This window comes from Hibiscus syriacus, unplaced genomic scaffold, assembly GCF_006381635.1.
Source record: "Hibiscus syriacus cultivar Baekdansim isolate YM2019G1 unplaced genomic scaffold, ASM638163v2 tig00110377_pilon, whole genome shotgun sequence".
In the NCBI taxonomy this organism is placed as follows: domain Eukaryota; kingdom Viridiplantae; phylum Streptophyta; class Magnoliopsida; order Malvales; family Malvaceae; genus Hibiscus; species Hibiscus syriacus.
The window spans coordinates 237,817-309,905 of record NW_024062711.1 but is presented as its reverse complement, the minus strand read 5'-3'; the positions used below and the strand labels follow the sequence as shown (position 1 = coordinate 309,905).

The window sequence follows — 72,089 nt, the reverse complement described above, 5'->3', positions numbered from 1 at the left end:
TTGAGTCAAAGGTAGGTACGTTCCTCCTCACACACATCACGTGCATTTGCATGGTATAAGCTCTAGACCCGGGTTTCAATCCAAATAAGTCGGGGTAAATACTTTACTCTCGTAAGAATTTATTCTTCGTATAAGTTTTAGCAAATGACCCATGGGATACATACCTTATACCTTTGTAGGGATTTATTCATCTTATGTGTATAAGGTAGTGAATCCCTTCGAATTGAACTCGTTCCCTTTGAAACCTGTAATGGGTGAGGCTCAAGGGTTTGGCAGCCCAAGGGGGCACCGACATCAAAGACAATTCGAGTACCCTTTTCCTGTTAAAGCCGAAACCATGTATATAGTGAACCGTAGAACGGTCACCCTAGGTATAGTCATACTGAACCTCTGTCCGTCAGTAGGTACCAAAAATAGGTGTACACAAAGGAGGAGTGTTTCTAAACCCTTACCTTTTGCTTTAAGTTCGTAGAATATATTTCTTTTCGAATAAAAGTATGGGAACTAGATACCATGCGGTTAGGATTATTTTCTTGAAATTAATCGTTTTGGGTAGAAAGCATGTCCGAGTAGGAATGCTATTTAATAAAAGCATGTTCGGGTAGATATCATGACAGGGTAGGTGTTATATTCATCTCTGAATAACATTTTTATCCGTATCAATTATCTTACGTGTACTAACTTATTTCTTTTCTTTTGTTCATATCTCTTTTCATCATTCTTTGCATTACATTGCATCGTCATGACATAATGCAAGAGTGTTGATCCGCAAGGGGATATTCGCGAGAAAATTTTCACAAGAAAAGATAAAAAATTTCAATCAAGCAATCGTATACACAGACATACACCGAGGGCTAAAAGGAGTTCAGAGTACAAAAATGAGACTTGCTCGAAGATTTTGCAGCATTCGAGACTGAAATAATGATTCATTGATCCGAGGAGTAATCCAACAGTAGATTCCTATCTACAATCATTTCATTGCTAGTCATTAAAGAGTGACGCACTGACTTCAGCACCGTCGGGGCATTAACGAAGTTAAGCTATAAAACGCTTAAGAGGCATCATTTTCAAGGAAGAAGATCCGATACGAAGTAGTGATCCACTTCAGACTTAACCATTTAAGCGAAGGCATGTCTGTAAAGTGGATTGTCTTGTAATGTGAAAGCTTTTATTTATGGTGAAAATTATTCTAAGATATTCATTGTTAGGATCAACATTTTTGCATCTGCATTTGCACCTTTGCATTTTTCATATTTATTTCATTTTTAAGCATTTTCACATGCATCATTCATAACAACATGGAATTAATTCGCAGAGGATTCGATGAAGTGGTCCTAACCACATTGAGAATAGAAACAAGAAGCTGAAATCAGTACGGTGAGAGCTATTTTGTTGGTTGTAGGATTGATCCTTCCAGGATGATTTGAGAAAAAGAGTCCCCATATCCTAAAGTTTATAATGTTGAAGCCGTGTGCAGTTACCACATAGGAAGCTCCAAACATTCTGCTAAAAACTGTAAGGCACTGAAGCACAAGATTCAGAACCTGATAGATTCAGGGGCATGGACAATCAAAGAATGATGGGGCATTTCATCTACCATTTGTATTGAGAGTATTGTTTTGCTTGAACTCGTTTTTATTCTGTCTTTCATATTTGCTTAATCATTTAATGATCGAACTTATGCTACCATCTAAGGTTGAATAATTGAACGAGTTTTAATCTTTAATTCTTCGAATATCAAATGAATAAATTCTTTTACTTCTTCAAGAATTATGGATTTTTGACATATAGCAAGATTAGACCTTTCTTATCCTGTCTAAAACCCCAAAATAAAATCTTCGATTATTTACCCGAAATAATTCATGGTTACTACCAAAGAACCAAATTTTGACATTCATTCTCTTTGAGACCTATAAACATTGCTTTTATCTTTTTCAAGACACAAAAAATCATACCCTTACCTTTTTTTTGAACCAATAAAGTCACCATCGTATTCTTAGACGAAAAACCGACATTTTTTCTACTAATAAAACCTAAAGGTATTGAGTACAAGATGTTTACTTGAAAATGAACCTCCTACAATAAGATACAACTTGGGGCATCTCGCATCAATCTTCTGAAAGGAAGCCTATACAATTTAGACATGCTAAATGCAAGAATCATATAGAAAGAAAATTAATTCAAAAAATTCTATCATGCATTAATTACATTGTTTTCATGTGAATAAAAATTAATCATGAATATCTATCCCCCTGGGGATACCTCTTCTGCAAGGACTTCTGTGTATGAAATTATGAACGACATTATTTCATTATCTCTTCGCAAAAGGAGAAAATATATCCATTGTGTCCCCATTTGAGCCTAAATTATATTTTCTTCTGATTCAACCCTAACCAAGGATCACCCTCCACACTGGGGGCAAGGTGAAGGAAATTTTCTCGCATGAGTGAAGACCATCAAACCAGATGAGATACCGAAAGGTGAACCAAATGCAGAGCGCAAAGATCAAATCAAAGCAGAGAAAAAAAAGAAAAAACAAAGAGCAAAAATAAAAAAACAAAAGAAAAAACAAAGAAAGAAAAAGACAAGAAGCACATACAAAGATTCCCTCAAGTCAAATGGCGTATCAAGCTTCAAGCCTTAAGATTGATCAAGTATGACCGATTCAAAGATCAGTTCACCAGAAGATCATAAGGGACACATACGAACATATCCAAATCGAGCAAGACAAGATTGAAAGCATCAGAATGAATTGATCTTTGGTTCAATTACCCTTAAACACTTGTTTGAGCCTTTTATCCATTTCTTTCATAATCATGAACCACAACTTACATTACGTACCTTAAAAACTCCCTTTTAATCATACATGGATTTTTATACAGAAAAGACTATCTTCATATTTCATCCCACCCATCAGGATTAATCTTTTATTTACAAAAGGTTTTCTAAAATCTTTAATGCATGGTAGAGAAAAAAAATAACAAAGGGGGGTTCAAGACATAAATTCTTAATAACGACTTGAACCAAATGAGGATTCGAGTTGAAAACTTGAAAAGACGACTCGAATATAAAATCTATGCAGTTGTTGTATAGAAGGCAATATCACAAATCTCTTGATAAGGCATCGCACAACCCGATTGTGATCTTGAGAGCTGAGAACCGAAGAATAATTCCAGATGAGCATAGGAGTTACTTCATCAGATCAGTGAACATCCAAGAAATGAAAAAGTCAAACTTTTGACCAAAGACAATAACTTGAGTCTTTTTTATCCTTTTCTTACTTAACCATACCTCAAAGATATCATTGATTTTGACACTTGTCATATAGCTATAATTTATTGAAGGATTAAAAGTGTAATTAATTCTTTGATATCCAATGAAATCTTGTTTTATGATTTGTGTCAATTGTGAAACCTAGAAAAGAGAAATATTTTATAAAAATCTTTGATTAAACATTTTTTTAAAACTCTTTTAATTGATATTTTCATACTTTTGGAAATAAAAGAAGAAGAAGAACGTTTTTCATACAAGAGAATCTTTTTAGAGTGGATCTTGGTAGTTGACATGTGGTTCCCAGAAAAAAAAGATCAAGCTTAGAATCAGTATTGAAGCAAGAAATGATGAATGATAGGGTATCTTTGGAGATTCAACATCGAATTTTGGGGCATCTTTGGAGATTCAACATCCTGAAGTGAATGATCATATCTTCTGAAGGCTTTTCCTCCACATGCAGGAACAAGAAGATTGTCTGTCGTCTCTGATATTGTTTCTCTCGAAACAAAATGTCATCTCGCTAGAGATAGCTTTTCTTGAAAAACAAAATTTTGTTTCGTTTGAGACAATTTCTATCAAAACAAATTGTGTCTCGCTTGAGACATATTTTCTTTTAAACACAAATTCTGAAGTTGTTTCACTGGAAACAAAATTTATAATCTTTGAGTCTGTTTACTTTGAAACAAATTTTGTCTCCCTTGAGATAGTTTCTCATGAAACACTAATCTTTGAGTCTGTTTCCCTTGGAACAAATTTTGTCTCCCTTGTGACAGTTTCTCATAAAACACCAACCTTTGAGTTTGTTTCCCTTGAAACAAATTTTGTCTCTCTTGAGACAGTTTCTTATAAAACACCAACCTTTGAGTTTGTTTCCCTTGAAACAAATTTTGTCTCCCTTGAGACAGTTTCTCATGAAGCACCAACCTTTGAGATTGTTTCCCTTGAAACAAGTTTTGTCTCCCTTGAGACAATTTTCTTGAAACACCCATTTTTGAGATTGTTTCACTTGAAACGAATTTTGCCTCTCTTGAGACAATTTCTCTTGAAGCATCATCTTTGAGTCTATTTCTCTTTAAATAAATCCCTAAAGATGGCCAACCATCCTCATCGCGTAGAAATTGTGTCATCCCTAGATCAGACCTCCTCATCACGTAGGAGCCATGTCACCCCTAGATAACCAATCGTCCTCATCGCGTAGGAACCGTGTTATCACATTCCTTAGATAATCAGTCGTCCCCATCACATAGGAACTGTGTTATCATCCCTAAAGATGGTTTGTCATCCTCATCGCGTAGGAACCATGTCATCCCCCGACCAGATATCCTCATCACGTAGGAACCGTGTCACCATTAGATGACCAGAACTCTTCATCACGTATGAGCAATGTCGTCCCCCCAAAAAACCTATAAATTCCAAAACCAAAAAAGAAAACCGGATAAAAATTGGTTTTCTTTTTCGTCTTTGCCCTATTATTTTTAACACAAGAATGTGCAAAGAGGGGCAGCTGTAGACACCCGTTTTTATCTGGGTCTCGAAAATTATTTTTATTATTATTGTTGTTGTTGTTGTTGTTGTATTATTATTATTATTATTATTATTTTATTATTAACAAAATTATTTACATTTTGTAGGCTAAATTACAAGGCCAACAGTACAAACCCAAACCGATCCAACAACCCAGTAACCCACCACCTGAAGCCAAGCAGATAATTCGACCCAACCCGTTACAACCATCTCATCAAGAGCCTAACTACAGCAGTACCAGCCATACCCGAAGCCACTCAACAGCCCCAACATCCGACCCAGATTCGATCTGACCCAGCCTAATTAGGGTTTCTGAAACCTTAACCCTAACTTCTACCGCTACATATCATTTCTTCTGTTACCGTCGAACTGTTCCCGCCTGCAGCTTCCATCCTACAATGACTGAGTTAATCAACATTCCATCAATCAAAATAAAAAATAGAAAACAAATTACACCCAAAATCCCGAGGGGATTTATCAGATATCAACATTCATCAATAAAAAGGAACAAAAAGACAGAGAATATATCAAGGGTGATTCGAGGGGTTGAGAGAAAAATATAACAACATTCAGTGTTGAAAGGAAAAAAAGAGACAACACAAGAGAAAAAGGGGAGAACCGAAACAAAAACAGTGACACCGAAAAAAAGAGGAACTGAAATAAAAGGAAAAAAAGGAAACAGAGAATGAGAAAAAACATACCTGGATCCGAAGCAAGTGGGGAGTCCAAAAGGTCGTCGTTCCCTCGTATTCGAAAGGTATATTTTTTTATAGATCTAGGGTTACTGTTTTGGTTTTTGAGGAAGGAAGCTTTAGATCGGGGTTAAGGGCGAGAGGGGAAAGCTTTTGGAGGGTTTGGGTCTCTTCGGCCGCCGCGAGTTGTCGTGGCTGCCTCCAATAAGAGGCAATTCCCTCTCTCCGACAAGGGACGTTGAGAGAGTTTTATAACTCTCTCTCCCTCTCTGTTTTCGGAGAAGTGGAAAAATGAGAGATAAATGAAAAATAAGCTCATTTTGGGGCTTATATGCTTCACACAAAACGGTGTCGTTTTGCCACCTTCCTCTCTCCGTGTCTTCAAACAGTAGGGTAATAACGTGTTTTGTCCCCCCTGTTTTGTAATCTCACCTGTCTGTTTTAATTTATGGGGGGAAATTGCAGTTTAGGTCCACCACGTTTGTAATGTCCTGTTATTAGTCATTTAATGAAGTTATGTTTTATTTTATTTTGAGCACTAATGTTTCATTATCTGTATTTTAGTCATGTTCTTACTTATTCTGTTATTATTGTCAATGTTTTACTTTGGTCATGAGATTTGTAATTATTTCAGTTTAGTCAGTGTGTTGTATACTGTTATATTATGATTTAATTATTATTTGATCCTCTATGTTTCTAGTTTATTTTATTTTACTCCATAAACATTATTTTTGGGGATATTTTCATGTCTGGTACCTATATTATTTATTGTATATTGATTGTGGATCTGGTTTATTTATATTTATGGTTCAACCATTCAAAATTCTGTTCTTTCTATTTTAATCCTTCGAATTTCTATGTTTGCTATTTTAGTCCTTTAAATTTTTGTTTTTGCTATTTTGGTTCTTTAAATCGAATATGATTATTTATTGATTTTATTATTTGTATTTTGACCTGTAATATTTTATTTTATGCTAGTCCTTTATTCATATGTATATCTTGTACATTGTGGATCTATGTATTATTCTAAATAAATGTTATTTGGCTTTATCTATTGTAAATATTTTATTTTACATATTTCCATTCACATTTGTTTTTCATTGCACGCCTTTAATCTAGAAATAATCACTAATGCGTAGAATGAGCGTGGAAAGCATCTCTTGGTTGAAGTGGTGCAATTCGATGTCATTTTAACGACATGGGAACTTTAAATAAAATCAAGTTTATTTTACTAATTAATGTGTTCTTATTCAAATGATGCAATGTAAGTTACTAAACATCAATTTGTTTATTTTATGCAAACGCTGATTCTCAATTTATATTCGATTCACGTTTTCAAAGCAATGAGGGAATATTCTTTTACGAATGAGAAATAGTTGAGATAGTTTTCCCAACGGAGGATTGCAAATTTCAAGATTTCTTATCGAGTAAAAAGATTTTCTTTTAAACAATTAATTCGAAGTAAATTAATTATATTTCAATAAATGGATCATATTTTAATTTTATATTCGATTCCTAATTTCCACCATTACGACAATGTGTAAGCGATTCAGTACCAATTTTTGGGCGTTGTGGGGGTGCTAACCCTTCCTCACGCGTAACTGACTCCCAAATCCAATTAAATAAGTCTTTGGTAGCGCGGATTGAATTTTGTCTAAAAAATGAGTTTTCTTAAAATTATTTTTAAAAGACGTTTTTAGGTATTCTACCTACCTAGCCCAAAGGTCGATGGCGAATCTGATCCAATTTAATCCAAATCAACTCAGAAATCCCCAATTTTCAAAATAAAAGTAATAATCGTTTTTAAAATAATATTTAATTATTTTATAAAAAAATGGTTATGAAAAATTTGATGTAAACTATTAAAACATAAATAGTCTAATTTGATCTAGAATTCTTGGTTTCTCTCCCTTGTACATGAACCATTTGACCAAATAAAAGTCCGGTCATGTGATGGATTTAGTCGAGGCCTGTCTTCTTCTTCCATCAGCCACCGCCATTAAAGACCTTAAAAAACAAATTAATAGTTGCCCTTGAAATCACTTTAAAGCCAACTACTTTAAACTGTTTTCCATATATCTCAATTATATAATGCACTGCGACTCCCATGCCCAATTCAGGAAACACTTGAATCTTGTTGTACCAAACATTTAGGCCTAGGACAGCAGCTGTTGCTAATTTTTTGGAATCTTTACGTCATAAAATGGACAAATTAAATAAATGGATCGTCTTTATTAAGGTATCTTTTTTTACATCACTGCCCAACTCTTTGTGTGCAAACTGTTTTTTCCAACGTCCAATGGAAGTTAACCACTTTGCAGCTTTTCTGTAAGAAAACTAACAACCCAAAGAATATTCTAAACTGGATTTATTGTCGTAATAACGAATTCTAACATGCATGGAGAATATGCGAAATGCTACGTGTTGGCCCTTTAAGCTAATTAATTTCTCAGTCAATTAAAGTAATCATTGAAACAGAAAAAAAAACACAATATCCATGCTCTACTTTCACCCAAACGTCGTGATTAATTGGAGCAAAAGCTTTGTAGGCCTCAAGCTAACCATTTTCAAAGAGTTCCTTTTTTCAATTTTTTAGCTTTCTTTTCTTTTCCAGCTTCACTCGTGATTCTACTAAGCTATGGATTCCCTATAAGTGTTTATGTAAATACTTTAATTCATTTTGTATTATATAATAACCACGGTGATTAATGACGAAAGAAAACTCAGTAACGATTGCTAACTGCACACCAGAATTACTAACTTTTATACTCCTATATTTTTGTCATGCTTAAATAATTTTTTATTTAAAACAAAATCTTATAATCCTTTACTTAAATGTAAAGTAAGAATTATTTGATCCAATTATTATTTTAATGAAATAAATATAATTTTTTTTTTAAATTATAATGTTATGGTCTAGTTTAAATTGTTTACATTTTTATGTGAGAAACTATTTCTTGACTTTAACTTATAATAATGGGATTTCCTTTTTATTGAATGAGAAAAAATTTAGATTATATAAAAAGATTACTTTCCCGTTGAATTGATAATGCTTACGTCGCTTAAAGCTTTGTCGCTAACAAAATTTACCTTTCTTATTTTATTATTTTATATAATAATAATAATTTTAATTTTTATAGAAAAACTAAAGCAAAACGTCATTGATATCCATATTCAATTTTTTTGTTAATCTGATTGATTCTTGTATTAAAGTAATATCGAGATGCGAGGGTGTATTCAAGCTGATTAGCAGACAGGAAAATATATTTACTGATACATTGGCAAAAAAAAAAAAACAGGGGTTAATAGACGTTGCGACCCGTTAGCGTTTTGTCGAGGGTAGATACAGGCGGCCCATTGTGTCCTTGTGGAGAGCCGGAGCTGCTTTCCTTTCCGTTCGTCAATAGAATCTTTGATATGCTCCAGATGTTCTTCGCGAAACAAATGTTGAGATCAGAGAATGCTTCGCCCCCTGTTTTGAGGTGAATTTGTTTTTGTTAATTGGGTAGTGTTGATAGGACAATGTGTTTTGTGGATGATTAGTGTCACGGACTTATCCTTTTTGATTAGGATTTTAGTTCGTGCGGCACTGGAAATGGAACCCTTTTCAATTCAAGTAATCCTTAGTCCACGATAATCTGTCCAACAAGTGTCCACCCGATTGTTTTTTTTTTTTATAAGTAAAAGATTTATTCATCTAAAAAGAGAGCAGCAAGCTGCTACAAAGTACAAGACAAACACTAGATCAAATCCCAATCTAGACACAGCCTCCTATTAACATCATCCATCATGTTCGTGTGACACCTATACAATTTAATTCGTACAGACTCTCTAATTTTATTTACAATTGCAGCAGCTGCAGCAGCTGAACGAATCACACCTCTAAAATGCCTGTGATTACGTTCCTCCCAAAGAAAATAAACATAACAAGTCCAAGCTAGTTTGAGAATACGAACTAGTAGGGATTTACCCTTCAAATTCAAGGTCAACCAGTGCAGGCCATCATCCCAACAGTTCAACACCTCATGTTGAAGACCACAAGCCTGCAAAATAGCACCCCATACCTCCCTTGCAAAGGAACATTCTAGGAAAAGATGATTATGAGATTCCTAACTAGCACCACATATCCACAAACATTATCAGTCTGAATGCCAAATCTGATTAATCTGTCTTTGGTTGGCAACATGTCTAGTATAACCATCCAGACCACTATATAAAATTTAGGGACATGAGCTGGGAACCAAATCAGCCTGTGCCAATCAACCTTGTCCCTCCTATCTCGAATACTATCCCAAATCCAGCAACCATTGATCTGAGACAAGTTAGCAACAGGGCAGAACAGTTTCCTAGCCTCCTCCCTCAACCTAATCAGCTTACTAAGAATCCAGTTGAAATGGGGATTACTGTCAACAGTCCAATAATCCATAGACTTAAAACAATAATCTTTAATCCAAGTAATCCACAAAGAACCATCACCAGCTAAAATGTTTATGACGAGCATAATGCAACAAGCCTTACTCCAATCAGCTAACTTTCTCAGATCTAGACCACCATCTGATTTTAAAGAACAAACCTAACTCCAACTCACTCTAGCCCCCCTTGCAAGAATATCACTTCCCTACCAAAAAATTCTCATGCAAAGTTTTTCAACATCTCTAATGACACCCTTGGGCAAGATAAGTTACCTGCTCCAATAGCCAAAAATGCTAAACAGTACAGACTTCACAAGCTGTAATCTCCCCCCAAAACTTAAATTTCTGCTAGACCATTTATCAATCATGTCCTTAATTTTCACAAGTAAAACTGAGCAGTCCTTACTTGTAAGCTTACTAGTAACCAAAGGCACACCAGGTACCTAACAGGCAGCTGACCAATTTTAAAACCAGTAGCTATATGGATATGATCTAGACTATTCACAAGCACCCCACATGCAAAAACTTTAGACTTCATAGCATTTAGCCTTAAGCCAGATAGCTCATAAAATATGTCTAAAGTGCTAATAACCCCAAAATAGAATCTAATGACCCATGGAAAAATATGAAAAGATCATCAGCAAAACAGAGATGAGTAAGAGAAGTTTTCTTGCATTTTGGATGGAACCTAAAAACACCATTCTTGGCAGCAACATTCAGCAAAGATGAGAGGACATTCATGACAAGAACAAAAAAATAGGGGGGTAATGGGTCCCCTTGCCTTACTCCTCTTGCACCCATAAAGTACCCTACCAAACTACCATTTAAAGAAATAGAGTACCTAGGGGTTGTTACACAAGCTTTAATCCATCCACAAAATATACCAGGCAGACCCAAGGCTTCAAGAACAATCAATAAGAAATCCCAGCAAATATAATCAAAAGCCTTTTGGAGGTATACTTTTAAGGAGCATCTAGGGGAAAGGTTTTTCCTAGAGTAACCCCTAACAATCTCCTGAGCAAGCAAGGTATTTTTCAGAATGTTTCTACCTTTGACAAAAGTAGATTGGTTGTGGGATATCATTTCAGGGAAATAAACTGCTAGCTTAGTAACCAAAATCCTAGTAATTGTTTTGTAAATCATAAGCCTAAAATCCTTTGCCATACAAGCATTCAAAGATTTAGGCACCAATACAATGGTTGTGGCATTGAAAGTAGGAAGAAGGGAGGATGAATAAAAAAAGTACCTTATAACATCCAGAAAATCTATACTAACAATCTCCCAGGCTGTCTTGAAAAACCAGGATGTGTACCCATCAGGTCCTGGGCTTTTATCCTTTCCCTGCCTGAAAAGAGCCTAATTGATCTGCTTATATGTGATCTCACTAGCAAGGAAAGCATCAACTCCATCAGGCAAGGAGTAATCCAACAAAGGCTTCAACCACTCCACAGAACAACCCTTAGCCAAACGGTCAGCAGCGCTAATGAGATTCTTCAAAAAATTAACCAGTTCAACAACCATGTCATCAAAGGATTCGTGAAACACCCCATTTTCATCTTTGATAATTCTAATAGTGTTTCTCTTCTTGTTTGATTATACTCTCTGATGAAAAAAATCTAGTATTCAAGTCTCCTTCTTGTAACCAATGAACTTTTGTTTTTTGCCTATAGAACTCAAATTCAGCAGCTTCTAGTGCAGTTAAGTCTGCCTAAATATGTTTCTTCTCAACCACTCTTCTTTTATCAACATGGCCAAGGTTATAAATATGGATACATTCCAGTAGTGCTTTCTTCCCAACCACTGTACCAGAGATATTAGAAAAATGGCTCTTATTAAACTCCCTTAACAGAGGCTTTAGTCTTTTCATTTTAGTAAACAATACTTGCATTGGATTGCCTACACTCTGCTCCTGCCAAGACTCCTTAACAACCTTAAAAATATTATCATTTGCAGTCCAACAATTGAAAAAGTTAAAAGGCTTAGGCCTATGGACTTGAGCTCTCTTCTGAGTCCAAACTATCCCAGGACAGTGATCAGAGACTCCCTGAGCTTGGAACTCCACAAATGAGTCGGGAAACTCCAGCAGCCACTGAGAATTGATAAGAATTATGTATAATTTTTGAGCAAAATAAGAGTCTTCTTGCTTGTTTGACCAAGTGAAAAGTGAACCAGTGAAAGGATGGTCCTGCAACTCCAAGTCCACTAACCATCCTTTAAATTCCTCCATATCAGAGGTGCAATGCAAACCCAAACTACCAAAATCAGAGCTTTCTTGTGCATTGGAAATAACATTGAAGTCACCTCCAATAAGCCATGGGGAGGGACCAATGACGGTTTCTAAATTCTTCAAATGCTCCCAAAGACTCATTCTAGCCACGCTATTATTACTGCCATAAACAACAGTAACAACTAAACTATGGCCAGCCACATCTCCTACAATTGAAAGGGCCTGGTCACAACCCTTTAAAATAGAAAAAGACAATCCTTTTCTCCATAGCATCCATAGTCTACCTACATCAGAAAAATCATAATTAGTAGTAATATTCCAATATGTAGTCAATGCATCAACAACCTTATAGAAATTACCACTTCACACTCTGGTTTCCATGAAGCAAACCACATCAACATTTAAAGCCTCCATTCTCCTTATCACTCTACCAAGCTTGAGGCCATTATTTATCCCCCTAACATTCCAAAAACTTAAGATCATTTATTTGGTATAGAAGGGTCACCACTACTCACACTACAACTGACCTCTAAACCTTTAGCCCTATCCAGATGATCTTTCTTTTTTGTTTTAATTTCATTGAGGAGCATATCAACTCCCAATGAGGCTATCCTGATCTTCCTAGGTCCATCAATATCTATACCTCCAGCAATAGTCTCCATTTTGCTAGATGAACTCCTGTTATCCTTATTTTCCCCTAGCCTTCTTCTTATGGTTCAAAGAGTCTTGCAGAGATGGTCCGCCCGATTATTGATCATAAAACCATCATAGAATTTTCCCATGCCAAGATTCAAGCCCATAGGGCATAGCGGATGCACATACTCAACATCAATTTTTCTGTAGCAAAAAAGAAAAAATAGTTTATTAGTATAAACATTGGTTTACATTGTCCACACTCACCCCCACACCATCGACTAGGCTGTAGGGGCAGCCCTCGATGATGTGTAGATACCTTTACCATCCCAGTAGATCAGTCATACCCAGTGGACTGTCCACCCCTATATATATGTGAAAATAAAATAATAGAAATGCCACGATTACACGTTAAAATGTTCGAAATAGAGACAACCTACCTTACCAAAGTCCCCTACTTAAAACATTAACATGCTTGAAAAGAGGACAATCTTAATCTACCCTACCAATAGGCCCTATACATGGTTGGCCTTGGCATATCTACTTGGTTGTGGCCCTATTTAGGGGACAACCATGACATTCTACCCCACTCAAATAGTCTATGTCCTTATCAACGAGCGCTACTTAAACTTTCTTTTTTGGTCCCGAGTTGATAGACACTCTTATTGCTCCAGTCTTTTTCCCCACCCTCGGCATTAAAGTTATCGGTACCACACTCGAAATCTCTCACATCAGCCCCAAACACTTTGTAGAAGGCATAGGGATAACTCTTGCTGACATCATAAAATCAAAACCCAAAACCACATCAAAATCATCAATATGAGTGAAGGTAAAATAAATCTCCCCCCCCCCAACTACCTAGCTTGACTGTCACCTTCTTAGAGCTTCTACATATGGCCACATCCAATGAATTCAATGCTTTCATTAGTCCCACATCTTTAGTGAGTTCCAAGTCACACCTCTTCACTTTTTCCAGTTAGATAAAAGTGTCACTTTCCCCGGTGTCCAATAAAGCCTTTGAAGCTATATCATTTATCCCGATATCCACATACATAAGACCCCTCACTGGCTCCTTCCTTAACTTGCTAACTTGTGACTAAAGAGCATACAAAAATTGAATCGAATCCACCCTAGTTAGCTCATTCTCACAATTTTCTTCAAGTGGATCTTGCGGGGATTCGTCCTTTGACGAACTCACTAAAGCATTAAGTGTCATCCTCTACAGACATTTAATAATCCAATTAGGCCCCTAAGTAGGAAATAATCCAAAGAAGTTCTCGTCCTTTCCTCATTCTGTCGATATCCAATGTTAGGATGAGACTCCCAAGATTGCCTTGGTTTCTCACCACCCTGTGTAGACCCATTACTTGAAACATTTGGCATCGAAACTCTAGAAAATGGCCTTTTATAATATCCCCAATTAGAGAAATATCTCTTCTTGTCACTTTATTCACATTCCCTGAATTCGTAACACCACCATCACTAACTAAATAATTCTCTTCATGGAAGGGAGCCTTCCTCTTAGGTGCAAAAGTGATATAATCAGTAAGACGTTCGGCAGCTGCCATCACCTCTGACACATCTTCCACCCGTTATCTTCGAATCTTTGTTCTTTCCCATGGTTTTAGCCCTTTCAGAAAATAAAATACCTTATCACTTTCAGCCATGTCCCGTATATCCAACATTAGTGCCGCAAACTCTCTCACGTACTCGTTAATTATTCATGTTTGAGTTAAACTCTTCATCTTCCTCCGTGAATTGTATTCCACATTCTTCAAAAAATGTTTTATTTAATTCTTTCTTCAGCTCGTCCCACATGTTAATGGAGCCCACCCCATTAACAAATTTGGATCACCACCACAATTTAGCATCATCTGCCAGATACATCGAGGCCAAAGAAACTTTGTCTTCTTTTGAACTAGCCATCATTAACCTAAAGTATTGTTCCATATCAAATAAAAAATTCTCCAGCTCAATGGCATCCCGTGTTCCCTCATACTGTTGAGGCTCTGGTACCTTGACCTTCTGACTTCTCTCACTCGAGCTTGTACCTGTATTACCCATAGCCAATTCAATCAAATTGACATGAGCCTTAAGCTCTGTGATTTCTTCTAACTCTGACTTGATAGAACCATTCACCTTATCCTTGAGTTCTCTTAATGACTGGGTGAGTTGTGCTTGAGCTACCTCAATTGATTTAACTCAACCCCCTAAACTAATTCAACTTTCAATGCTACTACCTCAGCTTGTAGATGATAAAATCTGTTTTGGTCCCTTAACCCACTTGAACGTGTTCCGACCATTGCCAATTAACCCATAAATAGAATTGTAAAGCAACAATAACAATATGTAAGCACGCTAGTGTTTAGCATAAAAAAAGTTTGTCACAATGTAAAACATTCAGCACCCCATACCACATACAACAATCACATAGCACAAGCCACACAACAACCATAGTTGCAACAACAACACATCAAACATCACAACAACAACACAAAATAAGCATCTTGGCAAAAATATTCTAATGTAGCACATTTTTTCTATACAAGGTAAGTAACTCTTCAACACATCAAAATAAGCACCCCATGTATATTTTGAACATGTACGCTTCTGTACTTTTAGGGAATAAGCACCCATTGCACAATTACCAACATTGAGTAATCATGTGCTAGCACTACATTAATTTACCCTCCCTACTCTCTACGCTAGAACGCTTGGTGCAAGACCAGGTCATCCTGCCTATTTCCCTCTTGGTAGCGTTCGATATAAACATTGTCCCCTGCCTACTCCATCCGTGAAAGCGCTTGGCGTGAAATAGGGACACCCTGCCTATTCCACACGTAAGAGCGCTTGGTGCAAAACAAGGTCATCTTGCCCACTCTCCTCTTGGAAGTGCTTGGAATGAATCATGTCCCCCTGCCTACTCCAATAATGAACTGATAATAGGGACACTCTGCCTACTCTACACGTAAGAGAGCTTGGTGCAAGACCAAGTCATCATGTCTATTCCCCTCTTGAAAATGCTTGGCATGAATCCTGTCCCCCTGCCTACTCCAACAATGAAGCGCTTGGCCTATATCCCAAAGGAACTTATAATAGGGACACCCTACCTACTCCACACGCGAGAGCACTCAGCATAAGACCAAGTCATCATGCCTACTCCCCTCTTAGAAGCGCTAAACAGGAACATTGTTTACCCTACCTACTCCCCACATTTAATTGCTTTGCCTACATTCCATAAGAGCATATAGTATGGACACCCTGCCTACTCCACACATGAGAGAACTAGGTATAAGACCAAGTCATCCTACCTACTCCCCTCTTAGAAATTTTCGGCATGAATATTGTCTTTCATGCCTAATCCCGTGTTAAAGCGCTTGACCTACATCCCACAAGAACATATAATATAGACACCCTGCCTACTCCGTATGCGAGAGAGCTCGACGTAATACCAATTCATCCCATCTACTCCCCTCTTAGAAGCGCTCAACATGAACATTGTCTACCTTGCCTACTCTCCGCGTTAAAGCGCTTGGACTATATCCCAAAAGAGCATTTCATATGGATAAAAAATTATTTGCCACGTTGAACCACATTGCTCTAATATTAAGTGTCACAGACTTATCCTTTTGACTAGGATTTTTATTCGGTGCGACACTTGAAATAGGACCCTTCCCAAGTCAAGTCCGCTTTAGTCCACGATAATATATCTAACAAGTATCCACCTTATTGTCAATCACAAAGCCATCATAGAATTTCCTCATGCCAAAATTCAAGCCCGTAGGGAATATCAGATGAACACACCCGACCTCGGTTTTCCTATAGAAAAAAGGAAAATAGTTTATTAGTAAAAGTATCGGGTTACATTGTCCACACTCACCCACACCATCAACTAGGTTGTATGGCAGCCCTCGAAGATGTGTAGACACCTTTACCATCCCAATGGATCAGTCATACCCAGTGGATTGTCCACCCCTACATATATGTGAAAATAAAATAATAGAAATGGCACGAGTACACTTAAAATACTCGAAATGGAGATAACCTACCTTACCCAAGTTCCCCACCTAAAACATTAACATGCTTGAAAATATGACAATCTTAATCTACCCCACCAATAGGCCCTATATATGGTTGGACTTGGCGTATGTACCTGGTCGTGGCCCCATATAGGGGACGATCACGACACTTGGCCCGTTGTTTCTTTTAATGTTAGTAACTTCTAATTGTTGTAATAATATTGATAAGGTGTACTTTCCCCTGCATTTAGGATTAAAGTGATTTTTTAATAATTTCATTATCAATGTCATAAGCTCTTTTTATTCTATTATAATAAGCTCTTACTTAAAAAAATGGTTTAATTTTAATGCTGATAAAGTTCATAATAGATAATTTACATAATTGACGTATTATAAAGTTTTTGTTATATTAGTCATTTATAGTTTATAAACAATAAATTTTATATTATCTTTTTAATTTGAATTTATAAAAGAGTTCAGTGGAGAACAGATAAAAAATATCATAGTTGAAAAAATAATTAAATTTATATATATATATTAAAAATCACTCATTAAGAAAGAAGAAAATAATTATAGCAAAACATATAAAAATTTAAACTCGAGGACAAAAGAGTCAACCCAAAACCCTAGCAAATATGGTTCGTCACACGAGAAATTTTAAAACAAAACAGAAAAAATAAAACCTGAATCAACTAAACGTAAAACCTAACTATTAAACAAATCTAGTGTCTATTTAGAATTATTATTAATTTTTATCATCCGGGAGTCCCAACTATACGCACGTTCCACGTCAGCTTCCTATTAGACCCTATCAGATTCAGACAGGTGTCTCCCATGACCCCACGCTATTCAGTTTCTCGTGACTAAGCAAAATTAAAATAACAAAATCACATTTTTTTAACCAAAATAAAAAGAAAATCACTTTTCAAGGGACCCAATTGAGCTCATGTCATATGTCGCCCCAATTTTTTTTTTTTTTTTTTTGCTTTCTCAATGATGTTACTGAAAACCCCACCATAGGGCCACATGACTCAAAAGTTATAAAAAAAATTACATGCATATATACGGTCCATATACGTATTTACAAAAGTAAAATACATATGATATTCAATTATTCATGCAATCACGTGGACCCACAGCACTTCTCAGCTTCGCCCATAAATATCAGCCCCCTACACTGCATTTCTTCCCTTTTCTCCACCTTCCTACCTTCCCCCGCATATTTTCTAAATCTTTTGCTTTGTTTTTCTTTTAACTTTCTTTTATTATTATTATTATTAAAGCCATGTTGTCCACTATTCCGGTCGATTTCTCATCCGGTTCATTGGTAGACTACGATCCATTCCTGGATTTCGAAAGCGGCTTCACGCTGCCGTGGGATTGCTCGGAACTTTTTAACACAACCCAATCAATAGACCCAGAGGGACCGGGTTCCGGTTCAGACGAAACAAATCAAAACCGAACCAACTCAAACTCTATTTTAGATGAACCGAACCAGGCGCTTTCCGTCATCAAGGAACGAAAGAGGAGGCGTATGATATCCAACAGAGAATCAGCGAGGAGGTCACGGATGCGTAAACAGAAGCATTTAGAAAACCTAAGGAACCAGGTGAACCGGCTTAGAGTCGAGAATCGAGAACTGAACAACCGTTTGAGGTTGGTTCTGTACTACTGTCACACTGTAAGGACGGACAATGATCGGCTCCGGTCCGAATACAGTTTGCTCGGACAAAAACTTTCGGACATACGTCAAATTTTGCTATTCAAGCAACTGCATCAATTTTCACCTGCATGACCATGCTATAACGTTACCGCCATATCCGAACAGAACTCATCATTAATCACCTAATATATATTGAACTTGCAATAATGGCATCATAATTCGAGAAACCAGATATAGCCATAGCTCTCTTTCCCCTTAAAGTAACAAGGGTGTGAGATATATATATATATATATATATATATATATATATGATAGGTGTTGTTGCTATAAACGTGACGATGATGATGAAGAAGAACTGGTTTTGTACTATAGAAAGAGGTGGTTTTATGAAGGTTATTTTTGTTGTTTTCTTGTTTGATAGCATTTAATAGTGATCTGTGTTTCAATCCCCTACTCTTTACATTTTGCTTGTATCTTATTTCTGGGCCACATACCCTAACTATAACTTACTTTTTGGTAAACTAGATGCGCCAATGATGACTCCATTGAATTCCAACAGCCATAATGAAATGTCTAAGTTACACATTAAATCAGTTTCAACATTGATAATGATACCATAGCTAAAAAATAATGAAGGGCAATAATTGTAATTTTCTACTGTTGATTTACTTGATTGGGAGACACCCAAATTGTCAGTCAAGCAATGGTCTTATTCTTAAATAGAGATTCGGGTTCCACTTAATTCATTTTCCTTTAGGAAATGATAACAAAGGACCCCGTTCCTTTATGGATGGCATATCTTCTTTCTTTGGTACATCAAGACTTAAACCAGCTCTCTGCATGTTTTTCTTTTCTTCAATTGGTTTTGGATAAAGTTTAAACAAAGTAGGGCCTTTATATATAAAATATTAAGTGCTACAATTAAAACAATTTCTATTAATAAGTTCGAAACTCCTTTTGTTTTATTACTATAAGATAGTATCCGAGTGGTTAGAATGCACGAGTCAATCATAAGGTAGTATTTATTTAAAATTTTCTTAATCTATTGACAATATACATTGTGCTGAATTTATTACTTGAATTCATTACCTCTAAGAAGAACATCATTTTCTTTTACTAGTGAGGTCACTTATTTAATTTTAAAGAGGTTAATTTTCAAAAAAGTTTACTTTATATATGTTTTGATCTAGTTTCAATATCATTGTAATTAAAATTTTATATTAAGGCCAGTTTAGTATTACTTTTGAAAAGCGTCATAAAAGTATTGTAGAAACGAATTTTTAAAAGTATTGTTTAAAAGTGTTGTTTAAAATTTAATTGTTTGAGATTACCGTTAAAAAGTGAGTTTGACAAGCTAAAATGTCCATTATAGACATTATGTTGTAAATTAAAAATATAACATTTAAATTACATTTACATTTATATATGAATTATATCAATTTAAACAATAATAAATTTTAAAAAAATTATTATACATGAATTGTATCGATTTAAATTATAATAAAAATAAATAATATAATTATAATAAATAATATTTTATATAATAAATAATTAAAATAAATTATGAAAACTAATAAATTATTTTTAAAAGATGTTTTTATTAAACTATTAATATACAATATAAATACATAACTGAGTGGAGTCCGTGCATTAGTAAGAGTGAAAATTATTAAATTTGCTTCTAAATGCAAAGTTGGAATGAAAAAAAAAATAGAAATTATAATTTTTACGGTTGGTTTGAAACCACCATTTTCACCGCATTTTATTTTTCAACTTTTAGCATTTTGGCATTAGTACATAAAAGTACTTTTAAACAATATTATCAGATAGGGCCTAATAAATGTACTTTTTGAGTGAACTACACTTATGACCATTTAACTATAAGTGGGTTTTATTTTGACCACCGATTTTTAATTTTGATAATCAAACCATTTACTTAGTTAAATAATGTCAATCAAACTATTAATCATTAACATTTAACTGAAAAATTGATGTGATAGTTGAAAAATTTAGTATGATTATACATTTGGTCATTATCGTCAAGCTCGACTATAGAACCTCAACAAATGGATCACATCTTCATCCTCACTTTTGCAAATCTAACATCGCTCGTCCACGTGAGGTGTCTACAAAGTCTTTCTTTGTTCGTCAACAAACGATCCAGTAAAACTTGTACCTTCTAAACGCTCTTCCAATTAACCTCTCGTCTCTCCTCTAACAATCTCATCGGTTGATAACGCACGATACGTTAATTTTAGTGGTCAACATCTGTTTATTCTTCCATCGTATCTTAAAAAATATTCTAACTTTATTTCTTATTGTACAATTGACTTTTATTTAATCATTTCTTCTATAAGATCCCGTAAACATAAGTATGTTCACTAAACTGCATAACGCATATGTTCTCAGTTTAAGCATTAGTCCTAAAAGTATAATTTTCAGTGTCACAACACTTCAAATAATAGAAAAAAAAAATAATACCTATGAAAATCAGAAGTTCCATTTATGAGAAAAAAAGAAAGTTAAGAGTGAGTTTGGTTCTAAAAATATAGACTATTTTTTATTTTTATTTTATAGAAAATAGAAAATAGTGAAGAAAACATATTTAGTTGTACAATTAGAAAATGATTTTTAAAAATAAAAAATAAGTGAAAATAATTTTTATTAAAATTAATTTAGAAATTTGAAAAATAAGAAAACACAAGATTTAGATTTTTAACTTAACTTACATGAGTTAAACTTCTTTAAACAATATTTTTTTGACTTAATGGTATTTGAAACCCTCTGTAACACCCAGAATTTCGGCTAGTAGTTTTGACTTTACATGAGAGGTATGTAGACCTCGTGGAGTTTGTAATTGAAGTTGTTGGGCAAAGTTTGGGCTTAATTAGGTTAAATTTGAGCCCAAAAAGTCATAAAATTAGGATTTTTGAATATAATGTAAAATGAGAAGGACCAAAAGTGTAATTATCTCATTCATGAAAAGATGAGAGCTTTATATCTCCATTCATCTTCTTCTCATCATTTCCTTCTCCTTCTTTCCTCTCCAAGTGCTATAGCTAAAGGTAAGTTCTTGAGCATCTTTTATACTTCTTTTAAGATTCAAATTCATCCTCAATCCCTCCAATAACCTTGTTTTGATTTTTCAAAGTCTTGGGTTCTTCATAGCTAAAGAGAAAGTGAGGGTTGATGTTGAAAACATTTTGATGTTTCGATATAACAAATTAAGTATAAATGAATTTTAAGATTTTACAAATGATTTTCTAAGTATATTCGATTTAATTACTCGAATATCAAATTATTACTCCAAGTCTTCAAGATCAATTTCAAACCTTACTAAATATGTAAAATTGTGTTTTATACTTAACATATTTTTGAAACAATTTTCACGAAGTATTTTTAACCAAAATCAAGCCTAAAATCAATTTTTCAAAGTGATGCACCGATGCACCAATCCATGCATCGATGCACCATGGAATAAATTGAACATCGAATGCATTCCATGCATTGATGCACATACTATGCATCGATGCACTCAGAGTTTTATGAAACATCGAATGCATTTAATGCATCGATGCACCAGCCATGCATCGATGCACTATGGCTATTTTGAAACATCGAATGCATTTCATGCATCGATGCACTCTTAGTGCACCGATGCACTCTTAGTATATCGATGCAATAAGGGTCCAACGGTCAAAATATTTGAATTTTACACTTGATGCACCGATGCACCTTGGGTATGCATCGATGCACTGACGCTCCCAACTGATTTTATTAATTATTTTCACACTTAAACGACTCTATTGACTCCACTAATCATCCCCAACGTTCAGAATCATTTGAAGGTGTATTTAAACAAGCTTAGAAGCCATTGATCAATAACAAGAAAACACAAGAAACAAGAATTAAGAGAGAATAAAAGAGAAAGCATCAAACCTCAAGTTTGAGCATTTCAAGCCTATTTTTCATTCAATATTCATTTTGCTTTCAAGAACACTACTTGTACTCAATTGTATTCATTTTTTAGTGTTATTTTCTTTGTTCTAGAATTGTGCAAACAATCTACCTTGTGAGGATTTCCTTGTAAGTTTGCAAATTTGTAATCTTCTCTTTGAGAAAGAGTGTTCTCAAGAATTGGGGTATATTCTTGAGGGAGTTGTAAGGTTATCTCTTTAGCCTCAAAAGAAAGAACAAATTAGTTAATTTGTTGGAAAATCCTTAGTGTTGATAGCTAAGGTAGTGGACGTAGACTTTGGTTGAGAAAGTCGAACCACTCTAAATCGTTCTGCAAATCTTTTCAATTTTCTACAAAAGCTTCCACCAAAATTTTTATTGCTAATTCACCCCCTCTTGCCCAATTCCATCGATCGATTAACTCAACAATTGGTATTAAAGCCTCACTCATTTGAAGGTTTAATCACCTCTTGAGTTGATTCGGGAAGAGTTACATCGATTATCAAGTCATCAATGACCTCTACTTCAAATGTCGACTTCGATCTCGATTCGATGCCCATCAAAAAGCCTCATTTCTTCAATGGAGCTAACTATGCCTATTGGAATAATATGATGATGTATTTCATTCAAGCAAGTGACATGGGAGCATGAAATGTTGTAGAAAATGGATATATCAAGCCTCTCACTCATCCAAGATTGTGGAGTGAAGGAGAGACAACAATGTTCCAGCTCAACTCCAAAGTCATCCATATCATATTTTGTGCTCTTGGACTAGATGAATATGGAAGAGTTTCATCTTGTACACCCGCCAAAGAAATATGGGATAAACTACAAGTCACTCATGAAGGCACTGATAAGGTAAAAGAATCTAAAATTAGTCTTCTAACACATAGCTATGAAAATTTCAGGATGAAACCAAATGAAGATATCAAAGCTATGACGGATAGATTCTCAACGATTGTCAATGGTCTCAAATCATATGGAGAGATCATTCCAAAAGAAAAGCTTGTGAGGAAGTTAGTTTACTCAATTCCAAAATCGTGGCAATCCAAGAAGACGACAATCATCGAGGCTAAGAACCTAAAGTCCTTAACTCTTGAAGAGCTAATTGGTTCCCTCCTCACTCATGAAATGATGTTTGAAGATGAGGTGGACCTCGATAAGATTGATGAGACACCAAAGGAGAAAGAGAAGAAGAAAAACATTGGAGTTGCTCTCAAATCCACAAAAGATGAGAGTGATTCGGATGAAGATGACGATGACGATGACGAGGAAATGGCATTATTTGCCAAACGGTTCAGAAAAATGATGAGACCTTACCGAGGAAGAAAATTCAAATGAAATGAAGGCCTCAAAAATGAACCAAAAGAGAAGGACTCTATCATTTGCTATGAATGCAAAAAGTCGGGGCATGTCAAATATGATTGCCTATAATAGAAGAGAAAGGGTCAATTAAAGAATAAGCACAAGGCTCATGTGGCTACATGGAGCGATGAAGAAGGTTCCGATGAAGAGGAATAAGAAGTAGCAAACTTATGCTTGATGGTATTCGGGGAAGATTCTAAGGTAACCTCTAACTCATCTGAATTAGATGATTTATCTTATGATGAGTTATTAGAGGAATATAATGGGTTGGCTTCGGATTATGAGAAATTATTTTTAAAATATAAAAATAATGTCTCAAAATATATCCAAGACCACCAATGATTTTGAAAGTAAAATCAAAGATTTGCAAATCAAACTAGAATAGTTTGAAAAGAAAAATTCGGATTTACAAAATTTACTTTCAAAGGTCAATGATGATCATCAAAAGAAAATTGATGATCTTAAAGCTTCTTTTGATAAAGTTGGAACAAAACGTTTTGAAAATGGTGAAAATTCAAAATCCAACTTTGTTAGAAAAAGTTTTAAAAACTACAATCATAGAGGTCCCCTAAAGGACCTCTAATGGAAAAATCATTAGAAGTATATGGGTTCCTAAAGGACTCATTACTACTAAAGATAAGGATATCCTACACAAATGGATACCTAAGGGGACTAGGATTTTGGAAACTAATGAATATGGACCCAAAAGAATATGGGTACCAAAAATTAGAAATTAATCTATGTTTGTAGGAAAAGGAGAATTGCTACAAGGCACGGGAAACAAATTCAAACTCATGGTACCTTGATAGTGGATGCTCAAGACACATGACCGGGAACAAAAGCCAGTTCATAGAGCTTAAAGCCAAAAATGGAGGAGAAGTGACTTTTGGTGATAATTCAAAAGGTCACATTGAAGGTATAGGTACAATAGGTAATACATCTTCCATACAAATTAAAAATGTTTTATATGTGAATGGGTTAAAGCATAATCTTTTGAGCATTAGTCAATTATGTGATAAGGGATTCAATGTCATGTTTGAAAATAATGGTTGTAAAGTCATTGACATTGCATCTAATCGGATTATGCTTGTTGGTCATAGAATAAGAAACATTTACATGGTGCATTTAGATTCTATTGATATGACTAATTTATGCCTAGTTGCTAAGGATGAGCATAATAGTTGGTTATGGCATATGAGACTAGGACATGCTAGTATGAGCGTTTTGCAACGGCTAATTCAAGGTGATTTAGTTCGAGGGTTGCCTAAACTAAAATTTGATAATGATAAAATCTGTGATGCTTGTGCTAAAGGAAAACAGAAGCAACTTTCTTTTAAATCCATTAATGATGTATAAACTAGTAGAGTATTACAATTGATCCACTTAGATCTTTTTGGACCATCTAGAACTACTAGCTTGGGGGGAAAATAATATGCATTTGTCTTGGTAGATGATTATTCTAGATATACTTGGGTTCTATTCTTAAGTACTAAAGATGAAGCATTAGAAAAATTCATCACATTTTCAAAAGTAATCCAAAACGAAAAAGGTTACTCTATAACTAGTGTTAGGAGTGATCATGGAACTGAATTTGAATATCTTGGATTTACTGAATTTTTTAATTCAAATGGTATTAGCCATAATTTTTCAGCACCTAGAACCCCTTAACAAAATGGAGTTGTTGAGAGGAAAATCGAACTTTAGAAGAAATGGCTAGAACCATGCTTTGTGAAAATAATTTGCCAAAATATTTTTGGACGGAAGCCAAAAATACCGCTTGTTATATTATTTATCGAGTAATTATTAGGCCTATTTTAAAGAAAACTCCATATGAACTTTTTAAAACTAAAAAGCCTAACATTATCTATTTTCATCCTTTTGGATGTAAATGTTTTGTTTTAAACAACGGTAAAGACAATCTTGGCAAATTTGATGCTAAAAGTGATGAAGGAATTTTCTGGGTTATTCCTTAAATTCTAAAGCTTATCGAGTATTTAATAAAAGAACTTTGGTTGTAGAAGAATCTATACATGTTGTTTTCGATGATAATCTCCTTCCGAGAAAGGATTCTTATTTGAATGATGATGAAAGCATTATAAATATAAATGACGTTGGACATGACGTTGGAGAACCATCATCAAAGGAAGAAACGAAAGATGGGGAAACTCAAGATCCTCTCGAGAATCCAACCATTGAAGAAAGGGAAGTATCTTTCCCAAGGGAATACAACTATATCAAGGATGGTGAGATTATAGGTGATCCATCCAATGGGGTAACAACTCGATCTTCTCTTAGAAATATTTGTAATTATGTTGCATTTATCTCATGCATAGAGCCTAAGAATATTAAAGAAACATTAAATGATGAACATTGTATTATGGTTATGCAAGAAGAGTTAAATCAATTTGAGAGAAGTAAAGTATGGACATTAGTTGAAAGGCCTAGTAATAAATCTACTGTAGGTACTAAGCTTGATGAAAGTGGTAATATAGTGAGAAACAAGGCTAGACTTGTTTCTCAAGGGTATACTCAAGAAGAGGGCATAGACTATGATGAAACATACGCTCCCGTAGCTAGGATGAAAGCAATTAGAATGGTATTAACATTTGCATGCTTTCATGAATTTAAATTATATCAAATGGATGTTAAAAGTGCATTTTTAAATGGTTTTATAAAAGAAGAAGTGTATGTGGAACAACCTCCAGGTTTTGAAGATTCAAAATTTCCAGATCATGTTCTTAAATTGACAAAAGCGTTTTACGGTTTAAAACAAGCTCCTAGAGCTTGGTATGAAAGATTGTCAAACTTTTTAATTGAAAAAGGTTTTTCAAAAGGGAAGGTTGACACTACATTGTTTTTAAAGCATAAAGGTAAAGATTTATTAGTAGTTCAAATTTATGTTGATGATATAATATTTGGTTCTACTAATGATGTTCTTTGCCAATAATTTTCTATGCTAATGAAAAGTGGATTCAAGATTAGCATGATGGGGGAGCTCTCATTTTTCTTGGGACTCTAAATCAAGCAAAGAAAAGATGACATCTTCAGCAATCAAGCTAAGTACGTCAAAGGCATGCTCAAGAAGTTTGGACTGGAAAATGGGAAACCGCATGACACTCCAATGAGCTCATCAACAAAGCTTGACATAGATGAAGGAGGTAAATGTGTGGATGTTAAATTATATAGGTCAATGATTGGTTCTTTGCTTTATCTAACTGCAAGTAGACCGGACATTATGTTTAGTATTTTCTTATGTGCTAGATTTCAATCATGCCCTAAGTAATCACATTTACTAGTTGTTAAAAGAATCTTTAGATACCTTAAGGACACTCCTAATTTAGGACTTTGGTATCCTAGAGACTCTAGTTTTAGCTTGCATTCCTTCTCTGATGCGGATTATGGAGGATGCAAATTAGATAGGAAAAGAACCTCCGGTACTTGCCAATTCCTTGGAAATATGTTGATTTCTTGGTTTTCAAAGAAACAAAATTGTGTTGCATTATCTACCACTGAAGCAGAATATATTTCAGCCAGTAGTTGTTGTGCACAAGTTTTATGGATGAAACAACAACTTTTTGATTATGGAATTGAGGTAGGTACCATTCCTATCAAGTGTGACAATACTAGTGCTATTTGTCTCACTAAAACTCCCATCCAACACTCTAGAACTAAGCATATTGAAATAAGACATCACTTCATTAGAGACCATGTCACTAAGGAAGATGTAGTTCTAGAATTTGTTGATACTTTTCATCAATTAGAGGATATCTTTACAAAACCTTTAGACAAAGAAAGATTTTGGACACTTAGGAGAGAATTAGGTTTAACTGACCTATCTTCACTTAGTGTTTAAAATAATTTTAACATTTTTAAGAATAAATGAAAAATGCTTAAATAGTAATTTTTGATTGCATTCATTGCTATTAGTTAGGGGAAGTTTATGCTCTTTGGTGAAAATTAATTTTTGGTTCAAATGTTGTTTAAGGATTAATTTGATTGATTGAACATGATTAATTTTCAATATATGAGTTGCCAATACCACTAGAGCTAATTAATTTAGCATTTTTTAGTGTTTAAAATGGATTTTTGTCATTTTTGTGCTTCATGCATCGATACACTTAACAGTGCATCGATGCATCCCTTTGAATATGCATCGATACACCATGAAGGTGTACCGATGCACTCCTTGAATGTGCATCGATGCACAAGGTCATGCATCGATACCTTGTGCATCGATGCATCAGTTGGGTTTTTGGGTTTAAAAGGCTTATTTTCTCATTTGTTTCAAACCCTAAAACTACACCCTCATGAGTCGTACGCCTCTCTCACTCTCTAAATTCTCCTCTTACTCCAAAATCATCGTTTTTAATCAGAATTCATCCTCATTTCATCCCAAAGTCCTATTACTATCATTAAATCGTGCAACACAACATCTCATTCTCATCAATCCAAAATTTTCAAGGTATTTTTCTAAAAACTTCTAGTTTATCATATTTTGAACTTAGGACTAGTTTTAATTAGTTCTAGGATGAACATTATATCGGGCATTGATTTTTTGATGATTTCAAACTAGATTTTACAACCAATTTAATCAAAAACTCACAAATTTTCAAATTTGTTTGAATTTTCGAAAATAAAATAAAAATCGAAAATATGAATATAATTTTTAAATTTGATGTTTTTGATTTAATTATGTTGTTTTCATGAAAACTATACATATTATGATTTTTCAAAAATTATTTTCAAATAGTTTTCAAAACCTTGCTCATTAGGATTCGGTTTAGAGAACCTTGAATTATTGAGGACTCAATTGAGTTTTGGGATTGATTATTGTGTATACATATGTTTCAAATTGCAGGTTTCATTCCTTTTCCGATTCTTAAACCATGTATAATCCCAAACGCCCTAGAACTTCATCGAGCCGTTCTCGTTCAAACCAACTTCCTAATCCCGTTCCTCCTCCACCTACATCTCTTATATGATCCTGTTTTAATATGCCTGAGCGTCGTAGAGACGACTTGTACTCTAGGTACATAAATTCTTTCCAATCCTATAGAATCCGGGAAGAGCGTATTCCTTCTCTTCAAGCCATGATAGATATTGACTGCGAATACCTTCTGATTCTTAAAACTTGGAAGTTTGATAAAATGTTTCACCTCAAACCTATCGTCTATCATCAATTGGTCCATATTTTCTACTCCAATGTGGTATGAATTCAAAACCAAACTCAATGTGGGACTATAGCAATTAGATCATATCTTTTAGGCCAATATATTAATATTGACCCCGAGACTATAGCTTTCCGTTTTAGGTTAAATGACGAAGGTTTATTTAATGAGAATGAAACTGTGGATTATCCTTATGTTCCAAACGCTAGTGTTAGTACTCTACGTTCTCATCACGATTGTTTTCTTCATTTGATGATCTCTTGGTGGTTTAGACCATCCGGAGGTAGGTACTCCACTCTTCGTGCTAGGGATTTATGGTGGATGCACTGTCTCAAGAATAAAAACAAAATAAATCTGCCCCACATTATTTTTAGTCAACTAGTGGATATCATAAACATTCTTCATTCAAAACGTGTCAAAACATTAGTTTATGGATGTCTTCTTAGTAACCTTTTTATCAAACTTGGTCTAAATGTTTCTCTTGGCAATCCTATTCCTCTCCAAAACCCAATCAATCTCACCTCGTTGAAGAAAGCGGATTGGAAACAAGACGAGGAAACAGGTATTTGGGTCTTTCGACCCGATAAGCAAACTCCATGAGCGATTTCTTCACGAGCTGCTCCTAGCTCCTCTCGTGCTCCTCCTCCTCCTCCGGCACCGGCTGCTGACGATGATCCAGAATTTCAGCAGCTCATGCAAGATATCGACGATCACATACTAGACGATGAGCCTGTACCGGAACCAGTACGGCAAGAAGATCAAACGCCACCATATTTTCGATCATTCTTAGAGTCGTTTGATCTGAGGTTTGCCTCCATGGAGTCTCAAATTACTGAGTTTCAGCGGGAGATGCGTGAACAAATGGACGCTCTCACTCTTAAAGTTTGAGCTCATTATCCTCCTCCTCCCGATCCTCCGATGGAGTAGATTTGTTTCCTTATTATGCTCTTTTGGTTTTCTAAAACTTGGATTGATTTTGATGTTTCTGGATTATTTATTTTAGATCCTTAAATGGTTGAATTTGTTAGGAGTTATGTTTTTGGATGCTTGGGTGACTGAAATTATTATATATATATTTGGTTTTATTTTAACTTTATTATTTTGAGCTTAATGTTTCTTAATTTTTGCATCATATTAGTTCATTATGACCAATTATGTCAATTCACATTTGATTGTGAATATTGATTATGAAACTAATGGCTAATCTCTCTTTTGATCTTTGATCTTAACAGCTTAAGCTATATATATATATATATATTAATTGGCTATGTTTGTCAAAACCTTGTTTAAATCGATTTTTAAGTCTTTTTGATTTAACAAAAAGGGGGAGAAATGTTAAAGTGTTAAAATGTTTTAAAGGGGAGAAGTGTAATTTCCAACTTAATTTTTCAAAATTTATTTTTAAAGAAAATCTTAAAATTACACACATGTTTTGTTATATCAAAAAGAGGAAGATTATTGAAAACATTTTGATGTTTTGATATAACAAATCAAGTATAAATGAATTTTAATATTTTACAAATAATTTTCTAAGTATATTCGATTTAATTACTCGAATATCAAATTATTATTCCAAGTCTTCAAGATCAATTTCAAACCTTACTAAATGTGTAAAATTGTGTTTTATACTTAATATATTTTTTAAACAATTTTCACAAAGTATTTTGAACCAAAATCAAGCCCAAAATCAATTTTTCAAAGTGATGCACCAATGCACCAATCCATGCATCGATGCACCATGGAATAAATTGAACATCGAATGCATTTCATGCATCGATGCACTCTGGCTATTTTAAAACATCAAATGCATTTCATTCATCGATGCACTCTTAGTGCACCGATGCACTAAGGGTCCAACGGTCAAAATATTTGAATTTTACACTTGATACACCGATGCACCTTGGGTATGCATCGATGAACTGACGCTCCCAACTGATTTTATTAATTGTTTTCACACTTAAACGGCTCTATTGACTCCACTAATCATCCCCAATGTTCAAAATCATTTGAAGGTGTATTTAAACAAGCTTAGAAGCCATTGATCAATAACAGAAAAACACAATAAACAAGAATCAAGAGAGAATCAAAGAGAAAGCATCAAACCTCAAGTTTGAGCATTTCAAGCCTATTTTTCATTCAATATTCATTTTGCTTTCAAGAACACTACTTGTACTCAATTGTATTCATTTTTTAGTGTTCTTTTCTTTGTTCTAGAATTGTGCAAACAATCTACCTTGTGAGGATTTCCTAGTAAGTTTGCAAATTTGTAATATTATCTTTGAGAAAGAGTGTTCTCAAGAATTGGGGTATATTCTTGAGGGAGTTGTAAGGTTATCTCTTTGGCCTCAAAAGAAAGATCAAATTAGTGAATTTGTTGGAAAATCCTTAGTGTGGATAGCTAAGGTATTGGACGTAGACTTTGGTTGAGAAAGTCGAACCACTCTAAATCGCTGTACAAATCTTTTCAATTTTCTGCAAAAGCTTCCACCAAAATTTTTATTACCAATTCACCCTCATCTTGGCCAATTCAATCGATCGATTAACTCAACAGTTGAGTAACCATGTCTTAGAGGAGAGTGATAGCTAGCTAAAGGAGCTTCATCTCGAGATTCTAGCATCAAGGTGGTGTATTTTTAATCTTTTGTTGTGTTAAGGCTTTCATAAGCATGAAGATTTATTGAGATTTGAATATTTGAGAATTTTAGGGTTTATGTTTGATTCATATCATATATGATATTTTTAAAGTAAAGCATGTATTTTTTATGGTACTTTATGATCCAAAGTATCTTCCTTAAGCTTTAACACATGATTTGGACCCAAACTATAACCTTTAGGATGATTTTTGGGTGTGTTTTATTTTTATTGGAAAAGATAATTTATTATAATAAAATCTTTAGCATATGTTTTGGACCCAAACTAAGACCATAAATGATTTTTGGGTTTTTTCGAGCTTAAACAAGGCAGTTCTAGGTTCGAGCATCCATATTGGATAAACAATATCGATACTGGATAAAGTAGGATGATTAATGGGTATTTTATATGGGGAGTATCGATACTCTAAGGAGCAATATCGATATTGCAGCCCTGGTATCGATATTAAGGGTGTTAGTATCGATACTAAGAGGAATTTTAACAAAACAAAAGTTATTGTTTGATATCGATACTTAACTAGGGGTATTTATGCTTTATTTAGGGTATTGACACTACCCATTTTGGATGGTTAAATTCATATTTGTTAAGGCCCATAAGACTTAAGGATGACCAGTAATGGTGGAACTTAGTCCTCGAGGGACGTAAATGGACAAAGGTGCTTAGAAACACTCGTAGGAGTGGATTACGACCAAGATAACCATATTGGGCGTAATACTTCCGAGTATCTTCAAGCGAGCACATCTCGAGTAACTAAGAACAAAAGATTGTTGTAGAGGATGTATCAGCAAGTAGTATGATGAACAAATCAGATTATGTAACAGAGGAATCATGTACTATGAGAACATTAATAAGCCAAGAACGTACAAGTCATTCCTCCAATTTAAGGGTGAATAAAAAAGAAGTGTGGTAAGAATGACAAGCATGTCGTTATTGAGTGGTAAACCCGAGTCAAGTATCAAGCTACCAAATAATATAACAAGTGAACAACAATAACAATATTCATCGTAAATTCATAAAATGCCTAGAGACCTTAATGATAAATATGACTAAAATACCCTTCAGTGTTAAAAAACATAATATAGCAACTTAACAGATTAACAAACGTAACATAATATTAAACTCTTACAAAATGTTCTAGGTAAGAGATTGAGCAAGATAACAACTAATGAGGGGATGACCTCACTTTAGTGTGCCGAGCTATGCTAGTGGGTAGCTAGACTACCTTAGTTTCCCTAGTAAAGCATTATCAATGTTGTGTGGCCTTTGGACCCTCAGTCATGCATGCATTATTGTATTATCACAACATAATAATTATCCTTCAGCTTGGCTCTATTCTATGTGATACTAAGACAATGCTTCAATGAAGCAGGAATTTTACTGATGATATGTGATACTATATTCCCCCTCTATGATCTATTTGATGCTATGTGGAAACCAGAAGATCAGTCAATAGTGTAGTAGGAATCTCATCGATACCATGTGATACCAGTATTTCCCCTAATAGTATAAATTTGATGCTATGTGATACCAGATGCTAGCAGTATGTAATGTGTCACATTTAGATAATGCAAACAGAATGCCATGTGTCGCATTTAGATAATGCATAGAAGTGTGTCATGTGTCGCATTCATATAATATACAACAATGTCATGTGTCGCATTTAGAGTATGCACAACGGTTGTAGTCGGTGTGGTTAGAGACCCAATAGAGGTATACTCATGGCGAGACCCTTAGCAAAGGATTAAGGGAAGCATGAGACTCTCATTTCAGCAATAGAATAGTTAAACCTTAAGTAGGTAATATTTAATTATGATCATGTATGTAACTACTGCTTAATACCATGTCTTCAGGATGATTGGCCTTATAAAACTCATAATGCTACTCTAGATTAGTGATTATATTGTTGGACTTTGTAACCTCAACGTCCGGATGTTTCCGTTCGCAGGTTTTTAGTTTGAGCCATCCGTGGGGCACCGTCGTAGCAAAACTTCCAACATCCCTTTAAGAGTATTGTACTGTAGCTTTAGTGGGCATGAGTATTTATAAGACCCTTATTATTGTATTCAGATTTATAACTCTAAGTTTGTGTTATTTTGGTTTTAAACTATGTGTCACGGAGCTCTGGTTTATAAAAGTGTTTTTATAATTGTCATGTATGTCTATTTTAGTACCATACATTATGTTTTGAAATGAAATTGAATAGGTTTTGAAAATTAAGGTTATCTTTGTAGCCTAATGCGACACTTTATGCTCAATTGGGTTTAAGGTGTTACACCCTCAAACTTTTGGAAAAAATTAATATGATCCTTAATTTTTTTATAATCAATGTGATCCTTAAACTAATATCTTTAATAATTTATATTTGTATATATTTATTGTATTGAATATCTTAATAGTTATTTGTATTTTATATTTTAAGTTTAAATAAATTTTTTAAGAAAATTAAATAAGTACTAAATTTTTCTAAAAAAAATCAATTAGGCTCTCGCACTTACCCAAAAAAATCAATTAAGGTCATCCACCAGATCATCATCCATCATGTACTGTTCTAACAACATCGTGAACTGTCACATCAATAATGTAGATTACCATATAAACTTTGTGAATTATTATGTAAGCGTTACGATAATTAACGTTTGATTCCATTGGTCAAATGTTATATTAGTTTTTTTTCTCAGATTAAGATATACATTTAGTGCAAAAAAAAGGTTCATGGGCTACATTATTTTTTTTCAAAAGTTTGAGGGCTTTAAATGCCACTAAACATATATTTTTTATTTTAATAACACTTTTATATGCTCTTGCTTACAACAATATTTTTGTGTATTTTTTAAAATATAATTGATGCCCAATATACACTAACATAAAGTTTTTAATAATTATATTTTTATTTAATTATTTAATAACTATTTGTTCACCTCTACTTTTAAAAGAAATAATACCAAATATATTTTCACTACTTTTATTTCTAAATTCAAGTTTTTCTAAATATTAACCAAACATATTGTTTTAGTTTTTAAAAAATTGATTTTTTTTTGAAAAAAAGTAAAAAAAATAAAAAAATATTTTCTCGAACCAAATATACCCTAATTTTTTTTTGAGATCTTTCTCATTTCCATTGATATATATATATTTTTTACTTTTCTAATTTCCAATTGACGTATTTAATTATAGCTCTAGTATAAGTATAGATTTTATTAACCAAACTATATCTGATTAAATAATTATCTCTTAAGCTTTTGCGCAACACTAATCTTTAATGGCCAACTATATCTACACCAAGGCATTATTATGCTACACTGTGCTGTGGATATTCCCCCGCATATTATTTTAATAAAGTAGTTTAGGGTAAACTATACTCTAAGTCAATTAATTATGGGTTTAGTAACAAATTTGTCATTTTTCTTTCTAAAGTTACAAACATGTCATTGGCGTTAAATATTAGACGGAAACAGGAACATGGGCAGTATAATAACACTTCTATTCCTCAAAAGTTGTACAATCTCTTAATTTGGTCATAGTTTAAAATAATTTAATAAATTTAATATTTAAAAAATTATCATTTTAGTCCTTGTTTTTCTAAATTATTTGTCATTCTCCCATAAATTTTATATTACTTTAATGATATAATAGCAATTTAACTGTAATTTGTTCCTTCTTTATAGCATAATGCAATTATCTAACTATTGTTTTTACCCGACATTCTCACTTGCTTTGACGGTATCGTAAAAAGATCAAATTGATAAAAAAAAATTAAATATGAAAGGTTAAGTTTATTGCATTTAAATTAGGATAAAATTAATATATACTTTTTTAGGACTAAAAATATTATTATATCAAACCACATTGGACGTTCTTTTCAATTTTAATGATAGAGTGACTTATTTGTAATAATAAGTGACTTATTTATAACTTGTAGAAGAAAAATGACATGTTTCTTATCCAACCCATAGTTAAGTGAGCTTGGATGTAGTTTACCCAGTATTTTATTTCTTCGACTTTTAAAAATTAAACCTACACAACCACAATATACAGTAATTCCCAATAACTTATTGGACTCTTCCGAAGGACATTAGAGGAAGTTTAAACTAAATCTTTTGGGTCGTTAATTATACATGTGAATATGTGGTAGAATATTAAGTTCTATATGAAAATGGAAAAGCATGAAGCACAAGGGTAATGGGGCCGGGGGTCGTTTCGAGTCAAAAGGCTGGTTGGTTGGGTTAACCATCAATGGGATTAGGTACCGACCTAATTGAAACGAATCATATAATTTTTTTTTTTGTAGGTCATGTTTCTTCACAATCAAGTTATTAAGAGCCAAAACTTGGTTAAACCTAGGGATGACAGAATGGCCCGGACCCGACAGAAACCCGAAACCCGATCAAGTTCGGGTTGGGTCGGGTTTGAATGATATCGGGTCGGGTATCGGGGATTTTTTCGAGTCGGGTTCGGGGACGGGACAAGGTATTCCTTCCACGATTATATATATATAATATTTTATATTTTTTTATATTAATTATATATATAATATTTTATATTTTTTATTATATATATAATATTTTCGGGTTCGGGTTTGAGTATAATATTTTGGGTCGGGTTCGGGGACGGGGCAAAAAAAATCTCCGACGGGAGTGCCCTGATAAAAAATCCGACGGGGATCGGGTCAGGTCGGGGGTGAGGATTCATTTCGGTTTGGGGACGGGGCGAGCAAAACCCGTCCCGTTGCCATTCCTAAGTTAAACCAAGTTTTAAAATTGGTGATGGTATTAGGTAATAAGTAAAATTTTAAACAAAATGAGGCTGCAATTTAATGGATAATATATTACAAAGATTCTTATGAATACCAGATTGTCAGTAAATAGCATGTAATAATAATAATCTGAAAACGGTTAAACAAAGAGTCTTAATCAAATTATACCTAGCTTTCACCAATATTCTTCTAGTGGTTAAACAAACTCCTGTCTAGCTCCAACTCTACCTTTAGGAAGTGTGGGGAGATTTGATAACCTCGCCAAATTATCGTCTCTAACATTACAACAATTCTTGCATGAAAACCTAATCTTCTTCATTCTTACTGGTAATTTGGAGCCACCGGTTTCTTCCCCACTTTTGGTGCACTCTTTATAAGCAGCAAGAAAGGGGTCATCCGGCCACAACTTCAAGCCTTTCAGGGAAGTGCTCCTCTTCGAGTAAGGAGGTGGTGGAGGAACTTTGTTGGTTGACGAGTCGCCGAGGTTGGAAGCCAAAGGTGTTCGGTTAAGGACGTACAGTCCTCCATCAATAGGGCAGCTGTACTGATCGTAATGGGTGACATTGAACTACTTGGAGACCCCTGGCTTGTACTCCATGAAAAGGGTATACTTCCTTGTGAGTGAACCTTTCTATGACTTTTTTTTTCTGATATTAAAAATCAAGCTAATTGTGGTTTGCTGGTTTAATAAATTTGTTTGTCGCACAATCTACACTGTCCTACGGTAGATCTACATGCAGTTTCTAAAGAAATGAATAAAACGTGAATGTTAGGCTGATCATTTTTTGCTTTCAAATGAATTAAAGGGAAGAGATGATGAGAGTAGAGAAAATGAAAAAGAAAACAAATGGTGAGGTTCGTTGCAATTTGCTGCTTCAATTAACTAAGAGCCTGTTTGTTAGATTAACAGCCTTAACTTTACAAACTCTTAATTAGTTTAATCAAGCAAAGAGAAATGCTGGTTAAGAGCAGAATTGTATATTGAAGGAATATGAATTAAAACACTAAGTTAACAGAAGGCTTAACAGATTAATCACACAACCCACCACGAGAAGCAAAAGCATTACACCCTCCAAGAACCTCACTCCCCTAAGCCTTTTGAAATACTCATCTTTTTAAGCTCCCTTTACGAGATCATCTGCCTTAATATTACCTTCCTAGGTGTAACCACTAAACTGACCCACCCTTATGTTGGTCGATTATATCAAAAGGATCCATCACCTTCATGATCTTGCTGAAGCACATCCCATGACTTATTAACTCCCTCGGAAATATCACCCTTAGCCACTTACACAAGCGTCAACAGCAAAACCTACCACCAAGCTTGAGAAGAGATTGCGGTTGCCTACCTACTTTTGCGAAATGGTCCACCTTCGCGATGTTCTGACTACGAACATGGTAGAGTTGCACTGATCCTATTTTATGGACCAACTTATCAATTTCCACCATCAACGCCATGGATGAAAAATCACTTCACCAATCGAGCTCTGTACCATTTTAGATTCTCATTCCACAATAAGCATCGCTTTCTATACCCAATTTACCTCAACAAAACTACAAGAATAATTTATTGCGACCAGATCTTCATAGACTGCCCCAAGTCCTTCACCGGACTGAAAAAAGCTCTCTTGGAACCCACTCCTAACGCGGCACACTCCACACCCTGCCATATCTTCCTATGATGCATCGTCCGCAGTAAACTTTTCACGACCTGTTCCCGTGGAAATCATTCTTCGTACCGCTACTCCATGTGATTTACAGACAGCTAAGCACTGTGAATAGAGTGCCAAAGCAGAAAAGCAGTAGTTTTAAAGATTCATTTATTCATGGTACACCACCCAAAATTGCTTTCAGAAACTTTACATAATATCACAACGTACAAACAAATTGTTTGATTCTTCTTGGCTTAAATCGCACCAAAAACAAACGCTTTGAGATTCTTCTAATTTCACTCCTGAGATGGAATTCAGTCATATTCTTAACTATTGATGGTACCTTCGTATTCTATTTTCGCTTATGTCCATGACAAGATCTTTATAACGACACCCAACTTTCTCCCTGCATTTTCTAAAATTCCTGAGATGCATCGTCCGACTCTTCTAAAGAAGCTATATTCCGAACCACTTCATTCTGGACCTAAAAATTTAATCTCCAATTTTTACCAAGCTCCAAAGTTTTCTTGGCTTCCCTCAACAGAATCGATCGTCTAGCTTGTATATCTGAGTCCATTATAGACCTAACTTCCAGTTCTGAATGTTCCTCAGCAATCGCTTGTCCGTTGGAAAAATATAGATTAACTGAATAAAATTTGTGCTACTTATAATAATCAGTCACTTGGTGAATGGACCTATTAATAAGTTATGTCACTTGGTGAATGGACCTATTATAATAAGTTATGTCACTTGGTGAATGGACTTAGATTTTAATTTAAAGTTGTACTATTCAATCATACCTATTCAACAATTCTCTTAATGAAATATTAAATCCTTTTATCAAATAAAAGAACTTAACCTTTCAATCCATTTCCTCTCCTTATATAGGTCTTGAGGCACAATTCTGACACAACACAACATAAGTTATAAGACACAATTCACAGTGTTGAATTGGAAAACACTTAAAAATTCCTTCTAAATTCATTCTTTCCAGTGATAGAGAAATGCAAGATTATGTTTGACTGATCACTATCACATAAGAAATTTAAATTGCCGATGGAAATTTCCGACGGATTTAAAATCTATCACAATTTACCGATGAAAATAAATGATTCTGTCAAAAATTATGACAATATTGTAATTTCGACCGAATTCTTTTTCCGTCAGAAAGTCTATTCATTTCAAAAAAAATATCATTTAATTATAAGGGACAATGATTCCGTCGGAAATTTGTCAACTTTAATTAAATATACCGATTTAATTTGTGATAGAATATTCTGTCGGAAATAAAAATATCAATTTAATTTATGACTGGACAATGATTCTGTCGAAAAAAAAAATCAACTTTAATTAAATTACCAATTAATTTATGATAAAATAATCATTCTGGCAAAAATAAAAAATAACTACCTTTAAATATACAACTACTATTTCTTTTGTCAACCCCACATAATTATATGTAATTAAACCCATTAAATGTTAGCTACACGCTTCTCTTAATTGTATTCCCCCGTTCTGTGTATTCCCCAATTCTTTCTCACATCACTCTTCCAAATCTTCTCTGCATGCAGGACACAACAAAGCCTCTTCTAATTTCTCTACGGGACCACACCAAAAACTCACACCAGATCTTAGTTGAAGGTAAATGTTTGTATTTTTTTTTATTATATATTTCTTAGATTATTTTTCTTACATTTTTGTGTGTGCAGAATTTTAATATTTTATAGTGAATGAGTTTTGAAGGTGTATATTGATTCATGTAAGTATTTTCCATTTTATTTTTATTATCTTAAATATTAATTTCATTTATATATCCACTTGAATTATATATATGATTTATGGATTTATCCTTTATTTTTTTTTTATATGCATTTATTTTTTTATTTGATATTATAATTTTAGATTGGAGAATGTTGTTTATCTAATGATTTAGATATTTACTTTCATGACTTATATAGCATACTCAACCATCTTGTTATAAAAAAATAAAATCAAAGGTTATTGCTTTGCGTATGCTTTTGATAATTATATATGTAAATTATTTCTTTTTAATAGTTAGCAAGTTGCTTTGATTAATTAAAAACTTCTTTTTAATGATATTGATAACATAGCTATTATTTTTACATTTAAAAGAAAAGAATATTCTAAATTTTTTTTTGGTCTTTTTTTTGTAGAACTCTAAAATTTCTACTGAATTTGTGAGCTGAGGTAAGTTTTAATTTATTTTTATAATATAAGCTATCAATTTTAGTATTAACTTTTAATTAAAAGGTGAAAAATATATCAAAAAGTAGAGAAAATATTTTTGCACGTAACATAGTTTAACAATGTTCTTTTTTGCATGTTAATAAAAATAATAATTAAAATTTTTACATGTAATTACAATAATACCATAAGTCCGATTTTTTATTTTTAGGAAATTTTAAAAAATAAAAATTATTAAATAAAATTTTACTAATTTAAGTATCTTAATTAATATTACAATAGAAACAGGTTTTGGTATTCAGTATGGATCGATCTTGGATGTACAATATTGATAGGCTAATAAGGTCACATTATTAATCTGATTTGAGCGGCTACTATTGGAATTCATCACATTTGCGTTAATTAAGCCTAGATTGGGATCAAGGAAATATTAGGTGTCCATGTAATCAACCTAAATGCAGAATAAAAGTTTTTGAGATCCAGAAACGGTAAAGTTCATGTGATCACTAAAGGATTGTTCCGCATTATCACAATTGGGGTATCATGAAGAGCCACTTTTTTCTTATACTGGTTACTATAACCATGATGGATTTTAATACTCCAGCTCCAGATGATGCATACGATTTGGGTGGTAGTAATCATGAATCCAATAATGAGGATGTTGCTGGTCCTGAATTAAATGCATATGATATAAGATGATCAACCACCATTTACTTTGACAAAGATGTTGTATAATAGACTTGGTGCTTCTTCTGAACTGATATGGGCTGGTAGCAATCAATCCAAGTTATCAGTGGTTTATGAATTAATACACTTGAAAGCACAATATCGGATTCCTAATGCATGCTTTAATGACCTTTGTCGAATAATGCAGAGGTTAATGCCCGAAGATAATGTCATGCCCAAAAATTTATGAGATGAGAAGTTGGTTCGTGATATGGGTTTGTCGGTTCAAAAAATACATTGTTGTAGAAATGGTTGCATGATTTACTGGGGTAATGATTTGAATTGAGCGTATGTAAGTTTTGCGATCATCATCGGTACAAGTATAATGCTGGTGAAGGATCTAGTAATAGAAAGTCATACAAAAAAATGTATTACTTCCCCTTAACTCATCGGTTACAAAGGTTATATGCCTCAGAAGTTACTGTTAAGCATATGAGGTGGCATGCTGAGCATCAAAATGATGAGGTCGGTCTTATGAGTCATCCTTCTGATTCTCTTGCTTAGAAACATTTGATCAGGAGCATCCAATATTTTCTTATGAGACTCGTAATGTCAGGCTTGGGTTATGCACAAACGGTTTTCAACCTTTTGGTCAATCCGGACAACAATATTCTTTGTGGTCGGTTATAGTAACACCATACAATTTGCCTCCTTCTATGTGCATGAAGGATGAGTTTATGTTTTTGACAATAATTGTGCCAGGTCCTAGAAATCCAAAATATAATATAGATGTCTTCCTGTAACCCTTAATTGCTGAGTTGATACATTTATGGGAAATAAGAGAGGTAACATATGATTTGTCAATGAAGCAAAATTTTCTGCTTCGTGTTGCCTTGTTATGGACTATCAATGATTTTCCTACGTACGACATGATGTCTGGTTGGAGTACAACTGGAAGAATGGCTTATCTATATTGCATTGAGGAATCAAAAGCATTTACTCTTCAGCATGGTGGGAAAAATCTTTGTTCGATAATCACCGTAAATTTTTACCTTAATCATCATTTCAGAAGAAATACTACAGCTTTCGAAAAGGTAAAAAGGTTCTAAACAATCCTCCACCAATTAAGTCTGGAAGTGATATATTAAATGAGATCGATAATTGGGGTTTTGTAAAAGTTACTGATAACAAGGTTAATGCGCTTTTGGGAAATGAATACAAGTAAGCACAAGTAGTGTTCTTAGAAAGCAAAATGAATATGATGAATGTTGGCTTGATTTTGCTTAAACTTGATGTTTAAGGCTTACTCTATTGTATCTCTTTTTCTTGATGTTTAAGGCTTTCTAAATTGTTTCTCTAGCTTCTCTTATTCACCAATGACTTCAAAAACTTGTTTAAATACCCTTGAATGAATCTGAACGTTGGGGATGATCATGGAGTCAATAGAGCCGTTGTTGTATTTTTTCGCTTCAAAAAGTTGTTGGGAGTGTATGGGTATCGGTACTCCACTAAGGGGTATCGATCGACCTGTTATAAATTCAAATATTTTGACTGTTGCAACTCAACGATATCGATGTCCAAGGAGTATCGATACTACTTTGTAGTAGTATCAATACTGTCCAGTGAGTATCGATACCACTATGTATAGTAGTATCAATATCGAACATGATATCAGTACCATATTTGCATTTTGTTAAATCTTAGAGTCAAAACCAAAGGAGTAGTATCGGTACCATGATCATGGTATCGGTACTACTATAGACAATGGTATCGATATCGTGTAGGGTATCAGTACCATATTTGTATTCGATGTAAGGGGGATCGATACTGACAAGCCAATATCGGTACTACCCTATTAAAATCTCAATTTTTACTCGATTAATGTTTGAAACACTTTGTAAAAATTATTTCAAAATTGTTTTTAGTGAATCTCAATTTTTCATTTGAGTAAGGACTAAAATATGACATTTTAAAACTTGGAGTAATATTTGATTTATGAATAATTGAATCGAATACAATATTTGAAATCGAATATAAAATCTTAAAATTCATTAACACATATATTGTTATATCAAAATATCAAAATGTTTTCAACAAAAACTTTAAGTAATAATTGAATATATTCGAATAATTGAATCGAATATAATCTTAAAATTTATAAAATTAATTAACAAACTTGTTTGGTATATCAAAATATCAAAACATTTATTTAAATTTGTGATGGAATACCCATCACAAATTTGTGACGGAATATGTGGATCCGTCACAAATTTCTGACAGATTCACCTATTACGTCAGAAATTTCTGACGGGTCCACATGTTCCGTCGCAAAATTTTGAGTTTCTCACTCGCCCTTGTTTTTCAATTTCCCTCCATTGCAACATCAAATTTAAAAATTTACCTGTTTTTCCCCTTATTTTCTCCTATTTAAACCTTTCTAAACTCAATATTCTCTGATTTCCTTCATTTCATCTCTTCTTAACTTTTTTTCTCTCTCCAAAAGTTCTCTTAATTTCATCCTATTTTATTATCATCAACTATCAATATGATGTAAGTTCTAATTTTGTTTAATGTAATTTTTCTTAATACATGCTTTATTTATTATATTATTTTTTAATCACTAACATCTTCATTATATTTTGTAGGTTAAAAACTTTTAAATGATAATAACTTTATAGTGTACAAACTTTGTATTTTACTCTTTCTTTATTATTGAATATTTATTTTTATGTATAGTGTACAATCATATATTTATATTTATTAGAAATATTGTATTTTGAAATATATGTTGTAAAGTCATGTTTATCTTAGTTAATATGATGAATTTAATTCTGTATCATATTATTATTTCTTATTAAGGCATTATCAAAATACAATATGGACTTGTTAGTATTATTATTATTATCTATTTTTTAATTAATGTAATTATTTTAATTATTATTATTAATTTTTAGTCTTTTAATTAATTAAATAAAAATATGGATTCATAATATTTTTTTGGAGGGAATGTAATTTTTTTGGGGTAGAATCCTGATAAATTTTCCCTCTTTTTTTTAAAAAAATTAAGATTTAAATTTCCGACGGAAAACATGTAATCCATCGAAAATTAAAAATTCAGATTTTCTTTTTATTTTTTAAATATCCCGACAGAAAAGATATGTTCGTCGGAAACATAAAATATAATATTTTATTTATATAAACATTCCAACGGATTTAAAATTCTCCGTCAGTAAACTTCTAACGAGTTATTTTATTACCTCGGAAATGGTTTCAGCCATTGTTTTACTGACCAGTCTCTTCCTTAAGAAATTCAGTTAATAAACTTAAATTCCGTCACAAATTCCCTCAGAAATTCCATTAGCAATTACATATTTTTTTGTAGTGTACGGTTGTGCTTACTGTTGTGATCGTTTGTTGTTGTATCCTGGGAGATCGACGTCTACTCAAAGCACCTAGTAGAGGACAAATCTATTTTAAAGAAACTGTTCATACAAGCCTCAACAAAAATCTTTTTTCTATTTATCTTACTCTACTCATCCTATTCAGTGTCTACATACGAGCAAACAAATCACTCAAAGCCTAGTAGAGGACAAATCTATTTAAAGAAACTGTTCATACAAGCCTCAACAAAATCTTTTTTCTATTTATCTTACTCTACTCTCCTATTCAGTGTCTACATACGAGCAAACAAATCACGTTCCTATTTTAATTCTTTATTATTTTGATTCGTTCGATTATATAATATAATTATTTATTATTATTTTTTATCTCGGATTAACAATTTTTGTAACAATCTTAAGAGGCTGATATTTTTTTATTCTAATCCGAGACGAACGAGCAAATTATTTTTGAGTTTAAGATCAAACAGATTACCCGTACATTCGAAGAATCAAACGATGGCGTCTGGGTAGACCATGAATGAACGATATCAAAAATCGTAGAAAAAAATATTGGAGACTATTTGTAGGTTCGAATACAACTTGCAGATTCCAAAAAGAAAAATTGCATGTCTTTAGGAGGAATCGTGCCAAAGTGAAATTTACAAGCTATGTCTCTTTGATTTGGAGATCGAATATGCAATGGGGATATAATGCTTCTTTCCTTATGATTAAACTTTATTTAGGCAATTGTTGCCTTCCATTAATGAAATTATTTCTGAAAAGATAATTAGAGATTATTAGAGATTGAGTGAACATCCCAAATGAATTAACGTCAAGAAAAAGTTGACCACTAACTTTTGTGCAGTAAGAAACTTTTATTTGATTTGCCTATAAGCCATGCACTGCACATTTATTTTGATTTGTCTATATCTAGTGGAGAAATTGAGACTAAAAAGTTGGCAATATTGGGGATTTCGATCAAGAAATCGAAAAGGTATGTGTAACCATTCATATTTCTTTTATAATATTTATACTTTGAGATTATATTATTGTTTCGGGTTTTATTAAATTCCCACTGATCAACAGAAGCTAGTTCTGTTTCAAGAATTAATTTATTAAATTCTCGCCGTTTAACAGAAATTGGTTCTGTTTTGGGTTTTAATCCCGTTGTCCAACAGAAGTTGGTTTTGTTTCGGATTTTAGTTTTAAATCCTGACATTTAACGAATTCAACAAAATAATATTGATTGTGAATTTCTATTTCGGGTTTTAGTTTTACTAATTTCCCGCCGTTTAACAGAAATTACTTAATTGTTGGATTTAGTTTTTATTAAAATTCATTGTGATAAATAAGATACCGAACGAATTATGATATGTCTGTGAACAAAAATCGGGCCTATAATTCTGTTTCATGATTTTAATCCTGTTGTTCAACAAAATTTATTTGATTTATTGTTGATAACATAAATCGTTCGGAGGTAACAACATTGTTACAAATTTTGTTTTAGAATTTTAATTTCTAATTAAATTTTATTGTTTAATAGAAACAAATGGCAAAATAAATTGAATTAACTTCAATTTATTGTTGGAATATTTACAAATTATGGTTATGTGTTTTAAACGAAACAATGGTAACCCCACTGATTCACCTAACTCGTGATTTGAAATATAATTCCTATTTAGACTTTGAATAAAATTCAACTATGTCAGTTGTTGTGATCCACAATGAGAAGCATGTGAAATTCATGGATAAAATTTCAAGTCATAGTGACATAAGATGTTATTTAATTATGTTGAATATTATCAAATATAGGATGATCCTCTTATTCATAGAGAGGATGAGATAGACATTGTTGCCATTAAAGTGTGAAAGCATTCTAAGTTTCTATGTCGGAAGTACATCTTGAATGGATTGTCAGATACACCATATGAAGTATAATATCCATACGATTGCTAAAGAATTAAATGACATTTGGTCATCTGAGTTGTCATAGAACATGTGGAGGAAGCTATTTTATTAGTAAATTACCTTTAAATAAGGTAACTCACAAAACAATAGGCTAGGCACCATATGAGTTATGGAAATGTTGAAAACTTTCCTACAACTACATCAAAGTGTGGGGATGCCTTGTATAATTATAATGGTAAGTAAGGCACATACATCGTCAACATAATATCATTAAACAATTGATCTCAACTAGTGTTATATATATTTATTGATTTTGTAAGATCAAAAGATAACATTGTGGATCCGCTAACAATGAGTTAAATCGAGATCAAGTTGATAAATATCGAAAGGAATGTGACTAAAGCCCATTATTTAATGCGCTATGTGAAGGAAAACCCAACCTAGTTGACTTGAGATCCCAAGATCTAGGTTCAATGGGAGAACCTACTTGCATAGACCTTGTGAGGTCACTGTAGGGGTCCTTATCCCAAGTTCATTCCTATGATGAAAACAATGACTAAAATGTGGAAAAGGTTAATCAACGCTTTTAATGAACACTATGTGTTTCGGTGAGCCGAACAACATAAGTCACCTATGTGAGAGTAAAGTGGAGCCGCTTCAAAGAGACTATTGGGGCATAGTTCTCTAAACTCTTGTAGAAGCAGGAGATGTCCATGGCTATATGGACATAACCATGAGAACCAAATTGTCAGTGAGATATTTGTGTGAGGTATGTCATCGGTTACGCCAATGGCAAGACAGTTCAAGGACATCACGTCTACTGGACAGCCAGTAAGGTAAACATATTTTCACAAGGGAAGGTTCAAAGGAGGACGTCTACCTATCCTATGCAAATATCGAAGTAAAATCTATCACCATATCGAGTCAATGTTTGAAATCATCAATTCATTCATGTGGGGGATTGTTGAAAAAAAATAAAGTTTAATTGAATAAAATTGTTGTTATTTATAATAAGTCATGTCACTTGGTAAATAGATTTTATAATAAGTCATGTCACTTGGTGAATGGACTTATTTTTAGTTTAAAGTTGCATTCATTCAATCATACCTATTCAACAATTATCTTAATGAAAAGATTAAATCATTTCATCAACAGGATAAGTACTTTCATCGAAAAGACTTAACCTTCAATCCATTTCCTCTCCTTATATATAGGTTACTTGAGGCACAATTCAAAGACACAACACAATTCAAAGACACAACACAACATAAGTTACAAGACACAATTCACAGTTGAATTAGAAAACACTTAGAAAATTCCTTCCAAATTCGTTCTTTCCGATGATAGAGAAAGGCAAGATTGTGTTTGACTGATCACTACGGTTGTGTTTACTGTTGTGATCGTTTGTTGTTGTATCCTGGGAGATCGACGTCTAATGTTTCTCGAAGACCTAGGAGAGGATGAATATGTCTTAAGGAACTGTTCATACAAGCCTCACAAAAATCCTTCTTCGCTTTATCTTACTCTACTCATCCTATTCAGTGTCTACATACGAGTAAACAAATCACGTTCCTCTATTTTAATTCTTTATTTATTTTGCTTCGTTCGATTATATAATAATATTTATTTATTATTATTATTATTTTATCTCGGATTAACAATTTTATAACAGTTTCTTCGTCTTACCAATAGCTCGAGCCTTTTTTTTTCTTTCTGATTTTGTCAAAGTTCTATCTTGGATCTCTCTTAGAGAACCAAATTTTCTTTGTTTTGCCAACAGCGTTCTTGAGGACCTTGTATTCTTTGGGGAAACCATGACGATCTGGAAATTTGTATTTACCCTTTCAAACTCAACTCCTTTTCCTGGACAATTATTTAATTTATCCACCATTTCCTCCCACGATAACGCTCCATTAGATCTCATTCTCACCTCAATTTGATCACTTGATATATCTACATCTGTTCCATCCTCAAGAATCAATCTTTTTAGAAAATCTGTTTCTTAAAGCCCGTGCACTGTAAGTCATCCAATGCTCTACTATTGGGGTGATCCGATTCTTGTTCCGAACTTGACATTCCATCTGCTTCAAGCCCATTAGCCACAAACTAAAGCCCCAGACGGGTTGATCTTTTCACTATGATTCTGCTTCTTCTTAAACTGTTCCTTCTCCACTCCTAGAACAGCTGGATCGCCGGACTAAAGCTCAGATTTGGATCCGGTAAAACCGATGAAGAACTATCTATATGTACCATTGATCCTTCCCGAATTGGAAACTTCTTTTTTCCCACTTTTCGTTCATAGGCGACTTAATCGAGAGATCTTAGCTCTTCAATTCGGACGAGGAAATTCTCTCTTCCCACTCCGTTTCAATAACTCTTTCTATCTTCTCCATCTGCTTGGAGGGTAGAGAAAGAAACATTATCCAATCACCGGCATGGTTGCTTTTTCCGCATTTTCTTCCATTAGTTTTGATAGGAGGAGCTTGTCTTGATTCCATAAAGTTGCTAAATTGATTGTAAAATTATTAATGAATTGTAATCTGTGTCTTTGAATGTGTAATACTTGATTTGAAGCTCAAAACAAAGTTAGAGCACCAAACAAAGGGCAAGGAGGTGGTGGAAGATTGGGATTGCTTAAGTGGTGTTTCAGAGTTTAATCTTAGGAATGTAATTGAAGTTAAACCAACCTTAAACTTAAAATTGTGATGCTTTGAAATGGTGTTGGTTTTTATTATAATGCTTGGGAAGCATATAAATTAGACTGAACATGATTATATAATTATTCGAATTGTTAAATTCATACTCGAGATAAGTATGCTGTGGGAAGCATATAAATTAGGACAAATTATGAGTATACTGTGGGAAAGGGTTTTGCAAGACGATCATTTTCTAAATGCCTTTGTGCTCCTTCCAGAGCACGCATTGCAAGCTAATAGGGCTTTGTCCCTATGTTTACCAGTAGGTGATCCAAGTACAACATTACTCAATGGTTTGGTTTATCTTGGACTGATTTAGGCATATTCATGGGTTGAACAAGGCTGGAACAAGGTCCAATTAAAAAATATAATTTTCTATTAATATATTATATTTTTATAATTAATTTAGGTAAAATATAATTTTTAATTAATTCATTTCTAATCCGAGCTAGACCAGACCGAACCAAGTTGATCTGGGACTAAAATCCTAAACCTAAACTCTAACTCAAATAAACTATATCAAATGAGTTGATCATAAACACGTCTAAATTAGTATATTAAACTCAACATCTAGATCTTTTCTATAATAAAATTAAACGTTGGAGTTCAAGATATAAATCGGTAATTCAATGAAATTTATGATAAATCAGAAACGAATCAATGGAAACTTACTCATATATAAGTAGAAAACCTACTTTAGACAATAAGCAAATGAGTAGACAATATAAACAATATCAAACAAAGCATATTGAACATACATGCTAACATAAGTTTAGTAAGAGCCAGGTTGTTGAAAGTCCGAGTCTAACAGAATTGATAATCAGTAGGGGAATGAACGGCCACGCCGGGCATTACCAATCCTAGAACCCTAAATAGAACTGAGAACCATCCTTCTTGTACTCTGGTCCATATATGTAACCCCTGCCAAACATCTTATTAACTCCAAAACGCATTCACATATTCAAGGATCAGTTGGCTTATCTCAAAGTAGTTTTTATATGGCTCCTCATCCATCCTCTTTAAACAAAAAGGCAAATAAATCGTCACAATAATGATAATAATACAACACAAATACGTGAGATACGGATGTAAAAGTAAATACCTGTTCAATGTAGAAGCTGTTGTAGTAAAGGCAGACACAAATGCTTATACAAAAAGGTTTTACCATCATAAGGCAACCTAGGTACCACATCATGCAGTAAACCACTCTGAAATACTTGGGGACCGGTTGATTCAAATGTGGTTCCATTAACTTCTTGAGCTGTCGGTCCCCAACTCTCGGCTGTCCGAATGTATACACTCTCAACAACTTTCTAGTAGCTTCATCTCTCCATGTATTGCAAGAAATATGGGAAACATAATAGACAAATCCCTCCTAAACAATGTCAATGTCCAGTCACTACAATTTTTGCATTCTCTTGCTCTACAAGCAAGCTCCTTAGCTTTTCTCTTACCAAATAGTATGCACTCATATCTGCCATTTCAGGCAAACGGAGGCCTGTTTTCCCGATGGTAGAGGACTGTTATGTGGCTTCGGAATAGGTATGGTTTGTGATCAGATGATAATAAAAGGTTGAAATATCTTCTTGTTGCCTAATCCTAATGCCTCAAGAAATCCCATATGAATTTTTCCTACGTTTGGACAATCGTACCAAGAGTAATCGACATCGGTGCCAATCGTCGGCATCGAAAGGCTCGGTGCACCGAAAGCTGATCAATATTAAAGATGCGTCCTTAGGCTTGTTACATGTAAGAAAAACCTGAGTTGATTTCTCCTTTTGGTAATCTAAGAAAAGGTTGGCCAACATAGAAGGAATTAATTGACAATATTAAAAGAAAAAAGGACATTGAAAACCAAGGATATATGCTTTCTTACCGTCCCAGCAGTTATAGAAGCCCACAAAGTGCATATACAAACATATGATATGTTATAAAAATAATCAAGATTCCAGCAAATGAAACAAAATTGAGATAAAAAGGGAAAGAGAGAACGAGTAAAGCTAGCCTTCCAATGATGAACGACGACGTTTCTAACAAGTTGAGCTTTTTCATAAGCCAGCTTTGATGCCATCACACACAGATCCATTGTTTCTCGAACACTGGATTCAAGTTTGCAATTCCTTCAGTAGATGAACCAGATTTATGCAAATCATCAACAAGTTTCTTGGCTTTATAGAGATCCACTCGCGAATCTAGTTGCCCAACACTGCTAATAAAAGTATCACTCCCTCTATTGGTATTACTACTTTTCCTGTACAAATGCACACATATATTATATATGGATGTTGCGAAGACGGCTATCGGATAGAGCAAATCGCAACTGATAATTTGAGAAAATAAAAATGAAGATAAAAGAGACACAAATTTACGTGGAAACCCCTAAAATATTTAGGGTAAAAACCACGGGCAACGGTAGAAGAATTTCACTATGAGAAAATAGGAATTACAACCTCTCTCGATCTACCAAGGAGAAAACAATGATAATTCTCTCTAGGTAAAAAGGAGAAAACAACTCTCAAGAAACTCTCTAAAATCTCTCTAGTATTGGAAGAAAGCTAGAATGTTTTGGGATGATTTGAAGCTAAATGAGCTAGGGTATTTATAGTTGAAACTTGAGGACTAATCTTGTAAATACCCTAAAGTTTAGGGACTCAATTTGGTAGTTATGCCTTTATTATTTCAACAATTTGCAGCTACTTTTGACTCCACAATTCCACTTGCACATTCGGTGCATTAATGCACGAATAATTTGTTGAAATTTCAACAATCTCCCACTTGAAGATTTGATTGGAACAATCATATCTTCACACCATTCTTTCTACCTTGTACCATTATGTTGCTTACGTCTCTGACAGGCCACAAGAGGATCGACACCAGGTAAATTTATCAGTGTTGATCGCATTCGTCATGAAATCTGCTATGTTGTCTTTGGTATGGATCTTCTGCATATCTATCGTCCCTTCTTCCACCTTTTCACGAATGAAATGGTATTGAACTCGTATGTTCTTTGTCCTTGAATGAAATGCTGGATTTCTTGCTAGATGCAAGGCGCTTTGACTATCACAAAACATAGAGACATACTCTTGATTGTGCCCAAGCTCCTCCAATAGCATCTTCAACCAAATTGTTCTTTACTGGCTTGTGTAGCTGCTACATATTCTGCCTCTGTTGTGGACGTAGCCACAACTGACTGCAATTTTGAAACCCAGCTTACAGCTCCACCAGCAACTTTGAACACATATCCTGTTGTAGATTTGCTTTTATCCAAATCCCCTGCATAGTCAGAATCACATACCCATTGATTAGTAAGTTGATCCTCCGTAACATAATGCAACATTTGAGGTCCTTTGATGTATCTTAGGATCCTCTTTACAATATTCCAATGCTCTTTGCCTGGATTCGCCATGTACCGACTAACCACTCCCACTGCTTGTGCAATGTCTGGTCTTGTGCATATCATAGCGAACATTAAACTTCCCACTGCTGATGCATACGGTACTCGAGACATCTCCATCTCTTCTTCACTGTTGGGACTTATACTGGAGGATAATTGAAGTTAATAGGAAGGGGTAGAAATTTGCTTACAATCTTGCATGCTGAATCGTGACAAGATCTTCTTCAAGTAATTCTTTTGTGAAAGCCAAATCTTCCTATTACTTCTGTCTCGGTGAATTTGCATCCCTAGAATCTTGTTTGCTGATCCCAAGTCCTTCATTTCAAATTCCCTAGTCAGTTGTGCCTTCAATTCTTCAATATGATCTTTGTTGGGTCCTGCAACCAACATGTCATCCACATACAACAGCAATATAACAAATCGTTATCACTAGACCTCTGAAATAAGCACAAGGGTCTGCATTAAGTCTGTTGTATCCAAGGCACATAATAAAGGAATCAAATCTTATACCAACACCTCGGCGCCTGCTTTAGACCGTACAGAGATTTTTTCAACCTGCAAAACCAAGTTCTTCTTTTCGTCTTCTTCAAAACCTTCAGGCTGGAGCATATAAATCTCTTCTTCAAGATTTCCATGAAGAAAAGCTGTTTTAACATCTAACTGTTCCAAATGTAAATTCAATGTAGCACACATTGCCAAGACTACTCGAACTGTTGTTAGTCGAACCACAGGAGAAAAAATTTCATTGAAATCAATACCTTCATTCTGAGCATATCCTTTGACCACTAGTCTTGCACGATACCTCTCCACTTGATCATCACCATTCGCTGATTTTGAAAACCCATTTGTTACCAATTGGCTTCCTTCCTTGTGGTAGTGGCACAAGGTCCCATGTATTTTTTATGAAGGGCTTCGATTTCTTCTTGCATCGCCATCATCCATAGTGAAGCATCTGAGCTGTTTATTGCCTCCTGGTATGTTGATGGCTCACCGTCCTCTGTTAAAAGGCAGTATGCAATATTACCTTCTATAACATAATCTGAGTGCCAATTGGGACGTCTTCTCACACGATCTGATTGACGAGTTATTGGAGCTTCAGAACTCTCTGGTTCTTGTTCATCATGTGCTGGTTCTGCATCAGAAGAATCTCCTTCTTCAAACTCTTTTTCCACATGTATCTGAGTAGTCTCTGACTTTTCAGCGCTATCATCGTCTTCTTTTCTTTGTAGTTTATCTTCTACAAAGATAACATCCCTGCTAATGATCACTTTGCGGGTAGTGGGATCCCACAAGCGATACCCCTTTACTCCATCAGCATACCCCAAGAATTTGCATTTCCTGGATTTTGGATCCAGCTTTGAAATTTCTTGGGCGTTGTACATCACGTACACAATACTTCCAAATACATGGAGGTTTCAATAATCAACTGGTTTACCAGTCCACATCTCCATTGGTGTCTTCAGCTCTATTGCAGTTGATGGAGCTCGATTCACCAAATAACAGGCGGTATTGACTGCTTCTTCCCAAAATGATTTTTCTAGGCCTGTGTCCCTCAACATTGCTCTTGTTCTTTCTAACAAGGTTCTGTTCATCTGCTCTGCCACTCCATTTTGTTGAGGAGTGTTCGCCACTGTGAATTGTCTTTTGATGCCTTCTTTCTTGCAAAAGTCATCAATTCTTCGCTTGTGTATTCTCCTCCATTATCTGTTCTGAAACACTTGATCTTATTTCCAGAATCAAGTTCCACCCGCACTTTGAAGTTTTTGAAAGTTGAAAACACGTCTGACTTCTTCTTAATAGGGTGCACCCAACATCTCCTGGAGTAGTCATCAATAAATGAGACAAAGTATTTTGCTCCACCTAGGGACATTACTGGTGCTTGCCATACGTCAGAGTGAACCAATTCTAGAACACTTTTGCCTCTAGAATTTGATGTATTGAATTTCAAGCGGTGCTGCTTACTTGTTATGCAATGCTCACACAAAGGAAGTGATACCTTTGTTAAGCCTGTAAGTAGCTTTTGCTCCACAAGGACTTTCATTCCTTGTTCTGACATGTGCCCAAGTTTCTGATGCCATAGCATTGCCGAATCTGAACTACATGAGGCAAGAGAGGCTTCTGCTTCTACCAAAGTCTCTCCCTTCAGTATGTACAAGTTTGCAGATATTTTTTTGCCTTTCAGCACCACAAGCGCTCCACGGAACACTTTCATGATTCCTTTCCGTGTTTCAATCTTGCTTGCATTATTATCCAACAATCCGTAGGATAATAAATTTTTCTTCAGGCCTTTCACGTGCCGCACATCTCGAACAACTTTAATTGTTCCGTCATACATCTTCAATTTGATGGTTCCCACGCCAACGATCTCTAAGGCATGATCATTGCAACTATAAACAGATCCTCCTGAGACAGGTTCATAATGATGGAACCATTCTCTTCTTGAGGTCATGTGATATGTTGCTCCCGAATCAATGAGCCATATATCTGTAAATCGTTTTCTTCCTTCCACGGTGGTTGACGCTTCACAGCATAGAGCATCTCCATCATCTGAAGTGTTTGCGGTATTGCCTTGTGGATTGGAGTTTTTATTTAGACTCCAACAATCCTTCTTCAAATGACCATTCTTTCCACAGTTGTAACACTTTAAATTCTTCTTGCTCCTCGACTTCGATCTACCATATTTGTGACTGCTGCTTTGGCCACGTTCTGTTGATCTCCCTCTCATCGTTGTCATCGTTGTTAACGCTTCTGCTTGTTGCAGATTTACTTGTCTGTCTTCTTTGTTCTTGCGCCGATTTTCTTCTTGTAGAACAGCAGCTGCAACGTCATCGAAGACTAGACTGGTGACATTACTGTTTGTCAAGTTGATGATGAGTTGATCGTATGAATCCGGTAGACTTTGAAGTAGAAGTTCAGCACGTTCTTGTTCTCCTATTTTACAGCTTAAGGATGTAAGCTGAGAAAATAAGGTGTTCAGTGTATTTAAGTGCTCCGTCACTGAAGTAGATTCTGGCATACGGAGAGTGTACAATTTCCTCTTAAGGAAAATTTTATTGTGCAGCGATGTGGCCTCGTACAATTTGATGAGATGATCCCATATCTCTTTAGCTGTCTTTTTCTCCTCGATGCTTGACAATACTTCATCTGCTAATGCTAGATGAAAGTTTGCCATAGCATTCCCGTCCATCTCGTTCCATTTGATGTCATCTATGAAATCCACCGGCCTTTCATTGATAGCCGCTAGACACCCGTCTTTCCTTAGGATGGCTTTCATCTTCAATTTCCACAATGAGAAATTTCTCCCATTGAATTTTTCAATATCAAATTTCGTTGCCATAGCTTCTTCTACGGATAGCTCCCACTATTTTACTATCGTGAATAGTTCCCTGGAACCTTCAAAGAATGGGTAATAACTTCTTATTTTCTTATGTTGGAGGATCCACCTTTTGGTGGCAACCACAAAGACAATAAGCAGATATTACACACTCTAATCTAGCTCTGATACCAATTGTTGCGAAAGACGGCTATCGGATAGAGCAAAATCGCAACTGATAATTTGAGAAAATAAAAATGAAGATAAAAGAGACACAAAATTTACGTGGAAAACCCCTAAAATATTTAGGGTAAAAACCACGGGCAACGGTAGAAGAATTTCACTATGAGAAAATAGGAATTACAACCTCTCTCGATCTACCAAGGAGAAAACAATGATAATTCTCTCTAGGTAAAAAGGAGAAAACAATTCTCAAGAAACTCTCTAAAATCTCTCTAGTATTGGAAGAAAGCTAGAATGCTTTGGGATGATTTTGAAGCTAAATGAGCTAGGGTATTATAGTTGAAACTTGAGGACTAATCTTGTAAATACCCTAAAGTTTAGGGACTCAATTTGGTAGTTATGACTTTATTATTTCAACAATTTGCAGCTACTTTTGACTCCACAATTCCACTTGCACATTCGGTGCATTAATGCACCGAATAATTTGTTGAAATTTCAACAATGGATACGGTCTTTGTTGTATTCCAAGTTAAATTTACCGTGGAGAATGTTTGAGAGTAAGCCACATAGAGATCCATTTTGGGATATAAGATTGAGAAAGAAGTCCACCACATATCCAGTGAACTCCATAGGCTTCCGGAACAAATGAAGGAGTTTCATTACAACGATAGACACCAACATGACAAACCGGTGATCGGCCTCTTCTTCCGCGGTGCCACCACCCACCTCCACCGCACCATGGTTTGAGCCCCACAGCGAGTACTTCAACAGTTTCCAAATACCACCTGTATGTGGTTTAACTTTTAGGTACCGGAAGCCATCATTAATGTTGCTGTCAGCCATTGATGTGTTTGTGTTTCTACTTCAGATTCTGGGAAACTTTCGATAGCATTACGATTTTTTTTTTTTAGTATTAATGGATGAGTTTATTCTTGTATGAAAATCGGCTGCTTTTTATAAACTGCAAGTACAATGGTGTAAAGTTTGGAGATTATCTATCTGTTAGTTCAACGGAATTCGAACAAGTTTCGATATAAGGTTTACACGGACAAGTTTCATCGGTTTATTATACATTGATACTTGAATTTAACAAAAAAAAAAAATCAAATTGGGGTCTAAATTGCAAAAACAAAAAATAGTGCATGAACTCTATTTTATCTCAAATTGATATAAAACTTCAAAATAATTTTAAATTGTACTTATGTTGACTTCATCTTAACATCCGAATAATTTATTAATAAGATATCAACCGATTAAAATAATAATATAAAAAATATAGTGTATTACAGTATGATTGATTATTGCAATACTACATCAATATGTATTAATTTTAAAAATATAAATAAAATATAAATATAAATATAAATATTAAATTACTTTTTAAAATTTAAATGCTAATTTAAAATAAAAAAAGGTAAATATAAATTATTATGATAAATCTTTCATATATCATATATGGTTCACTGACGCCCATAACTAATAGTGACAATAATAAAAGCTTCTGGTTGTGGATGATGTATTGGAAGAAACCTAGACATTTTAAGGATCTAGAAATAGTAAGTTCAGAGAAAATACACACGAAGTTTGTTGAAACCAGGGATGGGAATGAGACCGAACCTGATGGGTTCCTACCCGACTCAATTCGATCGGGTCGATTTTTTAAAAGAATTTTGGGTTCGGGTCGGGTTAGGATCGGATTTAGGCTAAAAAATCTGACCCAATTCGAAAAAAATTATAATTTTACGATATATATTTAGGGATAATTACAATCATACCCCTATATATATTATTTTCTTTCAATTAAATTCCTATTTTTATTGAATAAAATTAATATTTTTTAACAAATATATTATTTGGGGTCGGGTCAGATCAAGTTCGAATTTTATCTCAAAAATCAAGTCGAGTTCGGATTAGGTGGAAGGTAATATATTTTTCGGGTCGGGTTCAGGTCTGATGGAGTATTTATAATTTTGTGTCAAGTCGAGTGAGTCAAAAATTCGACCATACTTGACCCATACCCATCCTTAATTGAAACTAATGCATGTTTTAATTTGTAATATTTTATTTCTAATTTGATCATAATACCTAGTAACTTCTGTTTTGAAAATCGGACCGGACCGGCCGGTTCAACCGGGAACCGTTGCTTAGTCCGGTTCAATCTAAACCGGTTGAACCGCTATTAGTAAACCGGCCAGAACCGATGAACCGTTCGAACCGGACCGGCTGAAAACCGGGAAAAACCAGGATTTTTGTTTTTAAAAAAAAAAACTAAACCAAACAACGTCATTTGTTAAACGAGCCAAGTCGTACTCGAGTATTGCCGAGCTCGACTCGAACTTGAAAACTTTAAAAGTAAGCTCAACTCAACTCAAACTCACAAGCTAAAAATTATCAAGTTCAACTCAAACTCAAAATATAATATTGAAACTTGAACTCAAAAAGGCTTGAACTCAAAAAAAATTTAGAAGCTCGATTGAAGCCTAAAATTCGAGCTTGATTGAAGTGAAAGAATAGTTCACTCAATGCTCACCAAAAGGCTCCATGATTTTGAATGTCAAATTACCTCTATTATTTATAGAAGTTAGTTGTGATGCGCTTCTATGTTTCTTAGCAATGTGAGATTGTTTTGTTCTCATATTTTTACTCTTTAGACTTTTGGGATACTCTTCTATGTTTCTTAGTCATATGGGATTATTTTTTTTCAAAAAAATTAAACCAAACAATATCATTTTGTTATGATTTTTAACCCCAAATTTATTTTTTAATTATAGTTATATAATTATATTTATTATTTAATATGTTTTACCTTAAATATTATGTTGTAGTTAATTTGAATCATTTTGTTTCACTTGATTTTATGGTTTTTAACTTATATATGTTATGACTTGCTTTGAATATGACTTGTAATATAAAAAATTATTTTTATTAAATATTTTTGGTATTTTTATTTAATTTTTTAAATAATTATGACGACGTCCGGTTCTTCCGACCGGTCGGACCGGTTCGACCGGTTGAACCAGTGAACCGGTAGCATGATCGATTCGCTAAGCGGTCCGGTTCTGAAAACCTTGCTAGTAAATTAGCGAAGATATCTGTCTTAAAAGATGTTAAAAGATGTGTAAGTCATATGATATATTTTAAAATGTTAATCTTAAAATATTTTTTAATAAAATAAAATTATAAAATAATTTTAAATTTATCATATTATCATTGTTTTGTTATAAACTAAAAAAATTAAATATATGAAATTAAGACAATATTACAAATAACTTTACAATAGTGACATTTTACTTAAAAAGTGTCATCCTCTAAATGTTCTTAAAATCAAAATCGTTATTTTTTCTAAGTGTGAAACTCATAAATTTTGACAATCTATAACGTATCACATGCCACTTGTAAATCGATGGACCTGATAAAACTTAATCGGACTTGGTCCAACTTTTTGGAGAAATATATTAAGTCTCCTTATTTTTTTAAAAATTTTGAAAAAATAATTATTTTTTAAATCTTTTAATATTTAAAGAATTTATATTAATAATTTCTTCACGGTTCAATCCTGTTGATTTAAATTCTTTCAGATACTTTAGGGATCCATCTTCAAACAACCCCCACCGAGCTTGTCCCAACGCCGAAGAGTTGGGTCCCCATGTTTTGAATGACGAGTGAGTGGGTTGGTATGCCGGGCTGGCAGGCCACAGATGTAGCTCCTGCTAGGAGTCAAGGAAAGTCCGACTTGATTCCCTTTTGTGATCTCTCAATAATGTTCCCAATCTACCAACAGGAAAGAATGGAAAGGGGGGTCTGCCACATAATGCCCCAACAGAGCCGTTCTTCAAAATTTCTTTTAATATGATGCAAGTTTCAGCACCACTTTTCCCTGTTAATAAGTGGGTCCAGACTCTCAATCAACCCCCCTATTATTATTATTGTTACTCTTCAAGAGATAAAAAAACATAAGGGCCACATGACACAATTCATTAGATCATAAATCACTTCTTCAACTCATACACCCGCCATGTCCAAGTTCTTACTTTGTAAAATCGAACTGTAAGTTAAAAGATAACAAAGATGATGGAGAATTATATAGAGAACTTAAATTCTAACAAAGCTTTCTTTTAATGAACCTGCACCAGGCTCAATTTGAGGCTTAGATTTTAGCTTCTGATTGTGGAAGGAACCGAGGCAGCGTTTATGAGAGTGGACCTGAGTGCATTATCACCAAGGCTGGACCTGAGCTGCTATTTGAAAGTGAACCGAATGGTGCCTTCTGCAACACAGCTGATGAAGATCACAGCTGCGTCAAAGTATCCACGTTGTTTGTGGTGTTGTTTAAGGCCTCTCCTAAAGGACCTCCCATTGAACTTCCCCAGGACATCGGTACCCGGTTAGCTTGCTTTTTGGTATGGTCAGTCTCAGTCAGGTCAATGTTCATTTCGAGGCCCATTTGGATCGAATCAAATTCCCGAGATAACCTCAGTGATGAAAGGTCAAGTTTTTCTTTCTCTGGTGAGGATGAGGACGATGAGAACTCTGATGTTGCCATAGGAATAGACATTGAGAGTTGGGTCCGATCTGATTTTAACTCATCTGGCCAATTAATGCTAGAATGATTCTTGGGCCAGCCATCAATGAATTGGTGAGGTGGAGTGTGGTTTTGATTTTCTTGACCAGTGAAGTCAAGGAGAAGACCAAACTCTTTAGAATTCATGTAGGAGCTTTTATGCGAGGGATTAATGAGAGAATCGGAGGCAACATGTCCAAAATAGGTTGGAAATGATTCTGCAAACGGAACACCTTGTTTCGTAATCATAAATGTGGACTCTTTGTATTTCAGGTTGGTGGTGGAAGACAACACCGGCAACACCCGTTGATCTTGTATTCTGCAACAAGCATCTTCTTTATTAGTACAAACATTTGAAATGGAACCACAAGGAACATAATGGAAGACTCAAAAAGTATCCGTGTAAAGATAAAACAAAAGGCAAAATATGATAAATACGAGCCTCTACATGAATTTGATTTAATCTATAAGCAATAGGTCAAAGTACATAGCCAGGAGAATCCAAAGCCCAACTACAAGGTGTGGCCACTGTCACCAAAGTAAAGATGAATTATTAGATCTACGTTAAAGCAAAGAGAAAGGGACAGAGAGTATATATATATATATATATATATAGAAATAATAAGAATGTAAGCAAGTAAAGCAACCGCAGAAGCATAAAGTTTTACCTGTTGGCAAGGGTGCCTGGATAAGGATTGGCAGCACCCAATTGCAAGTTCTTAAACTGGTGCTGCCAAGCAATTGCCAGGCTGTTGGCTGTACCACCACTGGTTTTAACCGATGCTGACACGGAGGAAGACGGCATCGGCACCCCCTTTGAATTAGTGGTCCCAGTGGCGGCATGGCTAATCTGGTCTTCCACGGGCTTTCTTGAACGACGGCGGCCCCTGTTTATGTGCCTTTCACAATATTTTTGGTCAGCAACAGCATCCCGGGAACAACGCCATTTCTTTCCATCCGTTCGACGACACCTCCCCCGCTCAGGGTCAGTGTTGCCGGTGTACCGCAGATGGAAAGAACCCCATCCCACTACATAAAAAATTTAAAACAGGAAAAAGTGAAGGCCACTCAATGATCAATAATAAAAACAAAGGAAGCAAAAAGGAAAGGAAAAAGAAAAAAAATATTTTACATCAAACCCAGTTCAGTGTTAGCTGAAATTTATTTTCATTTCTGATAGCAGGCTTTGGATAAAACTTTTTATCAAATATAAACAGATCACTGCACAAAACTGTAATACCAGTTCCAGTATCTATACACTAAACAAGAACAGCAGCAGATACCTTCAAAAATTGAAATGAAACCCAAATATAAAACTAAAAACACACTAATGACCAACAAGGGTTCTAAGTCAACCACATGATGTGGGAGACAGATTATTATCATTTTAAGGAAAGATAAGAATTTTACATGAATTATAAGGCAAGGATCCAGCAGATGAGCTGGTGAAGCCATAAGGGTAGAGGGATTTCTTCAAAGGAATGAGCAAATTTGAAGGGACAGGCACATTAGACGTGATGTACTTGTATATCAATGCCTGGGATTTTAGCTCATTCCACTGAAATAGAGTAAAAGGTCCTTCAACCCCAATAAAAAACTCATGCAAGCCTGCATTCAGGCTTCCGGAACCATAACCTGAAACAAGACATTGGAAGGTTAACTTTTCTGAAACATTTACTGACACTACATATGCCATGAAACTTGTTTTGGCAACTATTATCCACTGTAAAAGTAAAGAAATACAATAAAAGACCAGAAATCTTTTCAACGGTAAGAAATGTAGGTATTCTATCCCCAAAACAAATGGTAAAAGTATAAAGTTTGTAAGAGGAATAAAAACTTCATTTTTCAACAAAATGCCTATGAAACCCGCGAAAAATAAGGTGCTATCGGTTTTGTTATTTGAAAATTAACTAAAATATTATTATTTTTACCTAAAACATCAATTTTTTTAATATTTCCTGTAAAAGTACCCAACAATAATAAAACTGGTAGAAAAAATAACAAAACCGGTAGCGTTTTACCAAATCCGGTAAAACGCCCAATAATAAAAAAAAACGGTAGTGCCTAATAAAGTTTCTAATCATTTTTTACCGGTTTTGTTATCACTTTTTTTAGCCGTTTATTAAGGTTGTCGCACGTCAGCATTTCCAATTAAAGCCTCATAGAAACAAGTCGACTTAACTATCTACCTGACTCAATTTCAATTCTACAAAATATAACTCCATCTTACAAAATGTTTATAAAAAAATCACATCGCCAAATACCAATTTCTTTTCTTCGTAAAAAAACAAAAGCTTTTAAAAACAGAAGGAATAAATAAAAGACGCTACCTGCATTTCTAGTATTCATAGAGGGTGTATGTTGATAACAAGAGAAATCACTGTTTTGTCTACTTGTCTCTAAAAAGCTACCCTCTTTCCCGGTACAATGAACTTCAGATTTGAGCAAAGATAAGTTAATCATATGGTCTTGTTGGCAAGCTTCAGTAAAGACCAAAGAATTAGATATCAACAAAGGAGTGCCTTGGTGCAATGACATTGTCTTTGAGGTTGACAAGTCATCAGTTCTCGGTAACTTGAAACTTTTCCAGTGATCTTCTTCGGCTGAGTCCGAAGATCTTTCTTGCTTGGTAAACCTAGATCCCAAAAGCATAGGTTTGGACTCAGCTGAGAGGAAAGTTTGAGTTGGAGATGGAGATGGAGCTCCATTATGAGGACCCACAATACCATCCAAACCCAGAACCCCAAAATCCATATTGAAGATAGAACCAATCCAAAACAGACTCTACAAAGCATGAGTTGATGATGACATGGAAGAGTTGAAAGTTGAAGGCTTGAAAAACAAGTGTTTGAAGATGGAGAAAGGGAGACGCATCTTAAAAAAGGGACGAAGGGGAGTGTTATGTTTCACTGTTCAGATCGGGTTTTTGTGATGGGAAAACAAAAATATAATTCGAAGAGAGTGTGAAAGAAAAGGATAACGGAGGGAAGGGAGCAGACATTGGTATACTAGAATAGTACCACAACCAACCATGCAACATCTCAGACATGTTACCACTTATTTATCCATGTTTTTCTTTCAAACTCAAAAAACAAAGAACCCGTTGCTTTCAAGGAAAGCTCAAAGTTACAAAACTCTCCTTGTCATAAACAGTGTTCAGATTTTTCTATCATTACCATCTAATCCTTTGATCAAATAATCTCATCAGGTTTTATACAAATTTGTTATGTTTCTTTCCTTTTTAAACTGTATTATCCTTTAAATTTTATACTTATCAAACATTCTAGTTATACTAAACTATTAATTTTAAACAAAATATTAAATAAATTTATGATTTAAGTTAAACACGTAATTCCTTAGTATTTAACTTTTTTTTTAATTTACTAAATAATACCTTAGTCTTTAACAATTGTAGGAAGGCCTCATTGGCATAGTTACATGTAATTCTTAATTATAGAGATATTAGTTTTCTTATTTCCGCTTAATTTATTTATTCATGGTTGGAAAACAGTTGAAAATTAATTTTAGGCTTAAGGTTTTGGATTCATATATATTTTTTAAATAATTCTAATTCAGTACACTTAAATTAAAAAATAAACTCAATTGGTGATGATATAATTATTTTATGAAACAGATATCAAGATTTTGATGGCATAAATTAATGGAACATATAATAACTTGTTATTTAATACATATTGCAATTAACACTTTAATCAGTGATTTATCAATATTTATGAATTTGTATATACATCCCCAATCATTTGCTAATTTAATTTGAATCATAAATCATTTTCTAGGATACTAGGTCATGCATCTGAAAATGGATATGGGTTAGAGTAATTAACCAGTTCTGAATTGCCATAATACTCGAGTTTCAATGCAATTCAATCTGTGACCTTGTTTTGTTATTTTATGTTTAAAACTGAATAAGTTTTTTTCATTTAACTGACTAATGTTTAATAAAATACCTTTAGCTAAATTAGTAATGAATTTATACAAGTATAGATAAAAAGAATATTTCAATGTATTCTTAAATTTTAAGATAAGGCTTTATAAGTTTAGCATTATACGGGGTTTATGAACTTTTTTAGTAAAAGTAATGCAACAGTGAGCTTTGGCAATTAATAATGGTAAATAAAACAACAATGGAAGTGATGAATAATCGAAATTCAAGCCTTATTTAACTTGTTTTGCATTCTAGGTTTATATGTGCATGCTTGCGACTTAAGTAAAGGATTATTTTTAATCTCTTATTTTTTTCTAGGATTATTCTTGAAACTAAACTTTATCGTTCTTGAGATCAACGAATCAACGACGGAGTTAAAAATTTATTAGAACGGGAATTAAAATATTTTTTATTTTCTATAAATATAATTTATTTTAATTGAGGGAACTTGATAAAATTTTCATTATTTACTTTCTAAAAATATTTTTCTATATTAATTGATAATTAAAAATATAATTGACAGAACCAAGGCTCCCCTATGTTCCGCCCATGCTTGGAATGATTGTGGGTCCAGTCTTTTAATAACAATTTTTTCTCTTCAAATATTTTAACCCAATGTTCACTATTTTATAATATATTAGCATAATTTTAGAGAGAGAGAGAGAGAGAGAGAGAAATGCCATGAAGATTCGTCACCAAAAATAATAAATTTTCCTTCCTACCACATTTAAATTATTACTAAATTTGGAGAAACGTACTGCTCATATCATATTCATTTTTGGTGCTTAACATGTTCAATCTTTTATGATCATAAATAGAAACGGTGTTAAAAATAAATTTGGTATTATAGGACCTATTTCTTAAAAGCAATGATTAATATCCAACCAATACTTCTGCACCAAATCATTTAGGTTGTGTTTAGTTTTATGGGTTGATCCACAAAACTAATAATTTTTACATTAATTTATAATTTTTGAATTTAAATAAATAAATAATTTAGGTTTAATTAAAATTTATAACTTATAAATAAATATCTTTTAACCCACGTTAAAATCTATGTAAATACAAAAATAGTTTTAATGATTAAATCTCCCATTTTAATACAGATTCTCATGTGTATTACTTTTATATTATTTATCATATTTTTATTATAAGAAAATAACATACTTTTTAATTTTTGAAAATAGAAAAAACTGAAAATTAAAGATAAGAACAGAAATCAGATAGATCATTTTATATTCTTCACCTACTATGTCTAACTCATTTGAAACCTTATTTTTGCCATATATATATATATATATTCAGTTCAAAAATATTATTATTATTATTATTATTATTATTATTATTAATTAATTAATTAAACAATAATGAAAGCATTTGTTAGTAAAACTTTATTACTGGATATATATGAAAAATGTTAGGAAACCTTATCTTTATCAAATATATAATTGTGTAAATATTCAATTAAAAATATAGCATTTTTATTATTATTTAAAAAATAATGAAAGCGTTTGTTAATAAAATTTTATTCTTTTACAACTCAGATCAAAGTATGATGAATATCCCATTCAAACCCAATGACCAATAAATAGAGTGGTCCAACTGAAACGAAGAACTCACTCGAACTTCCCAATTATGAAGTTGGATTTTTAATTGAAACACCTACTGCTTACTTGCACTCCAAGTATTTTCATCACCACCTTTTATTAATTATAGACAGAATACATGCATATACTTTATTATATTTTTGTTATTTTATGGAGTAAAAAAATAAGATTAACTATTATATTACTATCATGATAGCTAAATAAATTTTTATAATAATATAATTTATTACTTTATTTTTAATTAGGATAATAATAGATTTAATTGGTAGTTTTTATTTGCACTATCATATAGGGATGGGAAGAGTCGTGCAGAAGAGAAGTTGGTTCCATCAAAAGGTGGTCGGTAGTTGATTGGAGCACGTCGAGAGAAGCGGGTATCGTTGGGGCAGGGGTGGCGTCGGGCCTTCCCACAAGAGAAACGCCGAAGATGGACGGAACAAAGGATATACGGTTTTTGTTGATAATATTAGCAAAAGTGTGCATTGTCGTTCGCTTGAAGATGCGTTCAGCGAGTACGGGGTAGTGTTAGATATTTTTATCGCGTACAGAAATGCTAGTAGAGCTGAAAAATAGACTACCTTTGGGTTTGTCCGATTCAACAAGATGTCTAATGCTAACAAAGTAGTGGAAAGGGGAAACGGAAGACGGATCGACGGTTTTTTTTATTAGAGTATTCTGGGAAAGAAAGGCAGAGATGCATACTAATAAAGGATTTTAGGTGTTGTAATGTCTTTTTTGACCAACGAATAAGTTTATGATGAATATCCTAAATTAAGAATTTATTCGAGGAAAATTGAATTTTTTTTGTTTATTTTGATTAAATTGATTTGGGAGTCGACATCGACCTTATGGCTAAGTAGGTCGAATACCTGTAGAATGTCAAAACACCTTTCGGTGCAATTAAGGCACCGAAAGTAGGTGCATAATTTTTTATTTTTTGTATAGATAAATTACAAACTATAGTCACTAAACTTTAGAGTATTTACAAGATTAAGTCCTTAAGATTTAGCTATAAATACCCTATCCCATTTAGCTTCAAAACCATCCCAAAGCATTCTAGCTTTCTTCCAATACTAGAGAGAATTTAGAGAGTTTCTTGACAGTTGTTTTCTCCTTTTTATCGAGAGAGAATTATCATTGTTTTCTCCTTGGTAGATCGAGAGAGGTTGTAATTCCTATTTTCTCATAGTGAAATTCTTCTACCGTTGCCCGTGGTTTTTTCCCTATTTTATTTAGGGGTTTTCCACGTAAATTTTGTGTCTCTTTTTATCTTCATTTTTATTTTCTCAAATTATCAGTTGCAATTTTGCTCTATCTGATAGCCGTCTTCCGCAACAATTGGTATCAGAGCTAGATTAGAGTGTGTAATATCTGCTTATTGTCTTTGTGGTTGCCACCAAAAGGTGGATCCTCCAACATAAGAAAATAAGAAGTTATTACCCATTCTTTAAAGGTTCCAGAGAACTATTCAAGATAGTGAAATAGTGGGAGCTATCCGTAGAAGAAGCTATGGCAACGAAATTTGATATTGAAAAATTCAATGGGAGAAATTTCTCATTGTGGAAATTGAAGATGAAGGTCATCCTAAGGAAAGATGGGTGTCTAGCGGCTATCAATGAAAAGCCGGTGGATTTCGCAGATGACATCAAATGGAACGAGATGGACGGGAATGCTATGGCAAACTTTCATCTAGCATTAGCAGATGAAGTATTGTCAAGCATCGAGGAGAAGAAGACAGCTAAGGAGATATGGGATCATCTCATCAAATTGTACGAGGCCACATCGCTGCACAATAAAATTTTCCTTAAGAGGAAATTGTACACTCTCCGTATGCCAGAATCTACTTCAGTGATGGAGCACTTAAATACACTGAACACCTTATTTTCTCAGCTTACATCCTTAAGCTGTAAAATAGGAGAATAAGAACGTGCTGAACTTCTACTTCAAAGTCTACCGGATTCGTACGATCAACTCATCATCAACTTGATAAACAGTAATGTCACCAGTCTAGTCTTCGATGACGTTGCAGCTGCTGTTCTACAAGAAGAAAATCAGCGCAAGAACAAGGAAGACAGACAAGTAAATCTGCAACAAGCAGAAGCGTTGACAACGATGAGAGGGAGATCAACAGAACGTGGCCAAAGCAGCAGTCATAAACATGATAGATCGAAGTCGAGGAGCAAGAAGAATTTAAAGTGCTACCACTGTGGAAAGAAGGGTCACTTGAAGAATGATTGTTGGAGTCTAAATAAAAACTTCAATCCACAAGGTAATACCGCAAACACTTCAGATGATGGAGATGCTCTATGCTGTGAAGCGTCAACCACCGTGGAAGGCAGAAAAAGATTTGCAGATATATGGCTCATTGATTCGGGAGCGACATATCACATGACCTCAAGAAGAGAATGGTTCCATCATTATGAACCTGTCTCAGGAGGATCTGTGTATAGTTGCAATGATCATGCCTTAGAGATCGTTGGTGTGGGAACCATCAAATTGAAGATGTATGATGGAACAATTAAAGTTGTTCGAGATGTACGGCACGTGAAAGGCCTGAAGAAAAATTTATTATCCTACGGATTGTTGGATAATAATGCAAGCAAGATTGAGACACGGAAAGGAATCATGAAGGTGTTCCGTGGAGCGCTTGTGGTGCTAAAAGGCAAAAAGATAGCAGCAAACTTGTACATGCTGAAGGGAGAGACTTTACTAGAAGCAGAAGCCTTTGTTGCCTCATGTAGTTCAGATTCGGCAATGCTATGGCATCATAAACTTGGACACATGTCAGAACAAGGAATGAAAGTCCTTGTGGAGCAAAAGCTACTTCCAGGCTTAACAAAGGTATCACTTCCTTTGTGTGAGCATTGCATAACAAGTAAGCAGCACCGGTTGAAATTCAACACATCAAATTCTAGAGGCAAAAGTGTTCTAGAATTGGTTCACTCTGACGTATGGAAAGAACCAGTAACGTCCCTAGGTGGAGCAAAATACTTTGTCTCATGTATTGATGACTACTCTAGGAGATGTTGGGTGCACCCTATTAAGAAGAAGTCAGACGTGTTTTCAACTTTCAAAAACTTCAAAGCGCGGGTGGAACTTGATTCTGGAAATAAGATCAAGTGTTTCAGAACAGATAATGGAGGAAATTACACAAGCGAAGAATTTGATGACTTTTGCAGGAAAGAAGGCATCAAAAGACAGTTCACAGTGGCGAACACTCCTCAAAAAAATGGAGTGGCAGAGCGGATGAACAGAACCTTGTTAGAAAGAACAAGAGCACTGTTGAGGGACGCATGCCTAGAAAAATCATTATGGGATTAAGCAGTCAATACCGGATGTTATTTGGTGAATCGAGCTCCATCAACTGCAATAGAGCTGAAGACACCAATGGAGATGTGGACTGGTAAACCAGTTGATTATTCAAACCTCCATGTATTTGGAAGTATTGTGTACAATGTACAACGCCCAAGAAATTTCAAAGCTGAATCCAAAATCCAGGAAATGCAAATTCTTGGGGTATGCTGATGGAGTAAAGGGGTATCGCTTGTGGGATCCTACTGCCCGCAAAGTGATCTTTAGTAGGGATGTTATCTTTGTAGAAGATAAACTACAAAGAAAAGAAGACAATGATAGCGCTGAAAAGTCAGAGACTACTCAGATACATGTGGAAAAAGAGTTTGAAGAAGGAGATTCTTCTGAAGCAGAATCAGTACATAAGGAACAAGAACCAGAGAGTTCTGAAGCTCCAACAACTCGTCAATCAGATCGTGTGAGAAGACGTCCCAATTGGCACTCAGATTATGTTATAGAAGGTAATATTACATAATGTCTTTTAACAGAGGACGGTGAGCCATCAACATACCAGGAGGCAATAAACAGCTCAGATGCTTCACTGTGGATGATGGCGATGCAAGAAGAAATCGAAGCCCTTCATAAAAATAATACATGGGACCTTGTGCCACTACCACAATGAAGGAAGCCAATTGGTAACAAATGGGTTTTCAAAATCATGCGAAATGGTGACGATCAAGTGGAGAGGGATCGTGCAAGACTGGTGGTCAATGGATATGCTCAGAAAGAAGGTATTGATTTCAATTAATTTTTTTCTCCTGTGGTTCGACTAACAACAGTTCGAGTAGTCTTGGCAATGTGTGCTACATTGAATTTACATTTGGAACAGCTAGATGTTAAAACAGCTTTTCTTCATGGAAATCTTGAAGAAGAGATTTATATGCTCCAGCCTGAAGGTTTTGAAGAAGACGAAAAGAAGAACTTGGTTTGCAGGTTGAACAAATCTCTGTACGGTCTAAAGCAGGCGCCGAGGTATTGGTATAAGAGATTTAATTCCTTCATTATGTGCCTCGGATACAACAGACTTAATGCAGACCCTTGTGCTTATTTCAAGAGGTCTGGTGATAACTATTTTGTTATATTGCTGTTGTATGTGGATGACATGTTGGTTGCAGGACCCAACAAAGATCATATTGAAGAATTGAAGGCACAACTGGCTAGGGAATTTGAAATGAAGGACTTGGGATCAGCAAACAAGATTCTAAGGATGCAAATTCACCGAGACAATGTAATAGGAAGATTTGGCTTTCACAAAAGAATTACTTGAAGAAAATCTTGTCACGATTTAGCATGCAAGATTGTAAGCCAATTTCTACCCCTCTTCCTATTAACTTCAAATTATCCTCCAGTATGAGTCCTAGCAGTGAAGAAGAGAGGATGGAGATGTCTCGAGTACCGTATGCATCAGCAGTGGGAAGTTTAATGTTCGCTATGATATGCACAAGACCAGACATTGCACAAGCAGTGGGAGTGGTTAGTCGGTACATGGCGAATCCAGGCAAAGAGCATTGGAATACAGTAAAGAGGATCCTGAGATACATCAAAGGGACCTCAAATGTTGCATTATGTTACGGAGGATCAAACTTACTAATCAATGGGTATGTAGATTCTGACTATGCAGGGGATTTGGATAAAAGCAAATCTACTACAGGATATGTGTTCAAAGTTGCTGGTGGAGCTGTAAGCTGGGTTTCAAAATTGCAGTCAGTTGTGGCTACATCCACAACAGAGGCAGAATATGTAGCAGCTACACAAGCCAGTAAAGAAGCAATTTGGTTGAAGATGCTACTGGAGGAGCTTGGGCACAATCAAGAGTATGTCTCTCTGTTTTGTGACAGTCAAAGTGCCTTGCATCTAGCAAGGAATCCAGCATTTCATTCAAGGACAAAGCATATACGAGTTCAGTACCATTTCATTCGTGAAAAGGTGGAAGAAGGGACGATAGATATGCAGAAGATCCATACCAAAAACAACATAGCATATTTCACGACGAAGGCGATCAATGCCAATAAATTTACTTGGTGTCGATTCTCTTGTGGCCTGTCAGAAACGTAAGCAACATGATGGTACAAGGTAGAAAGAATGGTGTGAAGATATGATTGTTCCAATCAAATCTTCAAGTGGGAGATTGTAGAATGTCAAAGCACCTTTCGATGCAATTAAGGCACCGAAAGTAGGTGCATAATTTTTTATTTTTTGTATGGATAAATTACAAACTATAGTCACTAAACTTTAGGGTATTTACAAGATTAAGTCCTTAAGATTTAGCTATAAATACCCTATCTCATTTAGCTTCAAAACCATCCTTAAGCATTCTAGCTTTCTTCCAATACTAGAAAGAATTTAGAGAGTTTCTTGAGAGTTGTTTTCTCCTTTGTATCGAGAGAGAATTATCATTGTTTTCTCCTTGGTAGATCGAGAGAGGTTGTAATTCCTATTTTCTCATAGTGAAATTCTTCTACCGTTGCCCGTGGTTTTTACCCTATTTTATTTAGGGTTTTTCCACGTAAATTTTGTGTCTCTTTTTATCTTCATTTTTATTTTCTCAAATTATCAGTTACAATTTTGCTCTATCTGATAGCCGTCTTCCGCAACAAAAACGTCATTTAAAACAATTTTAAGAAAAATCGTTTTTAAGACAAAAATTGATCTGCATTATCAAATATTTATTTTAAATGATTCAGGAGTCGATTACGCATGGGGAATCTTAGCACCCCACAACGCCCAAAAATTGGTACATAATTGCTTGTATGTTGTCGTGGCGAAAATTAAAAAAATTCAAATCAATATTTAAAGTGTGATTCTTTTATTGAACATTAATTAATTTTTTTGGATTAATTATTAGTGAACACTCATTAACTTGAGAATAAATCACGGGATTTGCAC

General features: G+C 34.3%; 2 protein-coding genes and 1 pseudogene across 2 annotated transcripts; 1 reads left to right on the top strand and 2 right to left on the bottom strand.

The window, feature by feature from the left end:
* Positions 1-18,065: 18,065 nt before the first annotated feature.
* Positions 18,066-18,575, top strand: LOC120121533 (bZIP transcription factor 11-like). Its single transcript, XM_039140869.1, has one exon. The coding sequence runs from the start codon at positions 18,066-18,068 to the stop codon at positions 18,573-18,575; it is 510 nt and encodes a 169-aa protein (XP_038996800.1).
* A 19,439-nt stretch (positions 18,576-38,014) lies between these two features.
* On the bottom strand, positions 38,015-56,578 carry LOC120121531 (annotated as a pseudogene).
* A 3,144-nt stretch (positions 56,579-59,722) lies between these two features.
* LOC120121666 (growth-regulating factor 1-like) lies at positions 59,723-63,239 on the bottom strand. Its single transcript, XM_039140979.1, has 4 exons — positions 62,630-63,239; positions 61,707-61,931; positions 60,965-61,325; positions 59,723-60,615 (listed from the first exon to the last, which is right to left on the bottom strand). Exons 1-4 carry the CDS (start codon positions 63,051-63,053, stop codon positions 60,024-60,026), a joined length of 1,602 nt encoding a protein of 533 aa, XP_038996910.1. The 5' UTR covers positions 63,054-63,239; the 3' UTR covers positions 59,723-60,023.
* Positions 63,240-72,089: the final 8,850 nt, after the last annotated feature.

What these genes read in the sequence shown, in the direction of transcription:
- LOC120121533 (XM_039140869.1), top strand. Translation starts at nt 18,066, where the DNA reads ATGTTGTCCACTATTCCGGTCGATTTCTCATCCGGTTCATTGGTAGAC.
- LOC120121666 (XM_039140979.1), bottom strand. Translation starts at nt 63,053, where the DNA reads ATGGATTTTGGGGTTCTGGGTTTGGATGGTATTGTGGGTCCTCATAAT. An exon ending in ATCCTTGCCTTATAATTCAT is followed by an intron (nt 61,326 to 61,706) that starts GTAAAATTCTTA and finishes TTTTTTATGTAG; the next exon opens with TGGGATGGGGTTCTTTCCAT. An exon ending in CCAGGCACCCTTGCCAACAG is followed by an intron (nt 60,616 to 60,964) that starts GTAAAACTTTAT and finishes TGCTTGTTGCAG; the next exon opens with AATACAAGATCAACGGGTGT.